Genomic DNA, 72,089 nt, shown 5'->3' on the forward strand with positions numbered 1-72,089 from the left:
TGAATTCCATTTTTACATTCATTTTTGGACGAAAGAATATTCCTGCTTGGAAGCAACAGTTTTGGTCTACTTTCTAACAACTTGACAAATTTGAATGTTCAACTCTTAGCAACAGTAATTTCTTATCTTCATTTCCAAAAAGAAAAGTAACACCACCAGTAATATAATTATCCTACGTCTCTATTTCAAGGCCAAGAAAACGTCACGTACGACAGAATTATTGGATTCGTGCTAAATTCATACGTAGAAATCTTTCTCTACAACAGACCGAAAAATGAAGAATACCTCGAACTTCAACCCCACAGTTTCTTTTCAACATGACAACCTAAATTTCATCAACAATGTTATTAACTCAGACAACAATCTCATAAGAGACGATTCGGAAATGTAGGATAATGTGGGGAAAGTATTTCTTTTCCAGGTTAATAACTCCCTGACTTATGAATGTAATTGAAACTTAGAATAAATGAACTCTCTTAAGTAGAAATACAAGCAATAAAGCGCCATTAATAATGGTCCAGCTTACGAGATAGAAATTCAAATATAATTTTCTGACTTTGACAAGATACAGCAGGCAGTAACTTCGGTATCTTGACAAATACTTTTAAATCACTGTAGAATCTAACTTAACCATATCCTACATATATCATATGTAGAGTATGTTGCATACTCATTAAACACATACATGGAGATTCAAAAGAGTAAACTGCTGAACATCACAACATTAAAGCCAAATAGAAAAAAAACACCCATCAAACCAGAGTGTTAAATATATTGAAAAAAAATGTAACATTCGAAACCCTTTCTAACGTAGGCCCTCTGAACTGGAATGGCTTTCTATTGAATATCGAAACGTCCCCTTTCCTACCAGTTTTCGAAAAACCAATAAAAATTATAGTGACATGAGCTGCCGCGGTACATTTGGAAGTCCACAACTTCAAACTCAGAGCGATGTACTGACGTTTTTATAATGCATTGGATCTAATTAATGCAAGTTATGCTTTTCATGCATTCCTTGTCATATATACAAACTATATTTTTATTTTTAATGTCCAATACAAAAAAAATTTGTTAAATAAATGTGAAGAAAAATTCTCTCTCTATTTTTTTCCTGTAACACAAATTAGATAACAGAAAACTGAAATCACCGGCCACTGAATCACTTAAAAAAATTGAATGCAAATTAATTCTGATTGAATCAAGAAATAATCGTGAAATATTTCTGAAATTAAAAACAACTATTTCAGTTTAATCAAATTGACTATCAAGTCAACTTTAATACTCATGATTAGTTAAATTTTTAGAAATACTGAAATCAGACATTTTAATTATAAAGGAAAAACATTAGCAAATTTTAATAATCAAATAACATGAAAGAAATAATTGTTAAATTTTATTATTTGTAACATCTAATCTACATCTGGACCAAATTTCCATTGCATTATTTAATGACAGGTTACATAATTGACATAAATTAAAAGTCAGCTTCACAGATAATTTTTTCTAAAGAATTAATGAAAAAAAAATTAGTCATTTATAATTAGTTTAATGATTAAAAGTCCGGGACGCTATAGCTTTATAAAATATCATGAATGGTGGAGATATTCTTCTTGCCTTATTGGATATTCCGACAAGGAAAGGATGGAAAAAGAAAAGATTCAATTCAGAAATCTATCGCACTTCATTTCGCTCTAAAGTAAGAATTTACACATACCTAATTGAAACAATACGCGTGCAATCATCTCTCATTTCTTAGTCAATTATCTTTATCGAAATAGATCGGATATTTGTTGTGGATACTTCCGTATGCCCGGCTACTTTAGAGTTGTTTCCAAGTTACTTTGTAGGTATTTTATCCATTCATTCGAAATGCGTAAATATTTAGAACGACTTACTACACTATATCGGCCGTTCATTGGCACTAGGAGAATTATTACAACCAGAAATAATGCCTAAAGCTCATAAAAGGAAAATATTTCCGCGTTGTCTCAATCTTAATCGTAAATATTCTATTGCAATAATAATTTCATTTATTATTCCGGGACTCTAAAAATTTTTTATAATTTTGAATCTACAAAATTTTGCAGTGAACAGAGTTTGGAATTTATCTAATAAATCTGTTTTCAAGAAGATTTTTAAAATTAGCTGATAGTCTCTCAAAGATGTCAAAAATTTTTGTGGAAAAATATGAACCATAGTGCAATTTAGAAAGAAACATTATTTAGTTTTCAGACAGGTTTCAAATCTCTGTAGATTTCAGTTTACGCTGACTACGAATAAATCCAAAATGACTGATGGCAAAGCTTAATTTTTTAAAATAATTTATGAATTTATTACAGTTATAAGTAAATATTGTCTGAAAGCATACCCAATATGTGCGTTTACAGAACTGTGATAATAAATTAATGTGGAATTTCATTACTGCAGTGCATAAAATAATTCCTTTACTTTTAGTTTGAATTTTAATGAGAAAGTATATAATTAAAATTTATATTGAAGTAAAATATCAATACACTCATGAATACCAGGTTGCTCAAATAATTTCTTATCGTTTAAAGATATTCCTTTTTAAAATTCTAATCATAATTAGGAACGTAATGAATTTAAATATTAACCTTTTATTTTAAAAAAGTATTTATAATTATCTAGACTTACAATAATGCTTAATAAAAATGAAAAAAATATAAAAGAATATTATTATCAATTAGAATAACAGAAACATTTTTTAAAAATAACAATGCAGAGATAAAAAAAATCTTATTATTGAAGACAACGTGCACATTTGCGTTACAATTGTCATGATTTTTGAAAATTACATGATGACAACGTAACATTACACAGTTATATGACATAAAAAAATATTACAAAAACTTTGCTTGGACAGCTGATAAACAATAATATATAAAATTGTAAATCTATATAATATACAGTAAGCAGAAATAAAGGGATTTTTTTCTTTTTGCTTCATTTTTTTTTCTTTTTTTAAAAATATTTTGTATTTTTTCATTTTTTTTTCCATTTTTTTTCATATTTTTTTTTTATGGTTTTTTTTTCATATTTTTTTTTCCTTTTATATTTTTTATATCTATTTTTTCCTTTTTTCTATTTTTTTTATATATTTTTTCATAATTTTTTTTCTATTTTCTATTTTTTATCCCCTTTTTCAAATATATATTTAATGAACAAACATGGAAATAACATACATTTGATGAAAACAAAATTACAAACTATTTCAAGAAGAAGTCATCTAACTATAAAATTTCTGCATGAGAAAATAGTTTCAATTTTTTGAAACAAATTTGTAAAATATATTATTTTCTATGTTTAAAACATTCAATTGTCAAGATTTTTGAAAATTGCATGATGACTAAATATATATATCATATATTTCACATTTATATGACAAAAGAAATATTACAAAAACTTTGCTTGGACAGCCTAAAAAGAATAATATATAAAATTGTATTTCAATATAATATACAGCAAGTGCAATTAAAGGGGATTTTTTATTCGTTTTCTTAATGTTTTCATTTCTTTTATATTTTATTTTTTGTATTTTTTTAAATATGTTCTTCTTTTTTTTCATGATTATTTTCTTTTCTTTTTTTTCATTTTTTCTTTCTTTTTTTTCCACCTTTTTTATATCTATTTTGTTTTGTTTTTTTCTAATTTTTTTTATATATTTTTTTATTTTATATTTTTAATCCCCTTTTTTAAATATAAATTTAATGAAAAAACATGGAAATAACACACATTTGATGAAAACAAATAAAATCACAAACTATTTGAACAAGAAATGATCTAATTATAAATTTTTGCATGAAAAAAAAGTTTGGATTTTATTGAAACAAATTTGTAAAATATATTATTTTCTAAGTTTGAAACATTCTTGTTTCTTCTTGAAAGCATTCATTTGAACGTTATCATATATATATGTGTGTATTTATATAAATAATAAATTAAATTTATTTCACTTATTTATATACAAATATCTTTTAATAAATTTTTGTGGTGTTTATAAATTCAATTGCATTACTTTAAAATATTATTTTCAGATTAATAACTCAAAATCCAAAACGTTTTATTTTATTTATTTAAATTTAATAGGCAAATATCTTTCTTTTTAAACTTTTCGTTAAACATTTATTTTCAAGAGTATGAAATTTTTTAAAAAAATCTGACTGTCAGTCAATTCTTTTTCGATTGATCTTGTTCAATCAGTCTTTTGACAAATTCTTTAAAAAAAAATTGTTATGCTTTCACTTGATTCTAAAAGTAAAATGATTTTTAAAATAATGAGACTCCAACAAATGATGTTAATTTTTAAAATTTTCATTCAAACCAAGCTCTAAGAAAAGCAATTATTATGGAGTAGAAGAACTTTAATTTGTTAATACTTTATAATATTAAACCACTTGAATAAGGTAAGTTATGCAGGATTTTTATTATTATTATTATTTTCTTTATTCTCCCGTCTTTTTTATCAAGAAAATTTATTTGAGAAGCCCCTTCAAATAAACTTTATCAATTATAAATGTTTCAACTCATCTAATCGAATCTAAAAATATCTTTGGTCTTAATAAAATATATGGCTGAAGAACTGCATATTTAGATAGGCGTTATTTAACGGATTTCTTGAATACCTATCTATGGTATTTACTAATTTTATGGGATATGAAATTACTTTAAAATAGTTTTTACCCTTTATAATTTGAAATCTGAAAATTATAAGCGATATTTCTTAATCTGTAACAAGTGTTAATGGGAGAATTTTTTTAAGGATTTAAATAAAGTAATTTGCGCCATTTTCTAAGAAATAAAGAAAAACACCATGAAAACAAAGCCAAAAAAAATTTTACTTAAACATCATCTTAGAAATTTCTTTTAAATATTAGAATGGCTTTCTTTTTTTAATACGTATAAACTTTTAAAATGTTAAGAGTTTGTGGATCTAACTTTATAATCCAATTTTCAATTATATCTTGAAATATTGAACCCTCATATCCATTCTTCCGCATTCCATATTCCAGTTGGAAATAAATTATTTAATATTTTCGAGTTATAGATATCAATGAAGCAAACTACAATTTTCCAGATGGAAATACAAAAATGAAGTATTTTCGAATGTCTATGAATCGTTTAACGTAATTAATTTTTCATTCTATTGCTAACTCAGTCTTAATAAATATCAAATTCGATTGATTTCATAATTCCAAAACGCTTTTAATGTATATTGAGAAATACATTTATAAAAATGAGCTGAATTTAATTATAAGCTCTTAAAAATTAATCTAACAATTACTATTTAAAACGTAGATAAAAATTTTCTATATTTTTTTTCGTAAGTGTTTAAGCTATTAATTAAATGAATAATAATTTTTATTATTATTAATATTACACTACTATTAATGAAAAAACGCAACAATATGAAGTCGATGTATGTTCAAAAGAGGCCTAATTAACATTCAAGAATTCGTTAAAGCAGTGATCCAGTGCTCAGCAAATACATTCTACTTCCGTTTTTTTTTTTTTTTTTTTTTTTTGCAATGCTTGTTTGAATATTTTATGTGACTTCAAAATATAATAAAATGATACATGGTTCTTCGAACGCTGATCAAGGGATATTTTTTTTTTCTTTTCTTGCCTCGATTTTTCGGACCTTTTACTTAGCCCATATTTCAAAAGTCTATATGTGTCCATTAAATCTGTATTTTCAAATACTTTCCAGAAAATCGATGCAACTTCCAGTAGTTTTTCTGCAATGCCTGTTGGAATATTGCATGGCGCTTTCAAAATTTAAGAAGAAATCAATTCAAATCTCAGGATATAAGAAACAGAATCATTGATCTTCAAAACGTGCATAAATAAAATACTGGACATTTTTTTTGTGTGAAGTGAGGAGTTAGTAATGGTTTATTTATTTAATTTATTTTTTGCTCTGATTCGTAAGATTCTTGTCCATATTTCAATAGTCTATATGGTTCAGATGAATCTGTGTATGTAATTACATTTCAGGCAATCAACGCAGTTCTTTGCTTTTTTTTTTTTTTTTTTTTTTTTTGCAATTCGTATTTTTAGTTTCCAGGTTTAGTTGAAAATTCATGCAGAATAGAAGTCATACGGCAGGATATTGGAAACTGAATTATGAAGCCTTAAAAGAATGTACGTATGGAATGACTCGAACGCTGGGCTAGTATTTTTCAGCCAAAATGGATATTTAAAATACTTTTTTGCTGGATTCTGCAAATCTTTATTCCATTATCTCAAAATTCTTAATATACTGAAGAATCTTTATTTTTAATAATTTCTTAGAAGATTGATACATTTTTTTTTTATTGTCGATTGCAAAATTTTAGAAGTCAAGTCACTGATTAGGAAACTGAAGAAACTGATTAGAAACTGAATGATATTATTTTAAAAATGTATTCTTCGAATGCTAGTCAAGTATTTCTCCTCCAAGAAGGGTTTTTTTTATTGCGATCCTGTTGTTGTAATTGTTGCACATCCCCAGGGACTGCAGAGCTTTATCAAGTCTATGAAATTGTGCACCGTGAAGAAGTCAAATACTAACAATGGACTGTCAATAAGACCCTATCTGGAGAGGCTCAGACCAATCAGAATGCAATGAGCTGAAGTCTCTTCCCTAAAATAATTGGGGGAAATTTCAGCCTTGCTTAGAACCCACAGACAATTTTAAAGTTCTAAGGTGACCACTAAGACAGAGAGAGCTCAGCTCTCGCTTTTGCCAAGCCAGTTTTTCTATTGAAGACAAAGACACATGAACAGAAGCAGAAAATGTCCACATATGATTCAAGGTGTACTTTTTCAGAGCAGATGGCTTTTATTCAGGGACTTGTAAGACCGCACAGTCCAGAACGCTAGTTAGATGATAGACGACTACAGATAACATGTTGTTTCTAGCCTCTGTGCGACGACATTAGAGATTATTCTGAAGCATTCGGAGCACTCGCATTAGCAGTTTAGCTCGCACTTACGTCCCTTGCAACCATACTCTGTGCTGAAACATTGTGCGCAAGGACTCTCTATAATTGAGGTATAATGTACTTCCTCATTTTGTAGAAAAGTCTACAAGATTTTTTTTAAATACCTATGATGGTATTATAATCTCTTTTAAGGCTTCAATGAGGCGCCTTATAGAAAAAATAATCCACTACAAACAGGAATACTTTCTTTTTGATGTGGGGTGTCCGTTTTCTTTATGGTTCAATGCGAATATTAATTTATCGCTTTGCATTTTTTAGATTCTACTGTATTCGGATGGACCCTCTTATTTTAATAAAGAGCAGTCCTTCCAATATTTCTATTACGGACACATTAACAGAAGCAGAAAATGTCCACACATGATTCAAGGTGTACTTATTCAGATCAGATGGATTTCATTCAGGGACTTGTCAGTCCACAGAGTCCAGAAGGCTAGTTAGATGATAGACGACTAAAGATAACATGTTGTTTCTAGCCTCTGTGCGTCTGTATTATTGATTATGCTGAAGCATTTGGAGGACTCGCATTTGGAGTTCAGCTCGCAATTACGTAGCTTGTAACCATACTCTGTGCTGAAACAGTTTGCGCGTAAACTCTCTATAATTGAGGTATATTGTTCTTCCTCAATTTCTAGAAAAGTCCCAAAGAGTTTTTAAAATACATGTGATGGGATTATAGTGTCTGAGAGGCTTCAATGAGGTGCCTTATAGAAGAAAGAATTCATTATAAAGAGGAATACTTTCTTTTTGATATGGGGTGTCCGTTTTGTCTTTGGTTCAGTGCGAATATTATTTTTTCTCCGTGCATTTGTTAGATACTGAAGTATTGACATGGACCCTCTTACTTTAATGAAGAGCAGTCCTTTCAAAATTTCTATTAAGGACACTTTAACAGAAGCAGGAAATGCCCATAAATGATTCAAGGTGTACTTATTTAGATCAGAATGATTTTATTCAGGGACTTGTAAGACAGCAGAGTCCAGAAGGCTAGTTAGATAATAGACGACTAAATATAACATATTGTTTCTAGCCTCTGTGCGACGACATTTTAGATTATTCTGAAGCATTTGGAGCAGTCGCATTAGGAGTTTAGCTCGCACTTACGCCCTTTGCAACCATACTCTGTGCTGAAACAGTTTGCGCGTAAACTCTCTATAATTGAGGTATGTTGTTCTTCCTCAATTTCTAGAAAAGTCCCCAAGAGTTTTTAAAATACATGTGATGGGATGATAGTCTCTTAAAGGGCTTTAGTTAGGCGCCTTATAGAAGAAAGAATTCACTATATACTTTCTTTTTGATGTGGGGTGTCTGGGTTCTCTTTGTTCAGTGCGAATATTATTTTTTCTCCGGGAATTTGTTAGATCCTGCAGTATTGAGATGGACCCTCTTATTTTAATGAAGAGCTTTCCTTTCAACATTTCTATTAAGTACACATTAACAAAAGCAGGAAATGTCCACAAAGGATTCAAGGTGTACTTATTCATAGCAGATGGCTTTTATTCAGGGACTTGTAAGACCGCAGAGTCCAGAAGGCTAGTTAGATGATAGACGACTAAAGATAACATGTTGTTTCTAGCCTCTGTGCTACGACATTATAGATTATTCTGATGCATTTGAAGCAGTCGCATTAGGAGTTTAGTTCGCACTTACGTCCCTTGCAACCATATTCTGTGCAGAAACATTGTGCGCCAGGACTCTCTATAATTGAGGTATAATGTTCTTCCTCAATTTCTAGAAAAGTCCTCAAGAGTTTTTTAAGTACCTGTGATGGTATTATAGTCTCTACTAATGCTTCAATGAGGCGAATTTTAGAAAAAAGAATCCACTACAAAGAGGAATACTTTCTTTTTGATGTGGGGTGTCCGTTTTCTTTATGGTTCAATGCGAATATTAATTTATCGCTTTGCATTTGTTAGATACTACAGTATTCAGATGGACCCTCTTATTTTAATGAAGAGCTGTCCTTTCAACATTTTTATTACGGTCAGAAGCAGGAAATGTCCATATATGATTCAAAGTGAACTTTTTCAGAGCATATGGCGTTTATTCAGGGACTTGTAGAAGCGCGGAGTCCAGAAGGCTAGTTAGATGATAGACGACTAAATATAACATATTGTTTATAGCCTCTGTGCTACGACATTATAGATTATTCTGAAGCATTTGGAGCAGTCGCATTAGGAGTTTAGCTCGCACTTACGTCCTTTGCAACCATACTCTGTGCTGAAACAGTTTGCGCGTAAACTCTCTATAATTGAGGTATGTTGTTCTTCCTCAATTTCTAGAAAAGTCCCCAAGAGTTTTTAAAATACATGTGATGAGATGATAGTGTTTGAAAGGCTTCAATGAGGCGCCTTATAGAAGAAAGAATTCACTATAAAGAGGAATACTTTCTTTTTGATGTGGGGTGTCCGTTTTCTCTTTGGTTCAGTGCGAATATTATTTTTTCTCTGCGCATTTGTTAGATACTGCAGTATTGAGATGGACGCTCTTAATTTAATGAAAAGCAGTCCTTTCAATATTTCTCTTAAACACTCATTAACAGAAGCAGGAAATGTCCATAAATAATTCAATTTGTAATTTTTCAGAGCATAATGGCTTTTATTCAGGGACTTGTAGAAGCGCGGAGTCCAGAAGGCTAGTTAGATGATAGAAGACTGAAGATAACATGTTGTTTCTAGCCTCTGTGCGTCTGCATTATTGATTAAGCTGAAGCATTTGAAGCACTCGCTTTTGGAGTTCAGCTAGCACTTACGTAGCTTGCAACCATACTCAGTGCTGAAACAGTTTGCGCGTAAACTCTCTATAATTGAGGTATATTGTTCTTCCTCAATTTCTAGAAAAGTCCCAAAGAGTTTTTAAAATACATGTGATGGGATTATAGTGTCTGAGAGGCTTCAATGAGGTGCCTTATAGAAGAAAGAATTCATTATAAAGAGGAATACTTTCTTTTTGATATGGGGTTTCCGTTTTCTCTTTGGTTCAGTGCGAATATTATTTTTTCTCCGGGAATTTGTTAGATACTGCAGTATTGAGATGGACCCTCTAATTTTAATGAAGAGCAGTCCTTTCAATATTTCTATTAAGTACACATTAACAAAAGCAGGAAATGTCCACAAAGGATTCAAGGTGTACTTATTCATAGCAGATGGCTTTTATTCAGGGACTTGTAAGACCGCAGAGTGCAGAAGGCTAGTTAGATGATAGACGACTAAAGATAACATGTTGTTTCTAGCCTATGTGCTACGGCATTATAGATTATTCTGAAGCATTTGAAGCAGTCGCATTAGGAGTTTAGTTCGCACTTACGTCCCTTGCAACCATATTCTGTGCAGAAACATTGTGCGCCAGGATTCTCTATAATTGAGGTATAATGTTCTTCCTTAATTTCTAGAAAAGTCCTCAAGAGTTTTTTAACTACCTGTGATGGTATTATAGTCTCTCCTAATGCTTCAATGAGGCGAATTTTAGAAAAAAGAATCCACTACAAAGAGGAATACTTTCTTTTTGATGTGGGGTGTCCGTTTTCTTTATGGTTCAAGGCGAATATTAATTTATCGCTTTGCATTTGTTAGATACTACAATATTCAGATGGACCCTCTTATTTTAATGAAGAGCAGTCCTTTCAATATTTCTATTAAGGACACATTAACAGAAGCAGGAAATGTCCATATATGATTCAAGGTGTACTTTTTCAGAGCATATGGCGTTTATTCAGGGACTTGTAGAAGCGCGGAGTCCAGAAGGCTAGTTAGATGATAGACGACTGAAGATAACATGTTGTTTCTAGCCTCTGTGCGTCTGTATTATTGATTATGCTGAAGCATTTGGAGCACTCGCTTTTGGAGTTCAGCTAGCACTTACGTAGCTTGCAACCATAATCTGAGCTGAAACACTGCTCGCGAAGGCTCTCTATAATTGAGGTATAATGTTATTTCTTAATTTCTAGAAAAGTACTCAAAAGTTCCAGGAGTTTTTAAAATACATGTGATAGTATTATAGTCTCTCAAAGGGCTTCAATGAGTCGCCTTATAGAAGAAAACTTGAAGTTGGTATGCACTTCAAAGAGGAATGCTTTCCCTTATGTGGCCTGTCCTATTTCTTTCTACGTTCGAATCGAACATCTTCGTTTTTTCGATGAGCTTTTGTTTGATACTGCAATATAAGGAAGTATTCTCTTAATTTAATAAAAAGCAGTCCTTTGAATTTTTCTTTTGAACTTTTTACACCAGAAGCAGGTGTCTTCCTAAAATATTTCTGCTTGTATTTATTTAGGTCACTTTTTATCTTCTCTTCAGTACGCAATTTCTAATGTGCTGGCTCATTGAAACATTAATTTAGTTAACATGCATAGTTTTGTTTTTAGTTTTTCTTATTGTGCTTTCTCATATCTCATCAATATTGTTGTTCTTACTTTTAAGTTTTTTTTCAGGCATTTATTGACAAAATTTGTTGAGAATTCACACTTTGAAATTCTTTCTAAAGACACTGACTGCTTGTTGAAAAAGCAGCGCCGGAAGATTATTTTTAGTGAAATATCTATGTATTACCTTCCATTTTTTTTCGCCAATTCAATTTTGTTTTAAATTCATTCATAAAAGGAACTTATAGATGTATTTTTTTATAGAAGAGCATAGACAACTGTGTCTAATGCACTTCATTTTAAATCTTAGAAATTTCCTAAAACAGTTTTCTGGGAATAACAAATATCTCAGAAACGCCTTCTTCTTCTTTTTTTAGATAAAAGATGGCCTCCACTTTTAATACTGTAAAGTCAATTATAGAAGATGCCTTTTTTTATGTTGAGCTTGGTTTTCATCACTTTTTCACACGTAACCGGACTGAATCGATTAGACAGTAGTTTTTAATCTTCATTTAAGTCCTGTTTGCATACAGAGCATATAAAATTGAGCAGGTCAGTCCCATTCATTACTTTTATTTATTCAGTTTTATCTTTCCTTTTTTTATTATTATTTTTGTTGCAATTTTCCAAAATAGTAGTTTATTTACTTTTAAAATCCTCAAAAAATAATAAATTAATTATTTTTTAAAATATGTAAAATTTATTTTTAAATTTAAACTATTTTTAAACTGTTACATTTTTTTAAAAGATATTGTATTAATTTATTTTTAAAATAGAAAAAAAAATTAATTCTATTTTTAATATCTGATCATGTTTAAATAAGCAATTTAAAATAAAAAAAATGACATTAAACAAATGCTCATAAATTATTTATTAGAATTATGAAATCAATACCCATTAATTCTGCTATCGCATCAATATTCCGGCTACAATGTGACGTGGCTCAATTTATTTTTTGCATTCGCAAGATTATTTTCATGCGGATGCAAAAATAATTTTTTCAAAAATTTTAGAAAAGAATTATGTCTTATATTTCCACACTGGAACAACTTTACTTTAGAAGATGTGAATATGCATGTTTTGTTTCGAGGAAAAAAAAATGCTTTTTATTATTAGTTCTTATTGGATTACATACACATTTTATTTTTTATTTATTTAATTTTTTTTTAAATACTGAAATGAGAATACTTTGTTAAAATAAAACTATTTATGTTACTTTATTTGGTAGCATTTCCTTTTCTTGTAAGTTTTCTATAAAATATATTCTAAACTGCTTTATGATAATTTCTAAACCTCTGTTTCTAACTATTTAAAAATTATGACAATTACTTTAATAATACAATATTTCAGCCATATTTATTGATAATTCAAAATCAAAGCTCATTAAATTTTCTATTTTATAAAAGTCATAATAGAATTCTTTTCAGTAATATATCAGTGACCTTTAATTGAAATATATTTAAAATAAGTCAATAAAAATCGTTACATTAAAAACCGCACGGAAATAGTGGCGTAAAAAAAGAGAAAAATATTTCATGAAATTACTTTTGCACAAATTTAGATAGCTTGATTTTTCTCGGGCTCGTAAAAAGAGCCGATTCGTTTATTATTAAATTCGAATTACTTCCTGATGACCCGATGCTTCATACACCGGCAATCATTTATCAATTCATTTTAATGCGTTTTGAGGATATTCAATTGTCCCCACGTGAAGGTAATTTAAGATGGAAAATTATTCGAAAGATAGCCAAAAATTAGAAAATACTTTAATCAAAATATATTTCTTCTTCTTAGAAGACAGTAATACCATTCTTTTAAAACAATTTTTATTATCTTGTTGGAGTCTCAGAAATTTTATCAACGTATAAAAAATTTACGGATCTATTTAATACTTAGTAAATATTAATGAAATGAACAAAAGTGTCACCATTATTCAAATGAATGAATAAATATTAATATTTTATGAAATAATTTAAAAGTTTAAATACTTTCCAATATTTTTTGTACTGATTTTGAAAAGTATACATTTTAAATTTGCAATATCATAAATAAAAATTTCGTAACTGATGATAATACTGACTTGATACGAACTTCATTGCAGAAAAAGCGAATCATATTTAAACATATTATATTTATTTGCAGAATAAAAATAAGTACTAATTTAGGAATGAAATAATACAATACTGATTTCCTGTAGTGAATTTGAACAGTACACATTGCAATACTGTAAAAAAACATTTGAAAATTGATGATAATAATGACTTGATGTAAATTTCATTGCAGTAATAACAAATCATATTAAAATATATTATAATTAATTGCAGAGTGGAACATAAGTATTTGCTTAGGCATGAAATAATGCAACACAATTTGTACTGTCTTTGAAATGTACACATTTTAAATTTGCAATACTGTAAATATACATTTGAAAAATAGCCATAAGAATGACTTGACATAAGTTCATTGCAGAAATAATTATTCAAATTTAAATATATCATAATTAATTGTAGAATTAAGTGTTAGCTTTTATTTAAGCGATAAACAACACAAAACAATTGGCATGATTTTTAAGTCATACAAAAAATTACTAAAAATAAAAAATTAATTATTTACTTTTCTAAAAATCAATAGTTAAAAAAATTTCTCATTAAAGATGCTAAAATTATAAATTTTGAAAATTATAAGAACAACCTGGAGACAACTGTTTCTTCAAAGAGCGTTTAGTTTTTATTGATACGATCAACTAAATTGAAACTGCAATTTATATTTTATAATCTTATTATCAATGGCAAGTTGTCAGAAGAAAAGTCTAGAAAGTATACAACTTTCTGTTTGTAAGAAAATATATTTTTACAGTCTGAAAACTAAAGAATGTTTCCGCAATTAAAATCTAAATTTAAATTCACTCTGTTGTATGCAGCGCTAAATTTGTTCTTACATGAAAAATCTTCTTCCTAAAGGCTTGATTCAAATCTGAAATTTCGTAAATAATTGAATTTTATGCAACTATTTCGAAAATCTGAAATATCGATTCGAGGCTTTTATTAGCCAGTAAATGCATCTGTTTTTCTGATCTTATACTATTTCATAATAAAGTTGCATTTTGCTTTCATCATTATTGTCATTATGAAGTGTTTTAAATATTTTTAGTGACATCATAAAAGAAGATTCCTGTAAATTGAAACGGAAATTGCCAAAATGTTTAAAGGGATATTACAGAAAAATCGAAGAACATAAATATTGTATCCATCTGGTGATTTGCTATGCAAAAGGAAAAATAGCGATATAAGTTCACTGCAAAACTAACATGAACACATTACGTACATACAACGAGACAAATAGTTGAAAATCGCATTTTTTTTAATATTATTAACAAAGCGATACAAAATTTGAATAATTGAGAAGGATATTTATTCGAATTTTATTTATCAGTGCAGAAACGAACCGCCTGTGTTTTCGTAGGTTTTCTAAAATTTCCAGCTAATTATTTCTTCAAACTAGAGGACTTTCATCTTCTTTTCTATAAAGCGATGTATATAACAAGAAATGAAGATAATTGAGTGGTACTAAATTCAAATTGGATTTAGAAAAGAGGGAAATAATTTTTACTGATAAAAACTCTTGAGTTTTTTAAGATTGCAGCTATGAAAAAATCTTGGACTTCCTAAACTGTATTCTGTTTGATAATGATGACTTGGCTTAAAAAAATACTGTCTAAACAAACGAAACTTTATGAATTATTCTACGCGTTGTATAAAAAGAAGATACTATCTTTATTTATCTTTATGTCATTGAACTTCAATAATAACTAAATTAAAAGTGTTTCTTTAATCTATTTAAAATTACTATAGCGTCCCGCTGTCATGAATATAAAAGTAAAATAAAAATTTATTCTGTCTCGTTTAATGAAATATTAGACCATTTAAAAAGAAATATTTAATGTGAAATAGTTTTTGCCAAACTTAAAACTGGAATTATTTTAACAATGGAAATTTAGTATTTATTCCCAAAAATGGAATTTTTCTATCAATTAAAATTCTGCTTTCTGATTATTTAACTTCAGTGACTTAGTAAAATGCAGCTGTATAATCTCATATCTCTTCGAGATTATTTAGCGACCACGTTCATTCTGAATCTTTACCAAACGAAAGGAGCCTCTAAATGATCCAGCACCTCTCTTCGAAATTGCACTTGAAACAAGCTGTAGAACGGCAGCTAATTTCTAAATTCAACGTATAATGTGCCTGTATAAAACGATTTTTCCTTAGAAATCAATCCTCAATCGTGTGGTCTGGAAGACACCACGATCCTAGGATTCATTGGAAGGCAAGGCATTAACAAGATTGGTTAACAGTCGCAGCTTTTCACAAAAGCATTATTGGATGCAAGGGTACTAGATAGGGCCCTATGCTCACCAGAGCCAGCCTTTATGTCATTGAAATGCTTATTTTCTTTATTTTGGTGCAGAACTCTACTTCGTGATGCAGTCACATGAAGAACAAGCATTGTATTTAAAAGCATTTATAAAACAAGCATTGTATTATTTCCGTATTGTGTTAATCAACAACAGTCACCTACGTTCCATCTGAACAGTAGGTGTGCTCTAGAATACTGTGAGAAATAGAAACTAGAAAAAAAGATAACTGTATCAAAACTGAGTTTCATTAACAACAACAGCATCTTTTATTTCTTACATAAAGACTCCATTTAACTTGAATGTTTTGAGTGTTTTTTAAAAAAACAAATAACAAAACATTTCGATACTTTAAAAGTATTTGCATAAAAATGTTTTAAATTTGTCATATGTCCATGGCCATAAAAGGATGACAATTTTAGAAACAGTATTTAAATACTTTATATCATTTGATATAATGAATTCTATAGCTATGATGGTATCTTCTTTGTTCATAAAATGCTTTATTAAAAAAAAAATATTTGAGGCAAACTTAAGGTTGCCGATTTTGCCTTTACAGTTTTAAGAGAACATCAAACAAAAAGATATTTGTTACTTATAATGAATTTACATATTTTAACAACTTACTTATTGTAAATATTTATTTTCAGAATTCCAACATTAGACCAACTGTTATGTCTATAAAAAGTGATGTTTTATCAAGTTGATGCATTTCATTATGGATACTGCAGATGCTTGTCTTTATTTCAGGATTTCTATTTGCACAATGGCATTCATGTTTACTGACAGATACAAGAGAGATTTTTATTCCTATACTGGGCACTTCATGAATGAGAGAAATATAAAGTTTTGTAGTCCACAGGATTGTATTTTTTAATTTATAAGCACATTCTAGATTACCATGTATCATAAATATATCATTTAAAAAAAATAAAACCTACTATCGTCCTATGCATTTCTATGACTAAATGAATAAGAAATCCAACTGCAGCTTTTCCTAAATTTAAACAGCAAATGGTTTATTGAAAGAATTCATTTTTAGACATGAATTCATTTGTAGACATAAATATTTCACTTCTTTGTATAATTATTAATTTTTTAATTATTAAATTGGCTTCCTTTTTGAAACGGCATGAAATGTTCTTTCCATTCATTTATGATAAAGACAGTCACACACATTTCATAACTTCAGCATCCATTTGCTAAAAGAATACAGTAACTTTTTTTAACAGTGAATTGCATATTTGAAGCATAATTTCTAATTTTATAGGTAATGTGAAATAGGTTTTAATTATGAAATGTGTCATTTACTTTATATGTAAGCATTTAAACTATTAGGAGAGGATGTTTTACAGAATACGTAGGTGGCAGATATTTGTGCGAATAAAACAGCTCTCGATTTCCAATATAAATTAATAAGACTATAAGTGATAAATAAAATTCATAAAAAATGGAAACAATTGTGGAAATAATGGACTCCAGTATATTCTTTAAAATATTATAAAGTTATAATTATATAAAATTATAAATAATTTTACATAAATTCCACTTCTCGAAAAGAAACATTTATGATTTATTAATAGAGTAAATTTTTTCTAACTATACCCATGCGGCTGGGTTTAATTTTTACCTGTATGAAACATTAAATTACGATATATTACAGATGAAACATTCAGGAATAATTCAGCGATTTCTAAAAATTAAAAATATACATAATTTCATTTCCATTGTATGAGCTACCGGCAAAGTTATTCAAAGATAACGTAGTTTAAGCAATTTTTTAAAAAGATCTTGAAATACATATTGGATTTAAGATTAATATTTTGTTTTTGTTTTTGTTTGTTTCCCTCTCTGAACTACAAAATCCCATATAAGCGAAAGTATCTGATGTAAGCTACAAGAATTGCCGATATATATTTTTTTAAATATTTATTAATATTTAATATGAGACAAGGTAATAACAGGGGAAAAAATTCTAATCTAAGAACTAGAAAATATTATACGTGCTTGCAAAAACCGTATTTTTTCGAAGGTGACTTTATGAATCTTAAGCAATAAATACAATCTATGTCTTTAATTATTTCATTTTCAAATATTAATTATAATAGAAATATTTACAAAAGTGTGTAATAAGCACATAATTTTTGAGACTTTCTTGATTTTCTAACTTGACACGAATATTGTTTAATTCTTGAAATTATATTAGATTTATCTCTAGTTCATGCGATTTCGAAGAATTGCCCTAGCCCTTTAAGGAACACTGATTTCTTCTGCCATATTTTCAGACGAAATGTCTTTTACCCCTTAACTGTTTTACTTACTTTATTATCTAATAAGGTGACACCTTCTGTTTTGCGAATATTTTGTTATTTTGATTCAAATTTCATTGAATACTTGACTTATCTATGAATTCGTAGCAATTTTAATGTTGAATTACAATCTTTATGAATGGTTTATTGTTTGCTTAAATTCGATAAATCGATGCACGAGTGCCATGCGTGCAAAACATTTAAGCGGTTAAAAAGCTTTTTACTATAAAATAATAATAAATTATCTTTATTATTGTGTCAAAATAAATATTTTATATTCGACCTCATTGTTATGAACTGGGCTAGTTTGTAATGTGATTCACTAATTATTCTGCTCTGTGAATAATTTTTTTGTTAAAAAATAAAGCAGTTCCCTGCAATTAAAAGTGAAATTTCAAAAACCAGACAACAACTTTTGAGCTCAAGCATTTGAGAGAAAACATAGAAAATTGAATAAACGGAAACCATAAAAACACGTCATGACAATGTTGTCCTTGGATTTTTTTACAATCACTCAATAATAATCTATGCATATTCTTTAATCTCAACTTCTCAGTCAGATTCAAAGCGAAAAATTTCATCTCATTAAATGATCCTTACAAAAACTGAAATCTTTACTGAATATTTTCAAGGTTATTCCGTTGTCTAAAAAATCCACTGCACCTGCTTTTTTCCTACAGGATGGGACATACGTAGTTGTTAATATATGCGTTTTCTGGCACAATGCGAAATTCGTATTAACTTTTTATCAGTATTACCTTAATAAACAATTTTTATCTGACAAATTTAAAATTCTGCAATAATTATCAGTTTAATGGTTGGAAATCTAATTAAAGTTTAGGAGAAATTATTATTCATTTTTCATATTTAGTAGAATCAACATTATTATCAAATGATTGATAGCAGGAATGTTCCAATTATTGAATGTAAATAAAAACTAAGTTAAGGAAAATGTAATGGTTGGCTTAAATTTTTAAGCGGTACGGGTATTTCATGACACTTGTTATTATTATTAAAAGAAATAAGCGAAAAAAAAGTATATAAAAATTCAAAAATATATTTCAATTCCAGTAGGTTTTATGTCCGTAAAGAAACACCTTTAAGCAGCACTCTTTATTTAGTAGCGTGATCTAAGTTTTAATTTATTTGAAAAATATGTCTCCAGGTACAAATTTCATTGTGGTACGCGAATTCTTATAGGTTTATATGGTATTACGTATTAGTAAATATACTTTATTTTTGAATGAATTAAAAGCTCATCCAACAAAAACTGTGCAAAACGCTTTTTAATGCAAGGTCTGAATTCCTCTTACTAATTTTTTCCATCAAGTATCAGCTATTCATCCAAGAGAAGAAATTAATTTTGATAATCAGTCGATGGGTTCTAAATTTTACCATTTTTAAAAATTTTTTTTTCATACAATGTAATACTCTTCAAATACACGACATTCTGGAAATTGCGCTGAGTGACTTTGGAAATAAAGTAAAGATAGTCTTTTTTTTTTCAGAATAAAATTTTCAGCTTTTATTGTGTTGAGAACTCAATTTTATTTATAAAATGTTTTGTCAAATAATTTGTGCATTTCTTTTGTATATGAAGCATTTTTTAAGTTGTTTTTAATTGCCTTTATATGGTATTGCATTCGGTGAGGTATTGTATATCTCATTACTACATTTCGTTAATGAATTGTCGCTCACGTCGACAGGTAACGCAGTGTTCATTAATTTTGTTGTTCTACTAGTGCTTTCATGACTTTGTAAACAGTAATAAATATTTCTTATTCATTAATGTATGAGTGGTATATTTTTAGGGAATGAATTATCTAGGAATCGCTATAGCTTGTTGATTGCTACGCGATTTTATATTTTATTGTTTTGTGCTTTGGGGGAGGGGAATTCTACCTTCTTTGAAATGCTAAATGGCTACATTGCCTCAATTTAAGTTTTATCTCTTTTCGATTATTATACACATTCAGCCATAGTGGTTCACACTAGTTCCTGTGAAGGATGCCACTAGAAACTCATCTGAATCCTTTCACTAGGAGTTAGCAGTTGCATTGTAATAACATCATCAATTTGCGGTACTGAGATAAATGTGATATTTAAGAATTGATCATTAACAATATCATTATGGACATTACCAAACCAATATTGTCACCCTCCTTCTCCGTTAATACATCACCAGTGAACAGATGATGATATAACAATATTTTCGAATTGAGAAGAATTAATTTGCCTTGCAGGCCTGGAAGCAATCCAGACGATAAATAATTTTCTTAACATTTGTTTGAATACATGCGATCAGATTGAAAGATATAATGATGTCGAGTTATCTAAATAAAATTGATTTTCGCGTTTATCAATAAATTACTTGTTAATATGGTGAAAGACGAGTTGAAATATCCATTAAATTTGAATTAGAACAAACGAGTTCACATTTGTTCTAGATGAGCATTGCAGATGAAAAATGAATGTTTCGGATAAAAACGCATTGTTTAAATTTTTATAATTTAGTAAATTCTTTCAAATAAATTTGGTTACATTTAAATATGACATTGAATCAATCTTTGAATGCAACAAAAAATATTAAATTTGAAAATATAGGAAATTTAAAGACAAGATTATATTGAAGTAAAATGATATTGAAATCCCAATTTTTTTTTAAATCTTTGATTGTCTTAATGTATTTAAAATTTCTGCTTCACATTTTATTAATCACTGTATGTCAGATTTTTAGCATTAAAATATTTCACCAAATAAACCGAAATGGGGAATGGGACCTTTCGGCATGAAATGTATTTCTATGTAAAGAAGCTTTTCTCAAACACTAAAGCAAGCAATGCATAAAAGTAATCCAGTAAATCAGATGGAAGGTTCTAAAATTTGTCTTCCTCAATTAACCATGTTTAAAATCTTTTAAAATTGTGATGGTAAATGTATATATTTTAAAAAAGTCTTAAAAAAATTTTATTAGACATAATTATTAATTCTTTTTACACAAAAATCGAGATTTTTGCAGGAAAACTTTTTTTTATATTTAAGGATTCTAAGTTGTATAAAACGACAATTAAATATTTTAACTAAATATTTTGAGGTCATTAAAAAACATGTCTTTTTTTTAGATTTTATTTAACATATATAAATTCTACAACTCTCGGAATACCTGTTTGATTTTATTTACACCAGATAAATCCTGTAGCTGCATAAAGCAAGAATACAGATGGGAGGAGAAACTTCCTTGAAAAATTCGTCTAAAGAGGGATAATTTTTAATAAATATAATAGTTTTAGCACTCATTTTAACTAATTATAGCCTTCTGGATTTTTCCTTTTTTATATCAATCTGTAGCCAAGAGAGACGAAATTTATGTTATATTACAATTAATATATCAAAAAAACATTAATTTGCAAATTTATAATTTCGCAAAAAGAAGCACTGAGCATTGTTTAGAATTAGGTATTCCGTTTTTGGATTTATCCAGTAAATTAATTAATGTGTTTAAAAAGTTAATTTTTTTAAGGAAATTTTAATGTAAAAGTTGTCAAATTTCATTGATGTATACTACTGTACCAATTTAAATTTAACCCTTATCTTACTTAAATAAAAATAGCACATTAAAAATTCATTATTAGATTCAAAATTATTATCATTTCTGACGAATTTTGTTTACCGTATTATTACTTATTTCACAATATAATAACGTGTTTATATATTATTCCTTCGAATATAACTAATATAATAAATTATGAATGCATTAATCGAAGGTTTATGTTGATTTTAGATGAACTAAAATCTTGTTTTGACTCTTACCTGCATCTAAATAAGGTGCATTCCTTCCAGAAAATAAATTGAACTTTAAAATGCATGATCTCTTTAAATACGATTGAAAACTCATGCTTGTAATTTACAAATTTTTATATATAAGAGGCACTTAGTTTTATATATCTGCCGGATGAGAGATATCAGTGCTTCATTATTACAATCAAGATTGGATTTATATTGAATGTTACATTGCAATGTGGTGCAACAACGAATTTTCACCTATTTCCATCTGATCGGACAAACATGCGAGAACAGAAACCGTTGCCTGACCGACAAAGGGGAATCAACAAATCCATTCCTCAGAACTGTTCCGTCCACCGGATCCTTTGACAGAGTCCCAGGAAACGAGAACTACCGCAGCGAAAAAGCTTGGCAGCGGTGAAAAAAGGGAGTGCTCGTTCTCAGAACTCTATATGTGCAGCTCAGTTGCTGCTTTAAAATATCTCTGTTGCATATACAAGTGATCCCTAAAAGCCTTTTATAAAGTTTAAGAGGTAACCTGGTATTTGGAAATAAGACATTTTCACAATAAAATAGGAAGTTGCAACGCAAATGTGATAGGTGCGAGCGGTATTTTGTCAGTCAATTCATTAACAGGAGAGAGTGAACAAGACAAAATTCCAGACAGATTAAATGGAATACAAATTTGTGAAAACATAACAATACAATCGTATGGATAGCAACATCACTAGAAGGTGTTGTTTCGGATGGCATTACAATTGAAGGATTTCTTTTTTCAATATTTCTACCCCTTTTGCTTATCCTTCCTCCAAAACTTGCCATCGTACCCATCAGGCCGCATAAAATTTTTAATGATATTATTGGTACTACTATGTTGTTGTGTTATGGGAATTTATATTTTATACGCCTATATAGTACATTTTATCTGTTGTATCCATTTCTGTTACTGAATTCATTTAGATTCATTACTTTCGCGATCGCCCTTTGCTGCCACAGTTCCACATTTTTTTTGTGAAAATGTCTTGTTCTTCTAACCTGACTATGCCTTCCCTATTTCAAATTTTCTCTCTGCATTTTAATGAATTGGACAAAGGATTTAAAAGGATCCATTGTAATGCATTAAAAAGATAACGATCCTATCATCATTTTCGGTGAAAGGTGTTTTTCACCACTAAATACTTGATCAATTATCGGGACATCACATTTCTTTATCATGATAACTCTACACACTGCGTCCAAGTATGGTTAGAATATTTCATAACTTTACTGTAAAACATATAATTCAAATCTAAATCATTCATAGATATTATTAATCTATAGAAAAGAGCACATCATAGCATCTCAAGGGATGCATGGATTCTTAATTGAATCTATGTTGGAATTTTTCAAACCAGAAAGTCTCACGCAATTAAATAGAAGAAAAAAACAACAAAATTAGGAAACTAATATTCTATTTTGCTATATATTTTTTAATAAAAACTTTCATTTCAGTTTTTCCTGAAGTCTGATACCAATTTTTACCTAGGAAGCGTTTTCTTTCTTTTCGATTACGTGATTAGAAATTTGAACTAAAACCAACCTATTAGGATTAAATTCAAGTTATAATTTACAAATCAACATGTTTTATATTCTAGTTGTGAGATTAATTTTGATTTATTAAGTCTCAAACTTCGTATTATTTTTAATAGCTATTTAGATGCACGATTGCAAATCTATTTACATATACTTAGAGAAAAAACTGTTTTTTTTTATCTATGCATTTCTGTAAAGAAGAAGCTGTCATTGTAGTCAATGCTATTAAATAAATTTATACGATTCAATCTATAACAGGAAAAGGAATATCATTATGAGATGTTTATGTTGGTCATTGCAAAATTCTTTAAACATTCTCCAAATAGCCATATTATTGTGAAAGTGTTTCATCGCGCAGCAAAAGATGCTAATCTATAAATCGTTACTACACTAAAATATCCTTTAAACTTAATTCATGTTTTAAATCAGGTTGCCAAAGCTCCCATGAGTGAAAATATGAATCCTAAACTTTAAAGGGAGAATCAAATAATAATTGTGTCACTAAAAACAACTCATGGTTAATAATTTTTTTTCATTAACTTTGAATAGTTCATAATATGATCGAATTAAAATGCGCATTTTCCTCTAAGAATGTTTCGTGTAAAATTCTGAAAACTTTTGTATTTTATAATACGGAAGAAACATAATTTAAATAATATGAAATAATTTTCCTCAATAGAATGAAATCAGATTTCTTCTAAAGAAATTATTCCATCAAATCGCATGTTCAAAAAACTAGATGACATGACTTTTTAACGACAATCGAAATTCCTCACAGAAACTTTAGCAACCGGTAAAGAATATGCAATCATTGTATAAATCTAAATTAAAAATAACGGAAATTTGAATAAAATTGCATATTAAATATTGAAACATGAACAAAAATCAAACATACCAATATATAGCTTCTTTAAAAGCATTGATTACAACTCAAAATAAAAAACGCAGCCATTTCACCGCTCATTTCAAACAAGAATGGCAAACTAAATCAAAACAAACAGAGAGAATGTACGTGCGCATGCGTGATGTCGAAATCTTTAAACAGCAATTCTGTTCTAGGAGCTTTTTTAAAATGTATTTCTTGAAAACCCAGTTGACAAGAAGAAAAGGTAGGACATCGTCACTTGCAGTTTAATGCGGAACGTCTTTTCCTTTCGAGATTTTTCTGTTTAAAAACATTTTTCTTGTTGATAAATGTTAATTATCTTTTTAAAACTGCCATAATTTGCCAAAATATTTTATCTAACTCTACTTAAATATTTATTTTACCCCCGAAATAGGTGAAAATATTATTTGAAGTCTTTATTGCTTTTGCGATCCATACAAGAACCTGAAGGAGATTTCAGATAGGTGTGTCAGAGAGAAGAGTACTTTTCAAATCATTTATTACTTTGGCTTTTTATTGTAGACAAAATTTTCAGTCCTTTTGCAATTAGATGCCCTACTCGAACTCGTCATTCTGAGCAAAGTAATGTACCCTGAATGACACCAACTATTTGAATGAAATATTTATGTGTATTTTTTTAAAAAATTTTTTATTTTTTTTAAGGCGAAAATATTATAATAGATTACAAAATACATCTCCGAATTCAAACATTTGACACCCGATGTTTCACACCTACTCGAATCTTATAAACACGAATTTGAAATTAGAATTTGTGTGTGTCATTGTGATATCAACAATGAGCTCCAAGAAAGAGGTTCGACTATCCACCTTTTCAAATTTTGTATGGAATGCATTGATGGGAAATGCGTGCTCGTCTGTCGATGTAAAACCAATTTTGGTATTTTAAAGTCAAAACTGTCTGCCAAAAAGTGTGTGAATGGGCAGGTAGAAAATATATACTTGTTAACTTTCGATATCAGCAGAGTTATCAGGACAGGAGAGGAATAAAACATCCCAAATATGAATTTAAAAATTAATTTTATAAAATTCTATTGAAATCTTTTACTGATTTTTGACAAATATGCTTAGAGAATACCCTTTCAACCAGTAGAAAATGTCTTAAATAAAGAACATTCAAACAGCTGATTGTGTAAAATTTTGATGCATTAGAAAATGTGAATCAAATATGTATTACCTTGATCATGTATCTTCGAAAATTTAAGATAATTTAATTCATTTGGGAAAAAATACAAGTATGAATAATAGTGAAAGAGATTATATTTATTATTTTTTTATTCATAGAATTTGATATATTGATTATTTTGAATGGAGTGTCATTACACTTCACCAAATAGTCAGAAATTTTTGCGTGGTTTAAAACAAGGAAAAACACTTCATGCAAAATTATTTGTCATTGAATTATGAACATGGAGACATGAACATAAGTGAAAACATGAACATGGAAATTGCATCATTTTATTTTTATTTAAACCGCAAAGAATTTCGAAAAGCTAAACGATTTACTTTCTTTTTTCTATAAGTATTTTATACTTTGCTCGCACTTTATAATCGATTTCACAAAATGATTTCTTTCTCCTGCATTAATGATTTTTTATAATAAAATATAATAATACCTATGTTTCGGTGCTTTAGTTGCGCTTTTCTGTAATATCTCGATGCCTTACTTTATATCTGAAACCAATGAAACTATTGATTTATGTATTTTTTATTGATTCTGGAGCTTTTTGGTCCTGTATTGGCGTTATATTTAAGCATATTAGCTCCAGTTTTTAAAACAGTAGCGAAAAATTTTTAAAAAGTATCAAAATAGAAATAAATGAAATTTTTCTGTTTTAAATAATGATATAATGTCTTTAATAAAAAAATAATACTTTTTAGTTATTTCCCTTCTTTTAAACATCTTGAAATTAGAAATCTTACAAATATTTGCAACAGATAATATATTAATAATATATATTAATTAATTCATATAAATAATATATATTTTGTTAAATCTGTATAAAATGATACATTTGTACATAAAATAAGCGAAGCGAAATATAACAATAATTTAAGGATCAACTTTCACGTGTTGAATGTCTCTCAGTTTGAGTAACAAAAAACGATCTCAATATTGAGGTTTTTGCGCATAGAAACACACCCAGGTGCATTTTATATCTTCTTTCTTAAACCCCGTTTCCGCAAAGTAAATCCCTGGGATTCGTGCCTGCTAGCTTTGTAATTAGGCATTCTCTTCTATACTACTACAATTAAAAGAAAAACAAGCATCTTAATAGGTAGTGGTCTGTATAAGAGATATGGATCATGGCAGTGGACTTGTTAAAGCTATATGAACAAAAAAACTTGCACAGTATCCAGTTGTAAATAATAAAGAACTGAATATCATGCAATAAAATATACTTTTTAAAAACTTCTTTGAAATATTTCACTTTATACCAATACAAATATTTTTATGACATCTTCCTTCTTCAGAATCTTACATAACTTCTTATTAAACACTGAGGAGAAAAGGATTTCCTTTCTTATTTTAAATTATTCATTCCTGTTTAAAATATTTTTTTTTCATTTCTCATAGCTCTAGAACTTAATCAATGAATAGTATCTATCCAATAAATTTCTTCAATTTTTCTTAGAAAAGAACTGTAGTTACGTATGTTTTTTCAAAAAATTTCAGTCGGTTTTCATCGTGTTTTCATATGCTGAGAGAGAATACTTTACAATCAAGTATATATGTAAAGAAATCACTTTCCAGACTTAGAATTCAAATTTTAAATACTATTTCAGACTTTTATAATGCTTATTTTTGTAGTGGAGTGACATGGGTGTTTAATATTATTTCTTCTGAAACTTAAGAATATTTTTAAAAGATCGTTCCATTAGGCGTTTTCTTACAAAGCTATTCAAGCAGAATAAATGCTAACATTTTATCCCAGTATTCCAGGTAAAATTAATTTTCTTTGATGCAAATTTATAAGTAAACAATTCGGATCCAGTCTTTAGAGAAACTAATTCTTCCTCTTTTCACAAACAGAAAGTTAGAAAGTAGAAACAGCAACAGGAGTTTGTTTTGCCACAATAGCAAGTACATAGATAATAGGCTCAGATCTTATAAACAAATGTTTTGCCTTACATCCTTCAATCTCGATAATCTTTTGAACTATTTTCAAGAATCTTCTAAAAATGTTAAGAAAAACACTGCTGATTAGAAATGTTGACGTCATGAATGCGCGCGCACTCCAGTTTTGACTCGGTTTGTTTTGTTTTAGTTTGACGATGATCTGCCGTGTACCTCCTGGATATTACTGCTGTTTTTCTACCAAATGAGGAATATCTATTCAGCGTTTTGTTTTGGTAAGTTATTATTGTCCTTTATACATTTTTTGAAAGATTTTGTAAATATTGACTGCTAGTTATATAATATGTACGGTATTTTAATCTTAGAAATTATTTGATGAAATGTAATAGGCTACGAAAGTCTTCAAGATCTGTTTTATGAATATTGCAATCAATGTATTTTAAGAAATTAAATGGTAAACAACAAGGATGGTTATTATGAGGCATAAATATATAGCGCCATGTTTTCATTTTGAAGAATAATTTCATCCAACAAAAAAAATAGTATTATACAACTGAAAAACGAATTTTATTGCTCAATATATATATATGTTTGCTTTAACGTATATGATAACTCAAATGCTGCTTCATTTATGAATTTTAATAGATCGATAAAATAATAAGAATATATGCCAGACATATTTTTTTAAAAATTGACTCCCCCCAAAATTTTTTCGATCAGTTAATATTTTTTAGAATCATTAATCGAATTAATTGTATTCCATATAGCATTTAAGACAAATTATAAGGTCAATGAATAGCGTAATTTAACATTATTATAATATACAAATTTGATGTGTTTCGGAAATTGAAATTATAGCTCCTTAAGCGTTATGCTTTTTTCTTATCTAATTAGATGACACATTCTTCGGGAATAAGCTGTTACATCGATTTCATAGAATATCTGAAATGTTAGTGGATTATGTTCAGTTTACATTGAGTCTTGGCATGATCAAATTTCAGCTTATGAATTTGAGAAGGCTTGAGGTTATTCGATGTCGCATGGCAAATAGGCCAGATAATTTAGGCTTTTCTCTTCCAAATCCTTGATTAAAAAACCATCTATAAACAGATAGTAAAATTAAATGAATGTCCTTTCTACAGGTCTTCGCTTCCGTTATAGTTAAAATATATAATTATTAATAAAATAAACTTATACGGGTGCCGAAACTTTGAAAAATTGTTAATGAAATCTCTAAAAGGAGAAAGATAGAAAGAATTTTTGTCTTGGTGGCAGAAAAATTTTAAAAAGTTTCTTTTAAAGTCAACTGCAACAAGAAGACGAATAAAAAAATTACGGCCGATCGTCTGTGCTTAATGCTGGGTTTACATCTTGTGGAATTCATTCAAAATCTCGAATTTCTTATTCTTGCCCGACTAGGAACTTGATACAGGATATGAGATACAGTGCGTTGCCCTGCATATTAATAAATTTCTTATTAAAGAACCTGATTTGAAGTACCAAAATATATTCATTGAACAATTTAAAATTTATCAGGATTGCTAAAAATACAAGCTAAGATTTATGAATTTATATAGTCTGAGAATGATTAAGTCAATATTATACTCTTTCATTTTCTAATTTTCTAAAATTTCGTTAATGATGAAATCGCAGTTCTTGACATTAATTCTAGAGCTCAATCGTGAAAGCACTTTGAACTGGCAAATACGCAAAGGACTCTTTTATGAGGATCTGATACTTATATGAGATCATAAGAAAATTTAAATATAAAATTGCTAATTTAGGAAACGAAAAAAATTAAAAAATCTTATTTTTATTTGATTTAGGATATAAAAAGTCATAATAAAATAAAATTTAAAAGATTTATTCTTGGTTATAATTGTTGTCACATACATTTAGAACAAAAAACTTGTAAATGAGACTGAATTTCTGTAGGAGATTTGTAAAATTTTTACATTTAACAATTCCGTTCACAAAGTAAATTTGTATAAACACAGCATTGCGAGTCACTTTAATACACAATAATAATGAGGCAAAGCAGAATGCCGAGAAAGACCACATTATATTCTAATGAATATTTATTTTATTCACTTAGTTACATTACGCAGATTAAAATACTTCTTTATTTAAAAAAAGTAATTTTCAGATTTTATCGAGGGAAAAAAAATCGAATACCTGAAATTAAAATTTTATGACAAATAAAGTCAAATTGTCATCTTGTTTTCTGAGGCTAAAAGTTTGAATATGGGATTAATGGAATTCGGAATTGGATACTTGCTTGAAGTGCAGACTTAATGCAAGGCATTTAAATTAAGAGGAAATATTTGACTTAAAAAATCATTCAAAGCATCAATTCTCAAAGAATATTACTTTTGTGCAAAAATCATATAGCCTACTGATTGGACATTGAAAATCAGCATTACGCAGTCGCTTTTTCTTAGTATTTATGTTTTATTGACATTGTCTCTTTCTTATTCACCTTAAATTATTTTTTGAGCTCGAAAGTATTCAAATCATGGGTTTAACTTTAATTATACCGAAGTTTGGTTTATTAGAAAGATATTCACATTTCAAGTGGCGATTATTTATCAAAGACACTTAATATGAATCTTATTTAAAAATAATTTTCTCACTCTCCGAAAAAAAAAAATATATCTTGATCCGAAAATGAGACACAATCATATAACAGGTAATCTGACATCGCATGATCAGAAATATTTTTAAAAAAATCAGAGAACGCATGATCGAAATATAATGATAAACGACTTATACTTAATCATGAAAAATAAATGTAAATATTTGTGAGGGATCTATTTGTAAATATTTGATCTTCTTAGAAGCTGTAGATGAAGCAGAATGGAATCGAGCTCTAGGCTGTTTTACGAGCATTTAGAAACCTTTTACAAGAAGGAAATTGACATATAATTACATTGTAGTTTGGATTACGGAAGATGAAAACAAGCCAGAAAAATTTGAATTGAGGGCTCGGTAATTTAAGGAAGGGGGGATAAAGGAATAAATAAGGCAAAGTAATGCGTTGTAAAGTCAAAGATGAAAGTTGTAAAGAATGCGCATAAAGTTCCTGATGTGAAACTTTAATTGCGCTTTACCGAAGTATGCTCATTAATTTATATTATTGTGATTAATTCCATATCTATATTCCATACCTATATCTATCTACCTATAGATTATCTTAAATTGCAGTTCTGAATCTTGGGATTGAAAAAAATATCTTATATGCTATTTGCTATTATATTAATTTTTGAGTCAAAACCATTAATTTAATTCAAATACTTTTTGTGTTTGAATTTGTGTACAAATTATCTGAACAGTTATCTTTTCAAACGCGCCTCAATGAGTGATATACAGCATAAAATTTTCTAATAAATTTTGAGCAGGAAATTATCAAAGTGCATTACAGATACTTCCTTTCATCGAATATTTCTTGTCAAGCAAAGGATTGTTTTTCCTGGTTAAAAACAGTTTGTAGATTGTTTTCCTCTTTAATTATTTGTCACCTCTCAAAACATTTTTATAACTTATGTATACAATTATAAAAAAAAAGAATGGGCTGAATATTTTAAAATCAAAATCGTCTATCACTCACTTGATGGCATGCATGCTTAAATCACCAGCTCCTTTCGGTCGCGTTTAATTGACGTACTTTGATTTCAAATTCAGAATGATGAATTATTATCTTATTCAGATTAATTATATAATTAAAATTCTAAAAATTTATAATTCATATAATTTTACAGACTAAAAGTATCAAGAGTTAATACGAGTAGGAATGTTTGAAAATTTCTTCCTAAAAATAACAATGAAAATAATTTTTAAGGAAAAGTAGATTTTTTTTTAATTCAAAATAATTTATAGTTAATTTTTGCAAACTAAGGTAAATCTATTAACTAAATCTATACTAAGCAAACTTTGGTCAATCTTAAGGAGATTTGTTACTGTGAATATGTGTTACTTTAAAGAAATAAAATGGAAATGTCCTTAGAATTCCTTAATAAGACAGTGTTCGTATGCTCATTTTCCTTTAAGTTTCTGAAATAGCAAAATCATTTCTTCCCGTATTGATGAAGAAAATATGGCACTAAATGTTGTTAAAACAGCAAAAGTAGCAGTCTGGATTTCACGCATGAAAATTACAATTTTTTGTAAATCTATGAAATGAAAAAATCTTTCAAAATCATTTTAATTTTCATTAATCATTTAATGTTCCGTTGTAAGAACAAATTAGAATATATAGAAAATTACATGCTCACTCAAAGCTTGCAGCATATATTTGTAGTTCAAAGCAAAGCAAACCATTAAACAGAATACTCATATATAGAAAATCTCTGAATTAGAAATTGTTTACATTAATATATTCGATAAAACGGAAGTATATTATCCTATTCATAATCGTTATCATATCATTAAATGAAATTTTGAAGTAGTATCTCCCCTGGTGTTAATAATAATTTGCACAAAAGGTTGAGATAACTGAAAGAAAATGCAGTATTCTGTTTCAACACTTTCACTTTAGTATGATATCTGCTTTTAATATATAGTTTAAAATTAAATTTACAATGTCAGTAATAATTTTCAAGTTGAAATGCTATTTAAATACCAGAATTGTTTTTAAAAAAATCTAGATTGATTTATAGTGTGATGGATATCTTATTAAAATCTTTTTCTATTCGGTTCTTGTTTCTGGTGTATATCTATAAGAAAATGTGGTAGTTAGTTGCCCTTCACTCCTCCAGGAAAAAAGAAAGAAAGAAAGGAAATTGATTCTCCCCAAGTGTCTACTAACAGCTGAAATTCAGTTGAGACCCTGAACGTTATTTGCAGAATTCAGCTATCGGATAACATAACAGTTCATTTCGATTTAAAAATACTTCAGTCTGTTAGAAAATGTTGCATCCAAATACGGATTTTAAAAACTCAGGTATCAAAGAGTAAATATCATTTGATTAGGGATATTAGTAGCTCTTATGGCCACACTGTTCAAAAACTCGTTTTCATTGGTTACATTTTGAGATCTAAAAATAATTTTGCTGCAAAAAATTAATTTGATGATAGTTTATTTTAGAATGCACCACAACATAAAAAGTCAATTTTTTTACCAATACATCTGCAAATCTGAAGACAAGAGTTCTCAAATTTATGAATTCATGATTATGATTGCAAATTCATAAAGAAGATCGTCTCTTAATGATTTTTTATTGCATTACTCAAAGAGGAAAAATCGATTGATACAAACACGATATTTCCGTCATTAAATTGGAGAGTAATACACCAAACGAGTTATTGTAGCGAAATTTCATCAATATTTGAACGGGTTTAATTTTTTCAAAGAAATATGAACATTATTGCTGTCATCAATTTTTAATAATCAAACTTTTAATTTTAGGAATACATTTGACTTCAATTAAAACTGTACTTATTAATCCTAATATGTTGATGAAAATTGTCAATGATTGAAATTTTTCTAAAACAGAAGTGAATCTGAATTCTCTTATTTTTTTAAATGCTAGTCATTGGACGCAATGCAACACTCACGTAAAACTAAATTTGAGTCAAAAGAGGTAGATGAGGAAGATAATTCAAAATTCTAATAAAGTTTTTGAAAATATAATATTCATGATAAAAAAAAATTATTTTGAAATAGAGGTACCCCTTAAAATTTTAACCAAAAGTATTTCGTCTGCCAATGAATATTAATTATTCAGAAAATATCATTTTCTCTTCATTCAGAATTACTTCCTTAAAATGTATACTGGGTTATTTCAAGTACTGATGTCTATATATTCACACATATTAACTCATTTTCTAATAGCTTTTCAATTTTCGTCGCAACAGAAAACGATATAATTTTCCTCAGTCATCAGAATACAGAAATACCTCATATAATACAGAAAATTGGAGATTCACCGGTTGAATGCATTCTCAGATCACCGTGCGTGTAACTATTATGATTGCTGAGTAGCTGGCTGGAAGAAAATATCACCTAAATTAAGAATCACAAAAGGTGCAGATTTTATTTTTACATTTTTCGATCATGATTTCCTCTAAAAGAGTTTTGAGAATTGACACAATCAGTTTCATGCTGATGGAAGTCAGGTATTCTTCATGCGTTGCTGATTTCGTTAACGTGTCAATTTTAACATTTCCAATATTTTCTTATTCCCATGTGAAGTCTATTTTAAAGGGATCTTGCCGGATATTATCAATATCAGTCTTGTAGCTTTGGAATTAGATGATGACATGCTGGTTTCGTTGTCGACGTGAATTATTTAGATTCAGAACTTGTGTTGCACAGTTTAATGCTTGCAGCATAACTGTAAGTTCCAATTGGTGCACAGCACTATTTTGGTTTATCCCCTCTGTCCGTGTGCCCGTTCTCCAAAACGCAGCTATCGCACCAAACTATGTATTTGACCTATCCTTGTATATTTTGAGATGAAATTGATAGGCATTTGTTCTTGCTGTTTCATTTTCATTCAGCAGAATTTGGTCTTGATGGAGGAAATGAGTTCTGTGAATCGCCAAGACAATTATTTATCTTTCTAGCTAAATGTGGTTTCATTACGACTACGTTTGACGGAAGAGAAATTTTGAGCTTGTAGAGGGATGTTAAGCACACCTCATAGTAGAGCTGCAGATGAAAGGAATCTGAACTGCTAACTTATCTTAACTGTAAGAGCTGCAAAGAAAGGGGTGAATCTCATATTCTCTACAGTTCGAGTGGCTTGATTTAAACTTCGTGATACTGAGAGACCTCTATATTTTACCTACCAAGGTCCAGAAAAAATTGTAGCTTTTGGAATTATGATTATAGGAATAAACATAAAATTACTCAAAACATGTAACATACTCGATAGGTGAATGTCTTTTCAATACAAACAAAATAGGGATTTTTCTGAATTTTGGAATTAAATCCATTTAAGAAACATCTGCGTTTCCTACGAGGGCGAACACGATAGATACAACAAATTAGGTTTAGGGAAACTTGGCGAATGGTTTTACTCTCAAAATTAAATTCTGCTTGAAAATTTAACATAATCTGACCTCGAGCAGATTGTATGTTGTCCTGCCTATTCATGTAAGGGTAAAATCAATGTCTGAATGATATAACTTGCTGGATTCATAAATTGTACCACGTGATCATTACGCAAGGAAGTTCAATTGTGAATTTTTTTTTCTTGTTCAAAGCGAATCATATCCAAAATGCATACGTAATTGTCTTTATTAAAACGCGACGTTGAACACAATTTATGTCATAAACTCAGAAACTATGCCCATAAGCAACAAATTCGAAAGATGACGTCTCCCATCAGTTACTAATATTTCCTTAAGTTTTCTAAGAAATGTGGTGAAATGTTCTCAATAGATTCTAAATTTGCCATTCTGCGATGTGAAAATGCATTTAAGTTATTCCAATACAGATGCTCCTGAGTTTTAAAGAATGATGTTTCTGTTCTAATGTTGCATCTAATAACACATTTTTTCAAATTCTGATTGTGAATCAACAGACTTCTCACATGCTAATGAATCCTAGCCCACTGGTGCTTTGTGCTTTGAGGGTTGCAAACTCTGTTTACTACTCTAAATTCAGCTTGTTTTTTTTATTTATATTGATCTAGGACAGATTAAATGTCCCATTCGTCCAAAGTGTGAAAAATGGAAATTTAGAGAGAGATGCTCGCTCAGATATAGCTCTCTTCGTCTTATAGAATTTGCAATATCAATTTCCAAACAACAGTAATGCAATTTCTAAATATGAAGTTACTAAAATTACATTTTTCTAAGGATACCATTGAATACCGTTATTTAACAAGCAGAATTTCCAATCCTTTAAGAAAGTCCAATTGAAGCAATCATTAAAAAATTTCCATTTACAAGACCAGTTATTATTATATTCTGCAAATTTCTTTTGCATTAAATATTTCTTTTTAAACGTCTTGGATTACTAATTGATGTAGACTCATTTTTCAGCCTTATTTCAAATTTGATTTCAATGGTTCGCTTTAGTCTAATTTTAAGTAGATTAAATAATTCTTTTTACTCTTTTATTATTAAAGTTTAAAGATGGTAATAGTAAAAAAAAATTATAATAACAATAAATTTTTTAAACAAAGCCCATTAGGGCTCACCAGAATATCAGCATTTTCAATGTTATGGCAAATATTCATAGAAATATTTGTGGTGCATTCTTCTCGCTGATGTTTATTGAAGTAATTTAATGACTGACAATAAACAAGCATGAAATGTTCGATGACTACAATTCAGTTTAAAATTTAATTTCTCTGTCATCCAGCGCAATTTTAGGTTTTAAAATCCGACAGTAATACAAAATTCTTGTGGACTCAATCACCTGAATGTTCAGAATGTGAATTTGAGAATGTGGAAAAATATGAATGAAAAAACGCAAAGTGGGTTCTAGCTACTACTTTCTTGATTAGGTTCTTGAAGAGAAACCGTCGTCTACTTCAAAATATCGATCTAATTAAGGTGCACGAAATGCAGGAAATACCTGTATCGTTCAAAAGAGACGAGCTTTTTAACCTCTGACAGTTTATATGGTCAATTACCTTCATTTATTTCCTTCAAAACTAGATATGAATTCTAGTATGTCCATTTAATTTTGTTACAAGGGAAAGCTTTCACAAATGGAAAGAGTCAAATATTAGAAGAAATATCTACTGCAGAATTTCAGAAAATTCAATAAAAAGTAATCCGTCCTTTTATAATGCAAATATTTATTTTAAAAAAAACGTAGGTACCGGAATAAATTCCGCGTGATCTACAACTGCTATTTGCAATTTTAAACTACTTGGATAAATTTAATAAAGTTTTTCATTTATCTTACTTAGGAAAATTATTGTTTGTTTTCGGTTTTGCAGTGAAATTTATCTCACATTGTTTTCTTTTGCATTTTTCCTTAAATCACCTAATTTCTGTAATATATGAGATCGTCAGTCTTATTAAATATGCATTATTTCCGTTGCAAATATTTCCCCCTTTCATTACTTGAGACTGTTGTCAAAGAATATAAAATATGAAGGCATATTTTAAAAGTTATATAAATCGTATATTATAAATTTAATATTAAGAAAAAAATATATATTTTCGATTATTTTATAAAATGATTTGATATAATTATTTCAGTTTTTAAGAAAGACGCCTTTCTTTTAGAAATTTAACAACTTAAATTGCTTAAAATAATAAATAACTTATAAAAGACATAATTAAAATTTGACTATTAAGTTTGGAAACATTAATTGATTTTAAGACAGAGAAATGAATACTTTTCTTATAAATACTAATTTATGAACTAAGTTTATATATTTATATTACATGCAACAAATTATAAAAAAGAATAACTAAATGCAAAATGTTTAAAAAGATTTTATTATGTAAATGCATCTAGGCTCTTTTACAAGAAATATATACTCCCAGGTTGCTTTATGGCTATTGATTAATATTTATTGATTGGATAATATTCAGTAAGGTAGTTTTTTAAATCTTTATTTTATTAAACGAATGCAGTTTGTATTTTAAAAATGCAAAAAGTTATCATTTAGAGACAGATTGTGAGAAAAATGTTTGCTTCATTCGGAATCAATTATTCCATGCATAAATATAAAATGCTAAACTTTTCATTATATTTTATTTTAAGTCCTTATTTTCTAAACTTTCGAAATATGCATTTGTAATACTGCAAATTTTTAAAGTATACTGTTCTGTTTTAATATGTAAAATAATATTTAAAATATTCAAACTTGGTAGTTATTTAATATGTTTTTAATTTTTTATCATTATTTGAAAACTGTTGATATTTGTGTAATTTCATGAAAATGCATTGTGCATAAAACATATTCAAGAACTTTGAAATTCATTTCTTAAAATACTGAGACTTCAATAAATTCATAAAACCTCTTTTTAAAGCATGAATTTATGAACATATTAAACATAAGACTTTTTTAATTTAATTATTTTCCTTTACCTTTTCTTGAATAAATTTTGATAATATTATGGAATCTTCAAATAAAAATCACAAAAAGATGACAAAACGTGTGAAATAGTTTACTCGAACATACTATTTTATTGCAATTTATTTCCTAAAAAGTTAGAGTAGTACATTGTCATCGATAACGTGGATGTAGAATAGGTCTCATGAAAGTGAGGGCGCTATTAATAAAAAAAAATCCATTTTTAAAAGTTTTACCCAGCTCAAGTTCAATAAATCTGTACCAAAATGCATCGCAATTACTTTTTTTTTGTGCCATTATCTTCATGTTGTTTCCAAAGTAATGTTTTTGTCCTAATTTTTATGCATTATTTCAATTAAATATTATTGTGGTTAAGATTAGACTTTTAATATGGGTAAGATTAGACGAACTAATAAAACTCTAGGTTTTGAATAGGAATTGGTAATATCTGGTTGAAATATTACTTTATTAAAATAATCACAATTTTTATAAGTTAAAATCAAAGATTTATAAATTGTTAACAGCAATACGTTTAGAATATTTCGCATATAAAATTTATAAGAGGAAAAATGTTTTTAAATAAATCGCCACACATATTTTTATTTATACCCTGTATACTCATGTCAATGGTTCGCAATAACTTGTTGATGCAAGAAGTTTAAATTATTTTGAATTTTAAATCATTCTAAACATGAAAATTATGCGACGAAAGTAAGCAATGATTATTGATTTCATAATTCAAGTAACTAATTAGTGAGCATTTACTTAAAACTTTTCTTTATTTCAGAAGAGATTATTAAAAAAGAATTACGTTTTAAAAAATTGTTTGTTATAATATTTATTTTTAAAAAACTTAGGGAATAATATACATTTTTAGATACAAATCAACTACTATTTTGAAAACTTGCAATTTAAATTTTAAATGAATAAAAAATATAAACAAATCAATAAAAATAAACGGATTTGAATTTCAATTCATGCAATTCAATATCCGCAATGACATAACAAAAATAAATATAACAGATTTGTATACAGCTTTATAAAAATAAGAACTTTTTCTCTACCATCACCGATTAATCAGTTGTTTCCTGATATATATGAAGTTACATCAGTAACATTGTTCATATAAAATGCTATAATCTAATGCCTATGAACCACGAATTTAACAGATTTCCAACGATTGTGATTGCTTCATAGGTCTACCTGATAAACAAAAAAAAATATTCGAATAAAAAGAAATTCTTTGCATCTATCTCTTGCAAATGCATTCAATGATAGATTAAAATAAAAAATTAAAACAGTTGAATGTTTCTTTCGGGAAAGAAAAAAAAACCGAAATTTTCCAGAAATTCAATGGTTACTATGGATTATATGTTTAATAAAGTGGCTTCCAAGCAAGAAAAATTCAAAAAATAATAAGCATTCAAAGAAGGAAAAGAAATATTACAAGAATTTCCTTTCATATAAACGAATAATCAATTACGATATTTATAACCAATGTATGCGAACATGTTGGTTGTTACTCAGTTCAATATGTAAAATGGAAGCATGCATTCTTAAAAGAATGCATTAGACTTCAAGTAGTTCTATCTGCTTCTTGTGCTGCTGGACTGACTAAAAAAAAAAAAAATCATTTTAAGCATCCAGATATTTCCATTTGGTGATATACACCAACTCCATTCAAGGTTTCTTTGGGAGAAGAAAAAACCACATACGTCCCTCTATTTCCCTGGACCTTTGAACTATGGACTAAATGACTACTGAATTGACTTCAAAGCAAAAAAAAAAAAAAAAAAGACGGAAAGATATTTTAAATTCTATTACCCAGTAATCAATATTTTGCACTTCAACATTAAAAATGGAAATATGCATTCTTAAAACAATGCATTAGACATCAAGCATTTCTATCTGCTTGTTGTGCTGCTGGACAAACTAAAAAATCTTTTATTTCAGTCATCCAGTTATCTGCAGTTCGGTGGTATACACTAACTGCATTCAAAATTTCTTCGGGAGAAGAAACAACATCAGCACATCCCGGTACTTCCCCAGACCTTTGAAATATGGAATTAATGTCTACTGCATTGACTTCAAAGAAAAAAGAAATAAAAAAAGTGAAAGATATTTTCCTTCCTATAACCTAGTAATCAATACTCTGCACTTCAATATGAAAAATGAAAACATGCATTTTTTAAAGAATGCATTAGACATCAAGCAATTCTGTTTGTTGTGCTGCTGGACTGACTAAAAAATCATTCATTTCAAGCATCCAGTTAGTTCCAGTTCGGTGATATACACTAACTGCATTCAAAGTTTCTTCGGGAGAAGAAACAACCACAGTATGTCCCGGTACTTCCGTGGAACTTTGAACTATCGACTAAATGTCTACTGCATTGACTTCCAAACAAAAAAGAGAAAAGAAAAAAAAAGGAAAGATATTTTCCTTCCTATTACCCAGTAATCAGTATTCCGCACTTCAATATTAAAAATGGAAATAAGCATTTTTAAAAAAAATGCATTAAACATTAAGAATTACTATCTGCTTGTTGTGCTGCTGGACTGACTAAAAAATCTTTCATTTCAAGCATCCAGTTGTTTCTAGTTCGGTGATATACACCAACTCAATTCAAAGATCCTTTGGGGGAAGAAAAAACCACAGTACGTCCCGGTACTTCCGTGGATCTTTGAACTATGGACTAAATATCTACTGGATTGACTTCTAAACAATAGAAAAAGAAGGATAGATATTTTTTTGCTATCACCAACTAATACTCTGCCCTTCAAAATGAAAAATGGAAACATGCATTCTTAAAAGAATGCATTAGACTTCTACTAGTTCTGTCTGCTTCTTGTGCTGCTGGACTGACTAAAAATTACTTTCATTTAAAGCATCCAGTTATTTGCAGTTTGGTGATATACAGTAACTCCATTCAAAGTTTCTTTGGGAGAAGAAACAAATACAGTACGTCCCAGTACTTACCTGGACCTTTGAGTTATGGACTAAATGTCTACTACATTGACTTCCAGAAAGAAACGGAAAAAAAAGGGGGGGGATATTTTCCTTCCTATAACCCAGTAATCAATACTCTGCACTTCAATAATAAAAATGAAAACATGCATTCTTAAAAGAATGCTTTAGACATCAAGCAATTCTATCTGTTTTTTGTGCTGCTGGACTGACAAAAAATTTTTTCATTTCAAGCATCCAGTTATTTGCAGTTCGGTGATATACACTAACTGCATTCAAAGTTTCTTCGGGAGAAGAAACAACTCCAGTACGTCCCGGTACTTCCCTGGACTTTTGAATTATGGACTAAATGTCTACTAGATTGACTTCCAAACAAAAAAGGAAAAAAAAAGGAAGGAAAGATATATTTTCTTCCTATTACCCAGTAATGAATACTCTGCACTTCAATACTAAAAATGAAAACATGCATTCTGAAAAGAATGCATTAGACATCAAGCAATTCTATCTGCTTGTTGTGCTGCCTGACTTCGTAAAAAAACTGACATTTCTAGCATTGAGTTATATCCAATTCGGTGATACACATTAACTGCATTCTTCGGGAGAAGAAACAACCACAGTGCGTCCAGGTACTTCCTTGGACCTTTCAAATATGGACTAAATGTTTACTACATTGACTTCCAAACAAAAAAGAAGACAAAAAGGGAAAGATATTGTCCTTCCTATAACCCAGTAATCAATACTCTGCACTTCAATATTAAAAATGAAAACATGCATTCTTAAAAGAATGCATTAAACATCAAGCATTTCTCTCTGCTTCTTGTGCTGCTGGACTGAGTAAAAAAACTTTCATTTCAAGCATCTAGTTATTTCTAGTTCGGTGATATACACCAACTGCATTCAAAGATTCTTTGGGAGAAGAAACAACCACAGTACATCCCGGTACTTCAATGGAACTTTGAACTATGGACTAAATATTTACTGCATTGACTTCCAAACAAAAAAGAAGACAAAAAGGGAAAGATATTGTCCTTCCTATAACCAAGTAATCAATACTCTGCACTTCAATATTAAAAATGAAAACATGCATTCTGAAAAGAATGCTTTAAACATGAATCAATTCTATTTGCTTGTTGTGCTGCTGGACTGAGTAAAAAAACTGACTTTTAGAGAACTGAGATATTTTCAATTCGGTGATATACATTAACTGCATTCAAAGTTTCTACGGGAGAAAAACCAACCACAGTACGTCCCGGTACTTCCCTGGATCTTTGAACTATGAACTTAATGTCTACTGCATTTACTTCAAAGAAAAAAAAATAAAAAAAGGAAAGATATTTTCCTTTATATAACCCAGTAATAAATACTCTGGACTTCAATACTAAACATGAAAACATGCATTCTTAAAAGAATGCATTAGACATCAAGCAATTCTATTTGTTCTGCTGCTGGACTGACTAAAAAATCATTCTTTTCAAGCATCCAGTTATTTGCAGTTCGGTGATATACACTAACTGCATTCAAAGTTTCTTCGGAAAAAGAAACAACCACAGTACGTCCCGGTACTTCCTTGGACCTTTGAACTATGGACTAAATGTCTACTGCATTGACTTCCAAACAAACAAAAAAAAAGGCGGATAGATATTTTTCTTCTTATTACCCAGTAATCAATATTTTCCACTTCAATATTAAAAAAAGAAACATGCATTCTTAAAAGAATACATTAGACATCAAGCATTTCTTATCTGCTTGTTGTGTTGCTGGAATGTCTAAAAAATCTTTCATTTCAAGCATCCAGTTATTTCTAGTTCGGTGATATACGCCAACACCATTCAAAGTTTCTTCGGGAGAAGAAACAACCACAGTATGTCCCGGTACTTCCGTGGATCTTTGAACTATGGACTAAATGTCTACTGCATTGACTTACAATCAAAAAAGAAAAAAAAAAGACCGAAAGATATTTTAATTTCTATTACCCAGTAATCAATATTCGCACTTCAGTATTAAAAATGGAAATAAGTATTCTTAAAAAATGCATTACACATTAAGAAGTACTATCTGCTTGTTGTACTGCTGGACTGACTAAAAAATCTTTCATTTCAAGCATCCAGTTATTTCTAGTTCGGTGATATACACCAACTCCCTTCAAAGTTTCTTTGGGGGAAGAGAAAACCACAGTACGTCCCGGTACTTCCCTGGATCTTTGAACTATGGACTAAATATCTACTGGATTGACTTCCAAACATTAGAAAAAGAAGGAAAGATATTTTTTGGCCATCACCGACTAATCAATACTCTGCCCTTCAAAATGGAAAATGGAAACATGCATTCTTAAAAGAATGCATTAGACTTTTAGTAGTTCTGTCTGCTTCTTGTGCTGCTGGACTGACTAAAAATTACTTTCATTTAAAGCATCCAGTTATTTGCATTTCGGTGATATACACTAACTCCATTCAAAGTTTCTTTGGGAGAAGAAACAACCATAGTACGTCCCGGTACTTCCCTGGACTTTTGAAATATGGACTAAATGTCTACTAGATTGACTTCCAAGCAAAAAAGAAGATAAAAAAAGGAAGGAAAGATATATTTCCTTCCTTTTACCCAGTAATCAATACTCTAAACTTCAATACTAAAAATGGAAACATGCATTCTGAAAAGAATGCATTAGACATCAAGCAATTCTATCTGCTTGTTGTGCTGCCGCACTGAGTAAAAAAAACTGACATTTCTAGCATTGGGTTATATCCAATTCGGTGATATACATTAACTGCATTCTTCGGGAGAAGAAACAACCACAGTGCGTCCAGGTACTTCATTGGACCTTTCAAATATGGACTAAATGTTTACTACATTGACTTCCAAACAAAAAAGAAGACAAAAAGGGAAAGATATTGTCCTTCCTATAACCCAGTAATCAATACTCTGCACTTCAATATTAAAAATGAAAACATGCATTCTGAAAAGAATGCATTAAACATGAATCAATTCTATTTGCTTGTTGTGCTGCTGGACTGAGTAAAAAAACTGACTTTTAGAGCATTGAGTTATTTTCAATTCGGTGATATATATTAACTGCATTCAAAGTTTCTTCGGGAGAAGAAACAACCACAGTACGTCCCGGTACTTCCCTGGATCTGTAAACTATGAACTTAATGTCTACTGCATTAACTTCAAAGAAAAAAGAAATAAAAAAAGGGAACGATATTTTCCTTCCTATAACCCAGTAATCAATACTCTGCACTTCAATATTAAAAATGAAAACATGCATTCTGAAAAGAATGCATTAGACATCAAGCAATTCTGTTTGTTGTGCTGCTGGACTGACTAAAAAATCATTCATTTCAAGCATCCAGTTATTTCTAGTTCGGTGATATACACCAACACCATTCAAAGTTTCATCGGGAGAAGAAACAACCACAGTATGTCCCGGTACTTCCGTGGACCTTTGAACTATGGACTAAATGTCTACTGGATTGACTTCCAAGCAAATATATATATATAAAAATATTTTTCTTCCTATCACCGATTTTATGTGAAAGTTTCTTCATTTCGGAAGCATTGTATGTCTTCTCGAGTAATTAAAAAAAAAATTGAGAAAGACGGAATGAAAGAAATTTACTTTGTTATCAGCAATTCATCAATCCCGTGATTTTTAGTGTCGGTAGTTGTCGAAAGTCCGAGGAATAAATAATAATATAGATAGATATCTAATTGTAGCAGATATTTACAAATCCAAATTATACATTTACATAATTGTCAAGAATTGAGCCACTCTGAAATGAGATGGAAAATAGCCTATTTATTCAGAAATTAACTGTGCATAGAATTTTCTTACACTTTCTTAGTAATTTCCTCCAAGGAGAAAGATATATTGCTTCTTTTCCAACAGAAAGGTCCTAAAGAAAAATCCTTTAAATAAAATGCCGTATTCATAAGATTAAAAGAAGAAATGAAAGAAAAATAGCCTTCTCGTCTTCCTAAACATGAAACTAGTCTGAGTCAAATCGTAGATCTCCATTATGAAGTTGCATCTTTCAATAATAGTATCAGGTTTTAAATAATTTAATTATCAATTATTATATTGTTAAATTAATTTTGAATAAACATATTTAATAAATACATTTATTACTGCTGTAAAGAAGAATTACATGGAATTACTTTCTATATAAAAAATTATTTATTATTATTAAAAAAATAATTTAAATTATTAAAAATATTTTTCTTATAATAATAAATAAATTATATATAAAATATAAATAATAAGTAATAATTAAACTTTAAAAAAAACTTTTGTAGCCAGTAATTAAGCCTTATTACTTCTGCAGAATTATGAAATCAATGAAATATTAAAAACTTATTACTAGATCAAGCTACCAGTGGAAACCTAATTTAATCAAATTGAACGAATCATTGACAAATAAAACTTGAAAATATTCAAATAGCGTATTTTCATTTAGAAATTCAACGGTACGAGAATGGGTATAAAAATTATACATTTTAGGATATGAACGGCTAACCAGTTATAAAATTATACCCATGAAATAAAAAGAGTTATGAAAATATCTAAATAAAATTAACTATATATATATACATATATATGTACTCATATTTTTTAATCCAATGGAGTTGTCCAAGGAAAAGCTTAAACTCTTTTTAAACAAACAGCCTTTAAAACAGCAAAGAAATAAAGCATTGGGTTTGAGCCTGTGTTCTGTTTAAAATACAATTTCGAGATTTTTTTTCGGTCAAACTTGTCACGGATCACCGTTCATCTACAGATCGGTTCAAGAATTTGTAAGAAAGTAATATTTCAACCATTTTTTTATTTTAAAGCCAGTTTGATTATGTTTCGATTAAATTAAATTAAATTAAATATAATATTATTTAGAATATATTAAAGTTTATTCAAGTAGTATCATAGATAAAATGTTCAGATGGTTAAATCTGAACAAATATTGTTCGAATATTTAAACGGTGCTTTAAATTCAGTCATCTTACGAAACTAAAAATAAAAATTCTATGTTTTTATATGATGATCAGTCCTGAGTAGTTGGTTATGATTGAAACAGTTTTATTTTTAATATTTTAAAGAATTAAAAACTAAAACTCCGCTAAATGAATCAGAAAAAAATCTTTAAATTATAATAGCAATATTTTTTGAACTAGAAAATTTTTAGCGCATTGAATTTCAGATTTTGAGAATCAAGAACATTGTTGGAGTCTCAGTATTAAAAAATAATTTTGATTAAATGTTTAAGTAAAATGTGTTGTTAAATTTTTAATAAATTATATAACAAAATATTTTAGCGCATGTATGTCGCTCCTATCTGTGTTAAAATATGTATGTGACTTCTATCTCTGTTAAAATTTTAATTCCATGTAGAAAAGTTACAAGTATTTTTTTTGTTAAAATAATTTATAATTTTTATGCAGTTTTACCTGCTATATGTTTGCTGCATGTTTCTTGATTAATTTGTTTTTAAAAGGGGAATATAAAAAAAAATTTTAAAAAAAAACTGAAAAAATATAGAAAAGAAAAAAATATTAATAAAGAAAAAAAAGAAAATATTAAAAAAGTAAAAAAATATATTAAAAAGAAGAAAAAAATGTTAAAAAGAAGAAGAAAAAATGTTAAAAAGAAAAAAAAGAAAAAATATTTAAAGAAAAAAAGAAAAAAAATTAAAAAAAGGAAAGAAAAAAAAATATTGAAAAAAGAAGGAAAAAGAAAAAAGGTGAAGAAAAAAGAAAAAAAAAATGAAAAAATACTGAAAAAAAAAGGGTTAAAAAAATTTAAATCCCCCTTTCAAATAAGCATGCTCTATGTTTGTTTTAAATAATGCTTTGATTTAAACTTGCTTTGACATAGTATCCTTATATATTATAGTTTACATCACTCTAGTGAAAAGATATTGCAATATTTGTGTTTTATATAAAATGTGAAATATTTTATATGATAGATTTATGTAAATACTTGATTTTCAAGTTTTAAAAAGTCTTGGAAAAGAAAATGTTGATGGTTGTAGTGCATTTGGGTGCTTTGTATAACATTATAAGAAATATTATCCTTATTTCTGAATTATTATTTATAAAAAGCACTATCTGTCTCTTTTTTTAAAATATTAGTAATAATAATAATTTTCTAATTGTTCTTTGTCATTGAGCATGATTATAAGGTAATGCTAATAACTTCAGATAATAATACAATTGTTTATTTTGAAAAGAACGAATTCTTTGTATTATAAATTTTAAAGAATTATTTGGAGGCTTATAATCTATCTATAATTTTGACATAGTTTTAATTGAAAAGGATGTAAATAATTATCTTGAGCAACCTGGGATTTATCTAGAGCTCTTTTTTTTAAAAAAAATATCATTTAAATCCATTATAAATCTAAAAGTATTTAAATTCATTAAAAAATTTAATCGATTGATTAATTAGTATGATGAAGTTTATGATGAAACTAGTGCTCTCGGGGCATCTTGAATGAGTCTTCTAATCGAAAATAAATATTGCTTTAAAAATGAAAAATGATTAAATCATTCGGTTTTATGTCGAATGAATTTAAATTCTTAACAGACACCAAGATTTTATTAGAAATCGTTATTTATTCCAATCCACAGATCTTTAACGCATGATTGAAAATTAAACAATGTGTTCCTAAATTACAATATTTTAACTATAATTGAATAACAATAAAGCATTGCCCATTTAAATTTCTACCTTACCCTTGATTAGATACTCAGTTCACTGCAAAACTGCGATTTGTCGATTAAAATTATTTAAAAACAAATTTACTAGTCCTCGTTTCTAAATGAAATTATTATAGTAACTGAATATTTAATGCCGTTTCAAAAGAAACATTAAGATTGAAATCGAAATTCCCGAACAAATGATTTGTTTTGATAAGTTTAGGTATTGCTTCTGTTTGCAGTTATATTCCTAAAGTAAATTGAAAATATGGGAGCTATTCCATTTAATTGATAAAAATCCATACAAACTAATTCAAAAACTATTTTAGAGTGGGTCAGTTTCTTAGGTAGCAAAATTCGCTATTCACATAAAATAAAGTTTGATAAAGCGAGAAGAAGGCACCCATATTGTTTTATTAAATATGTGCGATTTCTAATTTACAAGATAATTAATATTAAAATGTGATATCTTTGCAGATTCGAGCGCTGATGTTTTCATGTTGTTTAGACTGGTTTCAGCGACCAGTAAACAAACTTCAATGTCGAAAATTATTTCCTATAGCTATAGCGTCTCAGACATTTTAGTACTAAATTAATTATTCTAGAATTATTTTTTTTTTGAAAAATCATATGGTTAACACTAATTATTTTTAAATATGGACTTTAGATCATAACATTATATCACAGATTTGTCTTTGTCATTTACATTTAAAATGTCTAAATTTAGAATTTTTTAAAAAAACTTCTTTTTTTTCTCTGCAGTGTATATTTAAACATGATAAAACGACGTGCATACTTTCACGCGTTTTAATCATAAAAAACGATGTTTTCATGAAATTCTTTTTAACTGTAAAAATTTCTTTCGATAATTTTTCAATTGAATCAAAGTTAATTTGCTTTTCAAATGATTCATTGACAGTTAGATAGCTTTTTCTTATCTGATATTCATTACAGATACAAGATGATAAATGTCTTGTTCACATTAAACAAACATTTTCAGTACTTCAATTATTTGAAGAACACTCAATTAGCTATCCTTTTATGGAAAGGATTGCAGCTTTAATTCGGCTTGTTATTTAATATTCATTTAAGTATTGACAATTTGAGCAATGAAATGTTACATAAAATATCGCTTCCACTTGATAGATTCTCTCACTATGTCAAATAATTGTGCAATTCGAAAATTTCTAAAAAGGCAAATATAGAAAAATAAATTATGTCTTGAAAGGAAACTTATTATGATAGAAATTCATCATGAATTTTATACCATTAAAGCATTTACTCAGACTTTACTCGCACATTAAAAGAGGGGAAACATAATTTTAAAGCGTTGCATGTGTTCTGAAAGAAACTTGAAACTCTCTCAATGGAATTTGGATTTTCGGATTTGAATATATTCTATTCAATGTTCCACTTTTTATCCAATTCTAAATTGCACATTCAATAAAGTTTAGAGAAAAATGATAATATGATACCAAATCTGATAGTTCCATTGTCTCATTTTCATTAAAAACAATTTCCAAAACAGCTTAAGAAAACTGCATCCATTCTTTCAGTGCACTATGTAATGCACCAAGAAATGAAAGTCAGATTTTGATTATTTCGATGTACGTTTCATGTTTCCTGTCTGATTTGAAAACACAATTTTTTTACAGATTTAAAGCCTACTTTTTTGTTGTTGCTCAAATCTTATGTTAAATGCTGATTGAAAGAGTAATTATAATAATGCTTATTAAAATGACTTCAGTTCCCAAAATCCATATATAAGTAGTTATTAATATTCCTAAATGAATATTACATTGGACTAAAAAGAATGCTTGATGTTGAGGCTATTTTATTCAAAGGAATTGCATGATGGCATAGAATTCATTTTATTCCGCCAGTTATTCCAGCAAAGTAAAATGTTGCCTTCAACTATGGAAAAACGTTTTGGTTTTCTCTTCTTTGAATGAATATTTGATATTCAAGATTTTCTTTGAATAATCTTTTGGGTTGGGAGCCATAAATCTCATATATTCATTCTGTCTCTCTCTCTATATATATATAAAAAAAACTACCAAATGCTCTCGAATATGGCACCTTATTTTTTCTATGTCAAATGACAGGAAATGTATGAATGAAAATTTAGATGAATGCCTAAAGGCTACATCACCTGTTCACTGCACCCCCCCCCCCCCCCACCTCCACCGGTCCTGCTAATAAGTATTTGAGCTCAAATAAAAAAATATATAGCATGCTATGCGATGTCTGTGCAATGGGAAAGTTGCATTCACTTGAATTATAATAATTCTGGGTTAGATTATTAAATCCGTAAATAAAATAGTGAATATGGAATATTTTCGCCAATAAGCATATTGTTTCAGAATTATAAAATACAAAAATTAGTGTTAATTAACAAACAATAATTTTAACCTTATAAGACAAATACATGAGCTAACAAGAGAATAACATATACTCGTGCAAAGTGATTTGATACGCTTTATAATTTTGACAGAATTTGAAAACTTGTCAAGCAATAAGGAAAATGATTATACATGGAAATTAAAAAGAATTTTAAACTACAAAATAAAATGCAAAAAAATCACAAAATCAAATGATAAATGATTCATTCAATACATATTAAATCTTTTTCCTGCAAGAAATGGATTCATATTCGAATCTTAGTCGTAGATTGAATGCTATTCATCACTATTTCACCCCGCCCAAAACCGTTGAAGGTGCCGTGCTGGCTTGATGGTATGAAAGGAAATGATTCACTAGCTGGTTCTTGTCAAACTAAGAGGATTTCCTCATTCTTTGGAGCTGTCGATGACGTGATTATTTAAGTTGAACCTTCGGAAGAAAATGACCATTTCCTAATGTGAAATAGTTTTTCGTTCCGATTCCAGGGTACCAAATGAAAGACTTCTAACAAATCTTCGATCATAGTTTTGTTGTTAATGTGCTTTTCTCTTAGGTGTCTCCTTGGAACACTGGGATATTTATAGATGTATGTTCCAGTTATAATTGTTTACTTCACCAAGGTGTCTGAAGCCTCGTTGCCAGTATGGTCTCTGTGAGTCGAGTTTTTATCCTGCAGTAGTTCAAGAAAATGTGGTGATTTTTATTGACGATAGAGTTGATATTTTGAAAGTAACATTGGCTAGGGACAGAATCCGCCATCATTTCAGTTTTTTTTTCTTTTATATGTTGTGCGCTCACACATTCTGCATTATGCTATTTTTCTAGTAGATCCACGGGTTGTGATGGCCTGGTGGTAAGGTTTTGTCATTGGAGCCAGAGGGCTTCAGGTTCTATACTCGATTTAACCGAGGAACCGTCTTGTTGCACGTGAAATCAGTTTGGGCCAAACGTACTACCACTGGTGTGGTGTGGAAGTTTAGAGAGGGGGTGCCAGATCAGGTGCCGTCCTCACAATCTGAAATTACGAAGTCTGTCTCAAAATATCCCTAGTTTTGCTTTAAAACGGGAGGTTAGTATAACTGAATTGAAACTAATCTAGAAGAACAGAATTGAGTGCGGATAAATGAATGTCGAGTTTTCCTATCATATTGTAGTTAGGAGACATGGAGGCATTTAGTGAGGAAAGACAAGTACTTCCGTTATTGTAACACTCCTAAGAGTCAATCATGGATATACTGCATCAATTCTCTGGGTTGTAATCCTTGTTGTGAGTCAGATTGTCTTGAAATCCATTTTGAAAATAGGCTGTTTCATAAATGGTTATTTAAACCCACTATTGTCACTCTACAGTATGCTTCATCTTCGGGGGTGAAAACAAAAAGGAAGGCTTTGTTTTATTGCAATTGTGTTTGACATTTTATATTCTTTGGAAATGTAGGCATAAAATGTCTGTTGTACGGTTTTGAACATTCTAAATTCTCAGACAGTGAGAAAATAAAAAAAACTGTAATGCATGTTGAATGATTCTTTCAAACAAAAAACACATAGAGGAAACCAAAAAATGCGTACCGAAATGGATGATGGACTTGGTTTTTGCTATTTAAGTGTGGATTTTATGAAAGAATGTTATAAGAATGGATCAGCTGATATTGTTATTTGTGTTGCTTTTGAGATACATAAATGAGATGTGCAATTTCCTGGTCAGATTATTTAGTCTAAATAATGGGTTAATAAATAAAATATTAAAAAATAAAAATAAATAATAATAATTTCATTTTTTATTCAGAAAATTGAATTGGGTTAACATCGTTTCTTCCGAAAATGTTTAATAGTGTATCTGTATTGAACCCTAACTTAAGATTTCACATTACACTTTAAACATCTTGGTCAGAATATTTTGACAAAAACTAGTTTCAACATACACGCTTAACAGGTTGACATCAGTTCATTCGCAAATGTTTAAGGGTGAATCTATCCAAAACCCTAACTTAAGATTTCACTTTACACATCTTGAGAATATGTTGATAAAAAAGTAATGTCGTCATACATGCTTGACGTTTTCCTGCATTTGAATTTCATATTTTTGTGCAATATAATAAACTGACTTTGATTTCTCCATGGATGAATCTGCCTCAAAAAACACACAGCATCACAGTCGTGACCTCATACTTTCCATAATAAACTGCAACTTAAACAAAAAAACATTTTTTTTTTCTCTCAGAAGAAATATGGAGGAGCCATTTGTGTGTTGATACCATAATTCATTTTCTTTTATCTTGCTTTGTGATTCGCCATTTATATGGCTTTTGGCTTGGACATAATACATACAAATACCCATAGTAAAAAAAAAAAAAAAATCAATAATAGTATTGATATTCTGAGGAATAAATACAAATATAGAATCAATGGGCCTGTAAGAGCGCTTTAAATTTGAAATAAGTGGATGAATAAAAGATTAAAAAAAAAGCCAAGATATTTAAAAAAAGAAAAAAAAACCTTTGCTGAGAATTTCCAGATAATTCTTTGAACTTATGTGAATCGTGCACAGGTGTGCAGAATCTTATAAATTAACAAACGAACTGGTAATAGAATTATTGAGACAACTTTTCCCAATGTCTGTGTAGCCAGTTTTAGCTGCAAATTCATCATTAACCCTCGATAAAGCAATGAAAATTAACGAAAGAGTTCCGAAGGCATCGTCATCTCCAATAAATACGAATGCAAATCATGCCAACTTTTTAAAGAAGTTTAACGTGTCAAGGACCATATCTGTATTGGAATCAGAGGATTTCAGGTTCACCCCAAATCCACTTATTATATATTCGGACTTGGCGTGATTTAAATCTGATGTCTTCGATGAAACGTCTTACCTTTTATGTGGATAGAATCGGTCGTAAAAAATATGTTGAGGTTTTTTCTAAAAGGGCTCTAGAGTCGCTGTCAAAGTTACCTTAATATAACTACATTAAACTAATCTAGAGAGGAACATTTGTATGTAGATATGGAAAAAAAGAACATTCTTCCTTTAACAAAGGCATGTCTAGTAATCAAATTCATAGATGCAGTTATCATCAAGGTTCACAAAACTATTTAAATCAGGACCAATAATATTTGAAAAATGTTTGTTATTATAAATAGACAATAGGGTTCTCTGATACGTTATCCTGTGTAACTTTGATTTGCAAATTTGCTTGATTTTGCAAAATAACGATATTGACGAAGCGAGACGGTGACAGTTGCGCTGCCGAAAATCTCACTTCGCCTATTCGTTAGAGAGAATATAAAGAATTTGGTGTACAGATCAGATCGTTTGGATCAGATCTTTCAGTAATTTCTACATACAATTCTCATAATCTCTCATTTGATAACAAATGCATGAGAGAAGATTTATTGGCCGTGAGATACTGGAATAGTTTTCCTTTAAACTATTAGAGGAAGTTCCATTCTGTTTGTGCTTGACCCGTTTGTATTAAGGCTGTTAATATGTCCTCCAGCATTTCAGTGTTTTAAATTTAGGTTGTCTAAATTATTACGAATAGTGGATACGTATACAATGTCAAATGATTCGATAAATACAATTGTAATATGGTGATTTTTTAGCCGGATGTAGTGTAGCTCGCATGGAGAGACAATGAATTGTATTATCGAAACAAGAGCCCTTCTTATTTTTTGTTTTAGTTGAATGGGGCAATTTGCTCAGATGTGATGGCAGGATCTTTACAGTTGAAATTTGGGATCGACTGTGAGTAGGAAGGATGATGGTTTGTTTGGTTTGAATGCAAGTCTCGTTTAACATTTTTCACTTCAGTGTTCAGTGAAGAGTGGAAAAAATTAAACAAGGATTTTTTTTTAAAAGTTTACATGAAATCAGCCCTGGGATCTTAGAATTATATTGATTAGGACCTTTAAAAATGTCAATTAGTTTAATTTTACTTTTGCTGATACGTAGTTCTTTGGAGAATATGGTTTATAATCATTCAGTCTTCTGTATAAAGTTTGTCTTGGTTACACGATATAGCTTTATGATGACGAAGATGATGTCTCATTTTGCTGAAGAATGCATTTTTTCGTCCATATAATATTGTACGAAAGGATGTTTTAATGAGTGGTAACTTCTACTGTAAACTGAGCCTTTTGCTTTCATGATGGAATTTTTAAATTCAGCCTTCTTCTGTTCATTTGTTTCGAAGAAATGCCTATGCAACAGTTCATTTATGTAGATCAACACGGATTTTAGCAAAATATTTGCAAATTTTAAGATGTTCTTGGATACTGAAAAAAAAATTTTTTTTGGAATAAAGTATCAGCTTGGTATCAATGTAAAAGGCAACGAAGAGCTCTTAGTTAGAGAATTATGTAAATTGAAAAAAATAAACAGATAGTTTATAAAAGAAGAATGTTTATTCACAGTAGAATAATAGCATGAAGAGCAAAATTATGCGCCATGAAAGATATAGAAAAATAATTCAGTATAATAACAAAATCCTGTACAATTTTTGGACATGGTTAATATTCACAATGAAAGTGTTTCATGATATTGAAATATTTCATGATATTGAAAGAAAAAAACAAATTCTAAAATGATTCGAAATTTTTACATTGATAGTGACGTGTGATCTTTGTTAGTACATCAGTTACTATTTCTGGATATCTTATCTTTTTCTTAATAATAATAATAGTCTCAAATGCACTTCAAATAAAATATATAGGCTTTATCGTTCGATCTAGAAGATGGTGTACAATTAATTAGTACAGAACCATACTCGAGCTATTAGATATTTCACTTTTACAATGATACAGCTATAATAATTTGGAAAAAACAAAAAAAAAGGATACTATTTTAGTTCTTTTTCAAGCAAATTTCTGATACCATTTTCGGCACTGAAATTTGAATCGCTAGGTTGCACGTACAATATCGTTTTATAGTATGAGATGTTCCGTTTTTAAAATCGTCTTAAACCTTATTTATAGGATGTTTTCTTTTGTATTTCATAGTTTTGCCTCTATAATATTAAAAAAATAGTAGTTTCACTAAAAAGAAATTTCAAGACCCTTTTCTTTCGTATGGACATCTTCTTGCATTTGCTAGTGTCAGGCATTATCAAATATGAGCATCAAATCACATTATCAGGCTTTGTTCGATTGTTTAGAATATATTTCTGTGAAGAAAGCATTTCAGTTAGTTAAGCACTCCTTTTGTTATTTGAGTGTTTTCCTTAACATGTCATTTATTTAAAAATAAATAATGAAAGAGCTGTTAAACAATTTACTACTTTTTTCCCTTTAATTGTTTTGTATTCATAACATGCACGATAAATGGTTTAAATGAAAATGATAGGACTTTATAGGTTACTTTTAAATGTAATCGGAAACTTATTCTCTTTCTTCACCATTTCCCGAATCATTGGCAGATGATATTATCCCGGAGAATTTTTTTATTTATTTTGAATAAAAATAACCACTCGTTAATTTTTTTAAACAAAATAAGGTTTTTGCTACTCACTGAAGTAGCGTAAATCTAAACCTCAAAATACTTCTTTTAACTCTTTATAATATGATGCTACAATTATATTGCAAACCTTGTCAATGCTCATAAAATCTAAAATATCTGTCCAATTTAAATTAATAATATAATGCATGTCTGTAGAACTCTTTGCAATTTTAATCCATCTTAGCAAGAACAGATGGTATTGCTTGTTAATAAGTTAGGATTCGCCATGAAAAGTGTGTATTTCAAAAAAGATTGCGAAACTCTAACATATGATTTGCAATAACAATCTAAAAGGGTTCTATATTGTTATGTGCAATGTTTAAATACACAAAATAAGTGTTTCAGCGTATTTAAAGTGTTTCAAACTTTGTAGAATGCTTTGAAGTATTATAAAGCGATATAAAACAAAGGTTTAAATTCCATTTTTAAAAATTTTTTTCGTTATAAAATTTTTAAAAATTTTGTTTTTTTATTTAAGAAAGTCTATCTAAACGCGTGGTTTTTGGACATGTTCAATGGTGCAAGGATTTAAAAAGCATTTAAATGCAAGCAGTATGAGAAATCGCACACTGAAACTGAAAATTAACTTCAAAGATTTTATCAATTTATCAAATATTGGCAAGTTCAATCTAAATCGGGCAAAGAGTAAAATGGAATTATTTTTGAGTATTGAAATCACCATTTTACAAATTACTTTCGATTTACAATATCTATCACTCTGTAATATAATATGACATAGATATTGTTTTCTGGATTACTGTGCAGATATTCTTTCTAGAATGGATCCAAAATTTTAATTTATTTATTCTTCTAATTAATAATTAATTCTAGAAATATCAAAATTTTATGCATTGTCACAAAAAATGTGTATTTGTTCAAAATTTCTAATATTTTGCTCACTTCAAAGTGAGTGTACAATTTATTATTTAATTCCATATTTTCGAACATGAAACATATTTCAGACATGTTTATATTTCCCGGAAAATCTTAAGTGAAAAATGTTAGCGGTTCTTAAAATTCCGATTGAAAACCAATCAATACATAGGAATTCAATATCGAGGTTCAAAATAAACATATTAATATCCCAAAAATTCAATTAAATGGTAAAGTCAATATTTAATTTTAATACTTCATAGGCATATTAGATGCATTTCCCGTCATGACATCTAGCTTACTTCATTTTTCTACTTTTTTATTGAAGTTTAAAATATTCATAATATAAATAAATCAATTTTTGTATGCTTTATGAAATTTTCATCCTCGACGTTCGAAATCTTCGAAAAATAGAAATAAATATTTTTTTACGATATAAATCATAAGATTATTTACACGATTTTTATTTTAAAACGAAATCAAGAGTGGTATTTTCATTGTATTTAAATTGCATAAATCGAAAGTAAAAATGCATAAATTTATTGCAAACCTCGGATCTTCTGAAATTTTTATTTTAATTACCTTTATTTGTCTGAATAAATAAGAACTTCATTGAAAATGATATTATTTAAAACTATCTTGACTTCGTATACATTAATAATTACTATATAAGCAGAAAATCCCATAAAACATCAGCTGTTAGCTAATATATACACTTGTGATAAAAATGAACGCATAATTAGCTGATGTTGTGATAAAAATAAAACATTCGTTTCCTTGTTTTTATGCAACAAATACTGAACAACTTACTGAATTTAAGAAGAGTTAAATGTATACAGAATGTACATTCATTCTTCGATTTTTCTTAAAGAATTCCAAAGTAAATCCAGTTCATAAGGCATGTATTTCTTTCTTAAATTTACTTTTAATACATATATTCTCAGTAACTTGAGAATATGGATTTATTTCAAATTGTTGAAACCTTTTTTATAGTTAGCTTTTCTAAGATGGTAATGCAGTGGTGGATTGATAGTATTTGAATTTATACTTTTTTTAATTAGCGTTTTTGTTTACAACAGAAAAAAATTCCTTTGCTTGTCAAGAAATGTAATGCATCTCTCCCCAATGCGTTAAAATTTAAATTAAAGTGCGTTATAATTCAAATATTAGATAATGTTTTGATATATCGCGAAATATGAATGTGGAAAGAAAATTGTAACTTTAAAGTTAGTGCGTTTGGAACATAATTAAAAAAATATATAAGAAAGTAAATATTTCAAAATATGGTATTTATAGGAATCGAGTAAAACATGAGTGGGAATAAGAATAAGATCTCTAATAAGAAAGGTTATCTAATATCTCCTTGAGAATTCAAATCGTCTTGGGCAACTGAAATAACAGAATTATATGTAGTTGTAGCAAACCAGAATGGCTGTGCCAGTGGAAATGGAAACTTCTGTCAAATATGTAAATCAATGTACGTATATATTTTTATAGTGCTATATTGCGCCATTCATATTTAGAGATACAATCTCAATATTGAGATAGCAAATTAATCAAATATGATTAAACTAATTTACATCTTAAAAACTCTCTCAAATCTATAAAATTAAAATTAATTCCCGTTTTAAATTAATTTGTACTCGCATTAGAAACACTGAAGCTTATCAGTAAAATAATTGAAGAGTTGTTTACGTATATTCCAGGGTTCTTTATAAAATTAGTCACATTAATTTTAATGTTATACACATTTGCCCTTTGCACTCCAGAAAGGACTTCCCGCCCCCGCTTATTTTGTTGCTACAACGGGATCGGAAAAGTTCTCGAGCGTAAAGAGTTAAAGAATAATGAGCGAAAGTCATCAAGATGATTAATGTGAGCGTTAGGATATTTAAATTGATTATAAAATGTGATGTCTTTCTAGTAATCGAAACGAAAACCTGAAGGGTACATTTTTGTTTCATAAGTTGCTAAGAAATTTCGAATATACAGATTACAATCACAGTTTAAAACAAATAATTTTAAAAAAGGTGGAGCGTTTTCAATATTTGTATTTCAGTGAATATTCTTTAATTAGATGTGGATTCAAATGTTTTGAAAAATTTAGTTTGTCCCTTTCGTTTCATCAATAAAAATCACTTATTTTGCATATATCAAGTGTTTTTAATTCTTTTTAGATTCATTCCAGAATAGTTTTTAAAAATTTAATACCCGGAAAAAGGCTCCCAAGTTTTTGATTTCCAAATGAATTTGAAATGTTGGCCCTAAAGTGTTATAAACATTTCTATTCTTTTTCTAATTTCGTTTCAGAGAAAGAGTTCAGAGTTCATAATTATATATTTCAATTTTTATTCAGAATTAAAATTATCATTAAATGCAGATATCAACAGCTGAACACATTACAACTATTGCATTGCAAAACCCGAATAGTTGTCAATTCTTCGATTTGGCTCATAAAAAAGACTCCGTTCACCCATGGAAATATTTAATACGTTATTGCTATTGTCTGTAAGTAATTATTCCAAAGGAAATACGAAACATAAATCATACAAAATTTTGATTGCCTGAGCAATTATAGTATGAGTGATGATATTTAAGATTTGATATGTCTAAAAAAGTACATTTAAGAGATATGCATGAAAAGGATCATTTTAAACTAAAGTTTATCTGATGTTAAAGTAACACAAAAGTGTCTTATCCGACGCTGGTGAGATCACAGACGATCTTATACAGGAAAAATAAAGCGTTAAGGTATTTTTTATCATCTAATTTGGAATAACACTACACCATAGAGTCATTAAAATACCCATTGAATACTTTTGAGCTCACATTTTCAGGGATTTTTATTTTTGAAAGATGCATTCTTTTTAAATGTTACAATATGATTTTAATCTAATTATTTGCATCTGTTATAAAAAACTAATTTCCGCTTTTGCTTTTCACGCACATAAAGAGAAGCTGTTATGAACAAAATGCTCAGACTCGAGATTTTGATGAATATCACGTTTGAGATCTCCCGAGTCCAAAGAATGCATTTTCGGCATTATGTCTTTCAGTGAATACAAAAAAGCTTCTAGTGAGTCGGGTGAAATTTGGTATGTGATCTAAACATAAAATTTGCAGATGTATATTGAATTTTATTCGCAACCATTAAGAAGAAATTTTCTGAGCAAGGAGACACAATATTTACTTTACTTAAATAACTAGGTAAATAACTACTATCTCTAGAGTAGATTAATATCAGATTTTGAACCAAATCTCAGTCAGCGGGTTAATAATTTATTGCTTTGTGCCTTTGCATACGATAACTCGAAAATATAATGATTTATATCAATTAAATTTGGTATCATTTTGTATTATATAAATTAAATTTCGTAATTTGTAGTTTTATATCTAATTTTGATTTGAATCGGCTGAAAAAAAAAAGCTTTCAAAATTCAAATTTGTTTTTTTTAATATAATATAAATCTCAAAATCCTCATTTGCAAAATTGAAAATGATATATCAGAATTTTCGTAATGTTCACGGTCTTGCTGAGGGTCCACATTTTTTATATGATGAGAGAAGAAGAATATTTTAATTTCGGAGTATGAGAGAAAGTCTTCGAAGGATAATACTCGTTCATTAAATCAGCACTTTCTTTTCTTTTGGATTCTAGCTTATTTGATTAAACAATGTAAAATGTGCAGAGGACATGAATGGCATTCACTATAGATGTTTTTCGCATTGTGTGCTGAAAAGAATGTCTAATTTAATACATTGAAATAAGAATAGAAAATCGTATCCCCTCTAGAATTTCGAAGTTTAATTTTTTTTCTCAAAGCAATGTTTGTGCAATGAAATCTATCATCTCTGTTCGCACTTTTGCTAAACATGTAGCATTAACAGTTAGGGAAGCACAGTTCATATAAAATTAATTTCGTACGATTACGTTGAAATGTATCTTAAAACAAAAAGAAGTTAATAAATTTTTCAAATTCAAAGGATGAATATTTTTTATAATACACGCAATCTACTTCAGAAATGTGGTAGGCAGTTGATTTCTAAAATTTGTTCAGAAGATAAACCGTTATTTAAAGAACATGGAACTCTTGCATTTCATCCTTCCCTTAAACAATTCATCAGGCTCCAATGAGTTTGATTCATTATAGAATAATTACAACTTTATCAACATCAATGAGGCATCATGTATTTTCAGCGTTATGAACAATGTCACGAAACCGCGTTGCCATTTTGAGTGCTTTCATGATTCAATTCTTGCCATATCGGTTGTATACATTCATTTATATTTGATTTTAAAAATAATAAATACATAAAAGTAAAAAAGTAATATTTGAATTGTATATTAAGTAAAATGGATTATCATGGATACTTCGAAAATGCATTCCCTGAGGTGCATTAAATTATAAAATAACCAAGAATTTTTAAACGGTGAATCGTGACTTAAAGCCATGTAAACCGGTATTAGTGTCCCCAAGTGCCTGCTTTCTCTTTCGTATTCTTTAAAATTTCTAAGAAAATCTGCTGTAGTAAAATCGATTTTAATTAGTTTCAACAACGTTTATGGCATTAAAAAAATTAAAACTAAATATACTTCAATTGATGATTAATGAAAACTTTTAATTTAATTAATATTTTCTTTATTTTTCGAAGGTGGAAAAATTTCGTCATAACTTGTAACGGACTACTTTCATTTCTGAAAAAAAAGGTGCAAATATCTAATTTAACCCTATGTCTCATAAGCACAAAAAACAACTTCGTTCGAATCATATTTTTTTTTCAATAATTGGCTACATTGTTTCTCGAAATTTTTAGCGAATAAGAAAAAGAAATGAATAAAAGCTATAACATATATAATATTTCCATGTTTACTGTTAAATAGTATAATTAAATCAAATCATTGTTTCAAGTAGTATTCATTGCGTTTTTTTAAATTTCTAAAAACTGTCCAAACAATCTCAATAAATTCAAGTAGCATTCAAACATCTCAATAAAATGATTGATTGCAGAAATAAGTATTCAACCCTTCGTCAAGCACTGCGATTTATTCGATTACAAGGACTTAATAATTATTTATTTCATAATTAATAGTTAAAGTATTCTAATATCTGAGTTATTGGCCTTATTTCCATAATAATATGCAAGTCTCCTTTAGATTTTTGATTATTCTTGCTAAAACCAAAAATTACATTTTCCCAATGTCATTATGTAAGTTGAAGAAAAGGAAGTATATGCAGAAACGATTTCAGGACCAAAAAAATACCAAAATCAGACGAAAAAATAAATTATATTCACCCAATTAATTCAACAACTAGTATAAATTTACGTGAATATGCAAGATAAAGTTTACAAATCAAAAAGAATGAGAAAGTAATCGTTCGTCATCAGGTATCAGATTAATTGGAATACTTACATTTACCTTTAAAATACATACTCAACATTTCGCCTCGAAAACTGTTTCATTTCTGGACAATAACACACCAAGAATAATGGTATATTTCAAACGCATCATTAATATGCCGATCAATCATATCTAAATTTATTTCACGTCTATTATATTATTTGAAGGATCGTTAATTTAACCTTTCAATTAATAATATCCACACAAAAAAAATTGGTAAACGAAAGGTCAATCTGCATATCTAAATCATCCATTCCGTCACCTCAAATCACTTGTTAAATTACAAAAAATTTTCTTTCTCAGAAAAAAAAATACATAACTTTAAATACACTATCTTTTGCTATTATTTGTCAGTATATGCTTTTAAATTAAAGAAAAGATGTAGCATATCATTCGGACCTACTAACTGTATAAACTGGTCTCTTTTGCGTATATTAAAGTCTAACTGTCATTTCTGGGTATTATATCAGCGAATGCCGCTTCTCCAAGAACCTCTTCCGGTTTCGAGACATGTTGGGAAATAAAAATTTAAAATAATCTGTAGAATCAGGAATAGGATCGATTTCGCCAATATTACTCGACAGTTAATTTTACCTCTTTGTAATCTCTGTTAACCAATCACAGTGTTCCAGACAGGACTCAAATTATTGTGCAAATACAATTTAAAATAGTATTCTCTTCGTTTGCGTTAAGATGAAGTATTTAAAAATTGGCTGACATAAAAAACCATTAATACTATTAATGGTTTGGAAACAACTTTCTTCCAGTGGCTGCTAATCTATATATTAAAGATAGCAAGGAAAATCAAACTGCTATTTTCTCAGCACTTTTCTCCTGGTCAGATTACGCTATTTTTTTATATAATATGAGGATTCTTGATATTTAGACATGTCTTCATTAATGGTCTAATTCTTATAAACCGAAATTTTGACACATATTTCAAAAACACTTCTTCACTGCACATTGCCAATGAGAAAGCATAACTACGATCCCATCTTATATAAAAGGCATTCCAGTAAATGAATGATGCCACAATAACTTATCGCAGTGAATGATTGTTATTGCCCAACACGAAATTCACAGCCTCCATTTTCGATATTGGAAAGTGACAACAGATCCTTTTAAACAAGAACCCACGTCAGCAATACGGTATCAAAAATCTAACAAAATATGGACCTATTTTTGAAAACAGAAGGACCGACAACTTCTTCGAAAGGCATGAGACTATACTTAAATTCTCTAAAGTAATAACATATTCTAAGCAATATACAACAGTAGGCGTTCAAAAATGTGTTAATAACAGACATAGCAAATACATTACTTGATCCCAATAAAATCATTAAAACATCACAGACTTTCTTAATAACGATGACACAGGCAATAGGATACTTACAGCACCAAAAACCTGACCAGAGCCTGAAAACTATCTTTGGCTGTCTTCCAAAGTGTTGGAATTTGGTCCAAATCGAAATCAATATTTTGTCCAGGTTAAGACATCTGAAAATACATGCATTGTTACTAATTAGATTCCATTTTGTTTGCCGTTCATCAGGGAGACTTTTATTTCAAAAATTCGTAACTTGTACCACAGATTGTATAAATTCTTCATATATATATTGTTTCATCAGTTGCTGCAAGCGTCGTTAAAGAGTCGGTTCTCTCATTTCCGCTAACCCCCTGATGACTTTTAACCATAGCATTGTTATGCTCCGCTATATAGATCTAATTTTCTGAGTTCAAACTTGTAAAATCTTTTGTCCATTAAGGAGATGAAGGTAATAAAAAATGACCTGAAATCTGTGAACAATCATTTCTCTCATATTTAATATAATCTACGGCCTTTTTTACAACAAACATCTCAGCTATAAAATCTTATTGTGAATCCCGAGGCGATATATCTTCAATTCAATTTCTATACTTTTTCAAAAATGATTATCCGCACGTCTAAATCTGTTAACCAACTTTGATCCATCTCTGAAAGTATAATGACCATCGTCCTAAGCCAAAATAAACCTTAGAGATATTACTAAATAGTTCACAAATATTAAACATAATCACATGATAAATGTTTGTTTCGTGATCCACAATTTTCGGGTATATCGATCTCTCTTCTAATATCTACTGCCAATAGCCAGCCGCGGTAGGTAACGCCACATTTGAAACGGAACAATGGCAGTCAATTATTTCCCTCCGTTATCCTCTGAATCTGCGGATTCTTAATCATAAGCTTGTTTGCGTCCCTCAATAAAAATTAACTACCTTAAATAAAGAATTTTTCAATGACCGTCAAATATAATAAACTTAATTCAAGCCCTCAAGCCTAAGGTAGTCCGAGGAGATCTTAATTTTCCATTCAATTTGCTCCCTCTGATTCAAATATAATTTCGACTTTTATATTCATATAAGTTAAGATTTTTCAGAAGTTAAACTTACGTTTCGGAAACGCATTATTTCTTTTCTATGTTTTAAATACTATAAACATCTGTCCAATGAACTTTAAATCAAATTTCTTCGCCCATTTCACTAAATCAACAAATACTATTCTACTCGATTCTGAAAGTCAGTAGGTAACAGGTGTTCTCATGAAGACAGCAATAACGCCAGCGTATGCATGCAAAAATCCTTAACATTCTACATATTTAGAGTTAATAGCTTCATACGTAATACATAAAGTTTTAGGACCAAAGCGCGGTCCTTGTGCACTACAATATTATATTCCCACGGTCTGTTTGTCCGTGAACTGTGCGGTTCTAGAAATAAGAAACGCATTCATTACTCCAGCGATCATAGCAAAAACATTGAATTTCCACACAATCAATTTAATGGACCTATACTTTACAGAATTAAAGGCACTTTGAATGACCGCCGGTGATATCAAATAAGCTAATTACTTCTGTTCCTGAGCATGAATAATGAAGGAATAAATCATTTTAAAGACGCAACCGTGCCTCCATGCTTATAAACTATATTGATACTTAGTCACCTGTTTGACTCTAGATAGTTTATTAATCGACCGGTAATAAACTTGTTCAATACTTTACACAAATTGGGAGTAGAAATATGGGACGATAAGAGCTGGTCAATTGGAGTTCTCTTCTGTAGGAATGATTATAGCTTTTGCATTTTCTGGAGCTTTTGAGGAAATACCATTGTTTCGTCAACAATCAGGAATACTCTGGAATCTTTGTTAGCATAAACGGTGTCAGTAATTATTTTAAGTGTCCGTCCTTCTTCAATTTTCTAAATACAGATTAAATTTCCTTTAATGTGAAATCTACCATACACTTGTCAACATTAAATGAATTATCTTTTATCATTGCGAAATGATTCCGAATTAAAACCATTTTTCTTTCCAGAATGTTAGTTGTAAACTAACTGTCCGTGCTCTATACATTCTAGAAAATAAGCACAAAAAACTGCCATTGGTTAAAAAATTTACAATCCAAATCCTAATCACTATTACTTTTTCACCAGTTTTCATTTTACAAGAAAATTAATCACCAACTGTATATCCACAATAGACACCTATACCCAGTTGGCCCACATTTTCGAAAAAAACTGGGGAAAAAAAGTCTTTGTTGGGATTTTTTTCCATAGAAAATAACATGCATTTTCAGACCAAGCTCTTTTAATTATTTGCTGGAATTATTTCATTCGAAAGATCATGGATTCATTTATCACTATTTCTATGATTTCTAGAATTCATTGATTTATTTATACAAACATTAACAATATCATCTGCCTCTGATCACACAACATTGTAAACATATACTAAAAGACACTGATCCGCTGTCAATTTCTATGAGAAAAGACCACGGCAGATCCCTTAAGCCACTGAGCTAATTTTGTCAATTATTATTCCAATGAAAGATTTTGAATATAAAATAATAATCAGTAGTCATTCGAACTCCAAAAAATTCTACCTTCGATGGAAATCACGAGAACAATACTTCACTTTACATTTTCTAAACATGTAAACATTAAAATATTAATTAGGGTTTAAACCCATGATTTCTAGGTACATCATGAAAGATCTCTTAATTAATCGCCAATTCTTCCATAACCATTAAATATATCCATCAGTGGTGTCCTAAATATAACTGCAATTTCTTGTTGAGAGATTTAGCAAAACAAAAGTTTTGCAGAACCCTTCTCAAAAACTGGATCGATTTCTCCAAATTTCTTTGCCAGTTTAATTCCGTACTTCAAATATAAATTAAAACAGTAGTTTTTCTTAGTTTTAAAAAACTACAGTTCATCGAAATTGATTGACAAATCTAAATTATCGTGTAAATATGATGGATAAAGAGATCGTTGCCTAAATTGTCCAGTCTATTTAAAAAAACATGTCCAGAGAATCAATAAGTCAGTTGCAACCCCTCGATCGATATAGTTACTTTTTACTTCAAATGAGAGAACCTTAGATACCTCAATCAACGATGTCCCAACTTGTCATTCCGAACGTTCGAAAGAAATTACAAAAGGCCGAATTTCATATTCCTTCTTTGTCTGTGAAAAAAAGGCTTGACAGAATTTCTTAAACTCGTCAACAACTGCAATGACTTCATTAGTACTTATTTCATATGAAATTACAGCTTTAAAATCATAAGCAATAGCCGACTCTAGAAAAATATCAAAACACAACTTATCTTCACATTCTCTATTGAGAAAGATTTAATCAAAATCTACCAATTTCAATCACTGCACCCTTTTTTCAATTTTTATTTCATATGAATATTTATGACTCTTAGATACATTAGTAGTGGACATTCTACGATTGCGATATTCCGTTTTCGAAATATGCTACAAATGGACATTTAATTGCACTCGTATCACCAACAACTGAGCTCAATATTCCAGTTCCAAACTGTTTGCTAAAATGATTTTGGAAACAAATAGGAAAACTAAGGACTATGTTTCCAAGCTCCAAACACTGCTCTGGTTTTGTCAAATTTCATTTCATATGAAAGATTATAATTTATATACAGGGTGTAGTTATTTCACTCTTACCCATCGATATTCAGCTTCTAGAAACATGAAAAAAATTGTCAAAGCAACAACCTCAATAAATAAGCTGTATTTGATAATTATGCTCGACAATAAATAACATTTAGTTTTTGTGCAAGTATATTCTTAATATTGGTTTATTCGATTGTGATGAGATATTATTTATCAAAGGTGTTTGTCATATTAGTATTTACAGCTTAAGCAAACAGATTGCCTCTGAAAGTTTCTAGACTATCTACTAAAATAAAAATAATAAAATTAGTAATCTAGTAACCTAGCTGTAACCCCCTAGTCATTTTTTTAATTTCACATGACAGGTCATGGACATTGAATCGATCATCAAGGGTCACATGCTTGTCTTAACACTTCTATGTCTGTGATAAACCTCCACAATCCAACTTCAATATTTGTCATCTATTGCTAAAAACTACGACAAACCTCCCTTAGATACGTCAATGATATTCATCTGTCCCGTATAGGCTTTCATAAACGAGAGAAATCAAACTGCTTTATTGTAACTACCAATAAGGAAAATTCCTCAGAGGATATTCTCAGTCGCATCCCTTGCACAGATTAGGCCAATTTTTATTTCATTTGAAATTCCGTGGTTCTTAGATGTGTCATCAATGGTCATTCCATGTGCTTCCTCCACTTTCGAATATATATCGCGAAATAGAAGTTTACAGAAACTTACAGAAGTCAATCGAACCATTTAATGTAGCTTTATTCACTTATTTATTTTTCAACTCTGTAACCATAGCCGAAAAGCAGAAGGATATAGATAAAATTTGTTAAAATAATTAAAAATAGCATGTTTTTTTCAAAATTGAATTTGTTCTGAAATAAGAAATATTTTATCAAAATTTCTTGAAATGAGTAAATTATCTAGTTAAAATTTTATTAGAATTTAATATCGTGAGTTTCGATACTATCACCAGAGATTGCTAGTATGTATTAAAAGAACCGGAAAAATCACTGCCACTCTCCCTTGGCCGAATTCAATAGTTTCTTTCAGCCAATTTTTTTATTTCTTATGAGATTTATGGAGACTTGTTATATCATGAAAGGTTTCAATTCCCTACAGCAGTTTTCCTTTTATGTAGAAATTTTTTTTAATATTTTTTCGCTGTATCTTCACTAAGAAGAAAACTTCTCCAGGATTGCTCAAGCCTGTGAAAATATGCCATTTTTTATTATACACGAAAAAATGATGGCAACTAATAATCGCGGTAGAGGTCGCAATCCATTGCAGTTTGACAGTTTCATTTCGAAGGGAGTTCCTGAATTTTTATGCACTCAAATTAAGGACGTATACAATCGCATGTTTACCCAACCAGCATGCAGTTTAGACCTAAATATTAATAAACGCTTCTTTGTAAACCAGATCTCCAACCCCATCCACAGTAAGGATTTCGCTGTTATTTTTCATATGAAAATTCTTAACCCTTAAACACATTAACAATAATCATCTGTCCCAATAGAGTCACGTTTTGGATAAAAATCTCAAAACATTTTTATTTTTGGACTCACTTAAGATGATTCTTCCAAAATGAGTTTTCTAAATCGCAATTTTCATAATTTTTTAAAACTACTTCTGGATATGATATTAAAAGAAAAAAAATAGAAAAATGATTCCTTTGAGCATTGACATACAGAAAAAGAAATAAAATTTAGTCTCCTATGAGTCCATCAAATTTAACATTGGATGTCCCATCAAATTTGTTGATAATTTTTACTATTGTTTTTTCATCTATAGAGATGGCAAAAATCTAATTGAATGAGAATGCTGAACACCAAAATGACTTTCAGATGGCATGCTGTATATTTTTCCATATTTTATATACTGAAACTCATATGGTCCAAATCTTGCATGCTTGTGGAGCAAACTAGAGCAAGAGTTAACTGATTCTGAATAGACTTAGTTTTGTTTGGGAAGAATTTTGTTCGGAAATGGTGGCATGATATCGATTTATTTTTTGTGCGGTAATCAGCAATATTGAGTTTTTGATACTATTGAAATTTTTAATATAATCATAATATTTAGATTTCTTCGATGTGGTTTTTGTTTCGAGTCGCTTGTTTTTCCACAATTATGGAGTAATAGATAAAGTGGCTTTAAAATATCCGTTTAGAAATACATGCCTTTCGTAATGACAATATCAGCAAGCTCGTTTTCGATGATGCTGGGCTGTACTGTGGTCCAAAATCTGGTCTGGAATCAATTTGCTAAATCTATAGGTCTTTTAAGATCGATCAACTAACAATCAATAAAATGTATTGTTTGAGTTGATTAACAAACTTTTAAACGCATGAATGACTGCGAAAAATTCATGAGTGAAACCGCTGTTATAAATTAAAAGAGATCCTGACCTATTTCCCCTTGTAGTAATATTTGCGAAACAAGATGCGCATTCATTGTTTCACTGAGATGCATCAGTCACTAGAATTATTTTATCCGCAATTCTGAAGTTTATAATCTTGGTACAAGCCTTGAATAGTTCTTCACGGCAGGTTTTTGAATCTAAAACGAAATGCATGAAGATAAAGGAAGACATAGGTGTCGATTAAATTTATTAATGCGATCTTCGAGGAATTTTTTTCAGATTCATTAGTCTCGGTGGTTGCGAAGTGGATATGAATATTTGAATAAGGCAAATGAAAGACTTAGTGCTAAATATTTGATTAGAGAACCTTCGATTAGCATCGTACCTCTGAGTATATCTGAGGAACCGCTTCCAAAAGAATTGCAACAATGAACCATTTACGAAGCGATGAGAATGCCCTGCAGAGTTTCCGAAATAGAAAAAATCTCTCTTGTAAACAAAGAGACAAAGCAGACAGATTCAAGTTTCCTTCTAATTGTTGAATTTATTTTATTAAATGAAAGTAGAACAATTCCAATTCTTGGTTGCTATGTATTTGAGTACATCCAGTCTTTTAATAACTGATATTTTAAAAGAAGTAAAGGATTTTTAAAGGTACATTAGAAGAAAGAATATATGCTAAGGAATTTAAAATTTTCTTCCTACGGAATTTCAGCCCGATTTATTTTATACAGTATTCCTAATGTTAGAAAAATTAATAGATTCGCATTTTTCTGGGTGGATTCGTATATCCCACCAAGCGTTACACCACTGGATTATTATATCAAGATAAAACTGGTGGATTCTTAGGGTAAATGATAGACTGGAGAAATTGTAGAATTTCGGTATGGGGTTGAATAATTTCAAATTGATCCTTCTTATGTATAAATGTATAAATAGAAAAGAGAAATCATTTTAGCCCCTTGTATTATGGAAAACTTTGAAATGAAGGCTTAATGTTTGATCTAGAAATTTTCCAAAAAGTGAAAAAGTTCCTAGTATCAGAGTAGCTTTCATAATTTTATTTCACTTCCATATCTTTAATACCTAGTTGAAGATATTTATAGAAAAAACCAATTTTCCGAACCAAATAATATATATATTATATCTAGTTTGATGGCGATAAAATTTTGTCAATTTTTCTTTTTACTTTTAAAATTTTATGATGTCAGATAGAAAAGAGACAGTGACAATACATTTGTGGCAAGAAAATAGAATGATTAAGACAAAAGTTTGTATCAGAATTCATTATTCCTTTTAGAAATAATCTTTCAAAAACTTTGTTTGAAAAAGCTATGAAAAAAATTGAGAAGTAAAATAAGGCATTTGCATTATTGTTTGCAGATCCCTGCATTTTAATAATTTTTTGTGTTCTGGTGTAATATTTATGTTACTTTAGATAGTTCGTTGCATTTTTTTAATAAGTAGTGTTTACAATTATCGAAAAGATTTTATGTAAATTGCGCTTAGATATGGCCTGAAGGAAATGTTGGGTATTAGGAATGTCGCAGTATGATATAATATATGAATAATAGTTTGAAATGTTTTAAAAGTTAGATTCTTTTTGCTGAATTCGTCATTGTAGAAATCGCAGAAATTTTCCCCATCGATATTTTGTAAGGTGAAGTTTTTTTTTTTTTTTTTTTTTTTTGGGGGGGGATATTAGCTTGTTGACGAGGGTTAGAGCTGAGGACGCTGAAATTCGTATGATGTTGGTGTTATTGATGGGAATGTGATCTCTGTTGCGGATGGACTTCTAAATCTTAGATTCTTACAGAAAAACCTACGTCTTCATAAATTCTGCTCCATTTATATAAGCTCTGTTTTGAAATGAGGTGTTACCTCAGGTCTTTTTTTTTTAAACGTTGAATCATAACAGAGATGGGAAAAATGGTCTCTATCTAGCAGCAGGAGGTTTTTCTTACCTAAATGAAAGTACGGTGGTCGTTGCACCAAGGAGAATTTGTATGGAAGGATATAATATTTTGAAGTGCATCAGCAAAGATTTCACTGGCATACATTTTAAAAAGAATAATAAAAAGTAAGATCATCTTCTGGTAGTTAATGCTGTGGCAGGAGATTTTTAATTTTCGTCCAATTAATTTTTTCTTGAAATTATGGGCATCGTTTCATGAATTCAGAAAAAATTGAATCTTTCTTGATTATCGAAATAAGCTGCAAAAATGATGAACGGATAAACATCTGATTTGGTGGTGTTGAGCTGTAGTAAGAATAATGAGGTTGATGTAACGTGAACATGCATGTGTTAGCATTTTGAAATCATTTTTAAAAATCAAGAAAAGAAAATCATCAGCCCCTGTACTTAAACTGCATATTGCAATTGCTGGATATTTGTGGAGGAAGTAGTTAAAGGTAATTCAAAACTGAGATATTTGATTGCTTAGGCAGTCGAAACGATTAGCAGAAAACCCTTTTTGGAAATGTATACTGATGGGGGAAAGTTACAATGTTTAGAAGCTACTTGAATGACTCGAGCTTCAATATTTATTCGGGTTAAATATAAAGGGATCCGTTGATTAGAAAGTTTCCTATCAATAAATATAAGGTGCCATTTTCTACCATCTGATTGTCTGTCTTGACGACAACTGAATTAATTTAAGATGAAACTTTTATCCTGTGATTTAAGAAAGTTGCAGGAATTTGAAAATGAAAAAGAAGATTTTGTACCAAGGGATTTTGATTAGAGGACAAGGGATTAAAGTTTTGATTAGGTTAACGCCAATATCGAAATTCACATGGTCGAGAATTAAAGATTAGGTGCATTTTCCTCTTATGCTACCGCAGTTTGTCATTAAATACCGAATAGAACTTCTCATGCTATTCGACCAAGTTTCTAGAGCCTTCTCGATGCAAGACCAATGTTTGGATTTTGGAAGATGATTGGCAGATTGGTTTACATTCTAGTCACATTTATCAGTACAATCGGAAAAAAAATCTATATATTCAACAGTTCTAAGCTTAGCCAATGACCGAGTAAGTTCGAAGCCTTTGCTAAAGAAAATCGTAATGACTTTCCTATTTCGAAGTGGATCTGTCCAACATTATTAGCAGCAAAGACGTTCGCTTTTTCAGAAAACAAAGGTATATTTTTATCCTATTCATCTTCTTCCAGAACTAAGAAAAATTAAATGTAGCGCATTAAAAAGGTGAAATTTCTAAGGAAAAAAAATCCTCTATACCTACACTCATCCGAAATGAATGAAAATAACAATTGAAGGGAAACCATTCATTGCTTTAATAGACTCGAGCGAGTTTTATAATCAATATCAATTAGCACAAAATTCGGCGTATCTAGATAAAGCAAGCTATGCGCGTAAATAAGTCGAACGTGCTTCTAAAAAAAGTAGATGGAATATTTTCAGAATCTTGTAGGGTGTTGAACAGCGAAGGTGACGAAGAAATCTTACAAGTTTATAGCCTTACAATAGTACAGTCAAAGTTTAATCTTAAGCTCGGACTTTTTAATAACA

The sequence above is a fragment of the Argiope bruennichi genome, chromosome 10 (genome assembly GCF_947563725.1).
Source record: "Argiope bruennichi chromosome 10, qqArgBrue1.1, whole genome shotgun sequence".
NCBI lineage: Eukaryota > Metazoa > Arthropoda > Arachnida > Araneae > Araneidae > Argiope > Argiope bruennichi.